Genomic DNA, 62,224 nt, shown 5'->3' with positions numbered 1-62,224 from the left:
ATCTACAGAAACATCTAACACAGGTTTAAACAGGTTATAATTTTATTTCATAGATCACTGGTTAGGCCACATTTAGAATATTGTGTTCATTCTTAAGCCCTTTACCTTAAGAAAGACATTGAATTGTTGAAAAGGGTTCAAAGAAGGGTTACTAGAATGGTTCTTGCAATGGAGGGGTTTTCATATGAAGGTTGAAATCCTTCAAATTGTTTTCTCTTAAAAAAACGAAGAGTTAGTGGGAATCTCGTGGAAGTTTTTAAGATTGTAAAGGAAATTGCAAGTGTTAATGCATCATCTTTTTTTATACTTAACAGTGAGAACAGTAGGGCTAAGGAAAACAAATACACATTTTTGTACAGTAGAAGTCATTTCAGCTAAAACAGTTTTATTTTTCTTAACAGACTGGTTGGCTTTTGATGTTGAGTAATAAATTTAAATGAGGTTAAGAGAAAGCTTAATAAGTATGTGAATGATAAGAGCTGGTTTTAATATTTTTTAAAATTTGTTTGTTAATAGTTTTAGGTTAGTTTAGAAGATGGAACAATCGAGATGGGTTAATAGGTCTCATGTTTTTTAAGAACGTTATGTTATATTATACTGAGAACACTCAATATTTTTAAGGCCAAATAATGTTCATTGCTAAATAACATATAGAAATTATTTATGAGGCAGTAACGTCTGCGAAACAAAGTTTATTGTTAATGCTTAACATGATTAATATGCAAATCAACACAACAATCAGATAGGGTGTAACATGTTCCATGGAAGCAAAAAAACCCAAAACATACTGAACACAGTATTATCTGTATAGTTAAACTTATCAGCAAATAATTCTAAAAATTTTGTGAGATTTTCTGTTGCCACATGTTTACTTATCATTCAGTGAGGATTTGCTGCATTGCTATTTAAAAACCTCATATGAAGCATCCTTACAATCAGCACACACTTACCTAGTTCATGATGTTTTTACGTTTGTAAACATATTTATGAAGATGAACTGTGTAATATTTATGTTACGTTCAAAAATCCAGTCAAAATGTGTATCCAGTGGAGAGTATGTTCAATGAATTGTGGATTCTGCGGATTTCCAATCCATTCCTTTCAGCATGTCACTGTTAGTGAATAGTTGTTGTGCTCACATAATATTTGTCAAGTGTTTTCCCGGACATTTCCGTTCCGAGGAAAATTACTTTAGAAAACCACCATCCTTTGTTGCATGCCCAAAAGATGCACTTTATAGACGTTATAGATAACACCTTAATAATGCATACTATGACGTTACAACAACCTTCTAGAAATTGGTAAATCTGATGAAATATTATTCCATTTTTAAAGACATCAAGTTTTACTGTCCATAACGCTTACCTCATTAATTTAAATTTCCATGTCTTCTAATAAACTTGCCATCTTCCTAAAGGAAAAATGCAATGATTTTGTACTAAATTAAATTCTTAATGAGCTAACCTAATAGTAGGTTCTCGGATTGATCACTGAGTTTAGCGATGAATTAGTGTCTTAGGAATTTAAAGAGTATTTGTTTAACTGTTGTCTCTAATTAGCTGACTCCTGAAATAATTGTATTTATTTATTGTTAATCACAAAACAAAAAATATTAGATTATCTGCGCTCTGTTCGTAAAATGAATAGAGCTCTGTATAGTAATGTCATCAATTCGTAAACTCACCACTGCCACGCTGGTGGATCATATTTAGCGTGGTTTATATTACATATGTTTATTTTGTAATCTTAAAGCCTTTGATGAAATTTGGGGATGAATTTTAGAATTTGATTAGGTAAGCTAGACTGAACAGTTTGGTTTGTTTTTAATTTCGGGCAAAGTTACACGAGGGCTAGCTGCGCTAGCCGCCCCAAATTTAGCAATGTAAAATTAGAGGGAAAGTGGCTGATCATCACCACTCACCGCTAGCCCTTGGGCTGCTCTTTTATCAACGAATAGTGTGATTTACCGTCACATTATAATGCCCCCGTGACACAAAGGACGATTATTTCTGGTGTGACAGGAATTTGAACCCGCGACCCTCATTATGCGAATCGATGAACAAGTCTGAATAAAATATTATTGGGCTAATTAGAAAAAATATTTGTTATTTTCAACAGAATGACCTCTTATTCAACATATGGCGTAAATGACCAAATACAAGATCCTAGTATTTAGGCTAAACCATCCCAAATTTAAAGTTACTGGCAGGAGAGAGGGTAACCAGCCAACAATAAATTTCGCCCACGTGGCTATTCGCAACTAAATGCTCGGATTAAATGCCAGTTACAACGTCACCAGAGGTGAAAGCGAGTGGAATGCTCAACAACTTATCGCGGCTCGAACCTTGGACTTTTGGTATGAAGCGCTTTACGCTGACCATTGTTTCTCAGTCACCGGCCTACGTATCAGCTCTTGTCCGTAGGATTTCATGGAAACAAACAAACAAAATTTGACAAAATGTTCAAGTGTAAACCACAATGTTTTTTGCTGTACTTGTATTTTAGTGGTTCGCGGAAATTTAAGTCCTTGGTTTCGAAAACGTTGAGAAATCCTTCATTAGGCTACACCAGCCCTGTTTGCTAACAAATTAAGTACGTTACTCATATTCAATTTTTGGTAGTAAATTGAACATTCTCCTTTACACTCTTATGTCAGTAACAACTGTGCAGAATACTATATTATTGTAAATTCTTAATTACAAATTTTTGTCAATTTAATACGTCAGCCGATCGTTAGCATTACCTATCACTAGCTATTACAGTTTGCATAACAGTTCAATATACAGCATAGCATAACTTTAATACTTTAAATCAGTATATGTTGATACATTAAATACGGTCAGAACAAACTATCTCACATCTGTAAATACATGGCAGGCATGTGAGAGTTGACGAATGCAAACGTGAGATTGTTGGAATACCGTCCAACTCTTCTGTGCTGAGGCAGCAAGTCCGTGTAAATGTGTCCCGACATGGCCAAGTTTTTCAGTCGTGGGGGCGTTATAATGTGACGGTCATTCCTTCTATTCACTGGTAAAAGAGTAGTCCAAGAGTTGGCGGTAGATGGTGATGACTAGCTGCCTTTGCTCTAGTCTTACACTGCTAAATTAGGGACGGCTAGCGCAGACACCCCTCATGTAGCTTTGCATGAAATTAAAAAAACACACAAAAAAACAGTGTAAATGTACTAGAATATCAACCAACAATTGTTTCCAAAACCCTTCGACGAACAAAGCAATTAGTAATTTAATAAGCATTAAAAATAGTTCATTGTTTATTAAATCAATTTAAGATCTTATGGATTGAATTTATTTATTGTTTACAGATGCCTGTTTCTCACATCGATTGATTTCGTGCGTAAAAGTTTTGGCTTTGATTTATGTTAACCTGTTAATACACGTTACTCAAAGCAAGTTCTTTAATCGTTATAGGTTTTAGTTTTGATATATATGGATTTACGACATTGTACACTTTTCATCAATTTGTTACGAAGAATTAGTTTCAATGATTTAATTTAAAAGTTACTTTTCAGTTCTTTTATTTGTAGTTAGTCTCTCTTTGAACAGAAAGTATTAATAAATACTTTATATGGGAAGTTTATGTTGACAGTCAGAAGCTTATTATTGGTTACTAAGTTTTGGGTTTTCAAACTAAATATAAAGCGGTTAGTTTTCTTTTCTTTTTTTAACTTTTTAAATGAAACTACTTTGCCTACGCCCGGCATGGCCAGATGCCCGGCATGGGTTAAGGCTTCCTGACTCATAATGTGAGGGTCGCAGGTTCGAATCCTCGTCACACCAAACATGCTCGCCCTTTCAGCCGTTGGGGCGTTATAAGGTGACGATCAATCCCACTATTTGTTGGAAAAAGAGTAACCCAAGAGTTGACGGTGGGTAGTAATGACTAGCTGCCTTCTCTCTAGTTTTACACTGCTAAATTAGGGACGGCTAGCGCAGATTGCCCTTGAGTAGCTTTGCGCGAAATTCAAAACAAAAAACTACTTTGCCTATTTAGATTACGACGGTAAAAGTTTCCAGCATGAAGTTAGATATCTCTGGAAGAAGGCTCACTTGGAAATGTGAAATAATTTTCATAACTTTTTATTTAATTTTTACAGTTGTTTTACCATAAAATTCACTTACAATTATTTTCCGTCGATAATTTGTATTTCTAAAACACACAAATTATGATTTACGTAAGTGTAAGAAGACAAAACAAAATCCAAACTTAACTTTGTAAATACATACAAAATATAAATTTAATTAATAATAATTCTAATCTTACTTTTTCTTTTAGAGTTCTTATTACATGAATTACCTAGCTAAACATAAATAAGAAAATATGATAGTGAAGTGTATGAAGACGTTATTTACAAACACATAATTTCTGACATGAAAAATTAGTATCATGTAAATAAAAAATAATTTTAATACAGGAAAATGTATAAGATTTTTGTTATTGACGGTGTGGGAGCTGCTGCCATAAAATACACACACACACACACACACACACACACACACACACACACACACACACACACACACACACAACTAATTTGTAAAGTCTCTTTTAACGGCCCTGGTAGAGCAGTAAATCTACAAATTTACAACGCTAAAATCAGGGGTTCGATTCCCCTCGGTGTGCTCACCAGATAGCCCGATTTGGCTTTGCTATAAGAAAACACATAAACTCTGTTAAATGGATATGTTATAAATCTGGTTTTCTGTTAGAAATAACGTAAGGCTGTTTTTAAAATCAACAAAGATAACTTTCTCTAGTGTGTTTTTTTAATACTGTAGCGTTTTAAGTTTTATATTTATTTAACTTTTATAGAAAGATATGCAAACACGGAAAACCTTACACTCAAGATCCAAATCTTGAACTAACATCCACTTTCTCTGAGTTTGTATTGTAGAAAGTCCTTGTTTTATGATCAAAATTTGACGCAATTATATGCGGGTTTTAAGCCCTCTCGAGAACCTTTTTAAAGTTCGCTCTATGTACATATGTATCTAATAAAATACTTAATTAGGATAGTTTAAGCGATCTTATAGTATATAAGCAAGCCAGTGATGACGAGAAACCCACTTGTTGAGAAATTTAAAGTAAAGTGTTTTCTCAGCCCAAACGAGCCGTTTTTGCATATAAATAAGCAAGCCAGTAGAAGATTAACAGTAAACCAAACCTTAGAGAAAAGACAAGAGCTCATAGAGCCTGTTAGATTTTGTACAATCGTTTAGTGCTGTAAAAAAAAAAACTTTTACGCTTAGTTTTCTGCTATTTCATATCCAGAAATTTTCTCGAGAAAGGCTTAGATCCGTCTGTTTACGTAACTATAGCAGCATCGATTACAAACGTGCTTTTTTCCACTCAGCCTACCATTGTAAATGATTAAATAAAGTATAATTTAAGCCCATTGTTACAATACTGTGGTGTGCTGAACTACTGTGGAAATATGTCTTTGATATTCAAACTTTTTCATTAATCATATTCCTCATACTCTATATAAAAGGGTTACATACAGTTAGTTATACAAGGTAAAGGTACTACCATAGAAGGATAACTACCACACCAACAGTCGGCTGTGGGCTGTGAATGATTGTATAAACCTAGCACATTGTGGGTTTAAACACCTCTACATTTACATTTACATCCTGCCCCACAGTGGCACAGCGGTACACCTGCGGACTCACACCTCTAGAAACCGATTTTTGATATCCATGGTGGGCAAAGGACAGATAGCCCATTCTGTAGTTTTGTTTTGTTGTTGTTAAGCGCAAAGTATTACAATGAGCTATCTATGCCCTTCCCACCAAGAGTATCGAAACTCGATTTTTGATGTTGTAAGCCTGCCACAGGAGAAAAAATAATTGGGAAGACTGGATATCCCCAATGTTTTTTTGGATATTATCACAGCAATTATCTTTCTGAAATTATGCCCTTTGTAGTGTTCTGTGATGATCATAATTTCTCTTACTGTTTGTGACATATTGTGTAAATTTAGTTTTATTATTCATATCTAGCTTATAATGTTGAACATGTTCCAACAAGTCTATGAGTCATCTTTCAATCCAACAAGAATCCATACAATTAAAGCCCTAAATATATTTCATCACAGTGAAACAAATTGATATTCTTTGTGTGTTCTTAGCTCCGACTAGTAGTTACCATACGGTCCTTTTCATGCTTAACAGGTTTCTAAAACCTTATTAGTAGTTTGAACTATCAATACACGAGCATTGAGTATAATTAAAATTGTTTTTCTTCACCAAGTGACTCAGCAGTAAGTCTGAAGGCATATAACACCAAAATCCGGGTTTTGATACCCGTGGTGGGCACAGCACAAATTGCCTATTGTGTAGTTTTGTGTTTAACAAAAATTTAATGTATTTAAAGATTCAACTCAAATAATGCATATATATATATTATTATTAAGCTATATAAATTTGTGCTATTAATTATCTAATATAGACTTTCAGTTCAGCTCCGTGAGAGACATGAAGACAAATGTTTTCAGAAAAGTAATATAGGTACAAATAATAATATATCTGATGGAATCCTATTACATCTGTTATTTTGAAACAGGTATATGTAGATTTCTATTCAAATAATTCTTATCGTTTACATAAAAGGTAGGAGTAGAAGAAACCTGTAATTTTTTGTTTTAAAAAAACCACAGAAAAAATTATACACACACACCTAGACAAACAACAAACAAACAACAATAAATCCCAAAATACAACAAACTACAAAACCTTATACTGCTGCATCCATATGTTCTCGACATCAGAAAAAAAAACATTTGGAAAAAAATATAACAAAACACAACATCCCAGTAAACACCAAATTTATTCAAAAAACAGGTATAAAACTAAAGTCAATACTACGTAAAAACTACACTGACAAACACAACACCAACATAAGTTATAAAATGCGATGCAACAACTGCCACGGCTTCCATATTGAAGAAACAAGCATAAAAATGGAAATCAGACTCGCTTAAATGAGATCAACGTCTCTCGCACAAACAATGTTACTAGAATTTTACCAATTTTAAAATTTAGCAAAACAAAATACTTAGTTGGTAAGACAGAAACTCATAACAAGTTAGCTCTTCTATGAGAATAGTAGCAGCAGAATTATTAATACTATTTCATTCTGTCAGTGAGAACCAAATTAGATACAAAAGCAAGTCATCTTGTCATGTTATGGCATGCGTGATCCAAGATGGCTGAAATGACCATCATGGAAGCTTCAGGGAATGAAGATGATGACAAGGTGCTCAAACACGATATTGATATAGATGTAGACCCGATTGCACGTGAAACGCACTACCACAATGTTTGTGTATTGAATATATCAGACCAGTAAAGGCAAGGAAGGAGAATAATATAGGAAAAAAACAGGAGGCTTTGTTAAATATTTTTAATATCACTACTCCATCAAAGATGTTATTTATAGCTCAAATGTTTTACATCTAATAGGGAATGTTTCCTACATGTCGGAATTTCTTGCATATTACAGTTCAACTATCAGTCTCTGTGGATCACAATCCAGAGACGTCTAGTCAAATTGAGAAAGAATGGAAAATTGAAATCTTGTACGCAACTGAACAGATAACCACATTCTGTAACTAGGATTTAGTGATATCTTTACATAAAACTACTGATGCCAATGATTGTGCTGATAATGTAAAACTTGATCTTTATAACTTTGATGATCTATGTCTACAAAGACAAAATGGGTGTTTCTTTGCATCCTAACTTCTCCGAGCCTGTTAGGCCAATATCAACCAAGAGTTGTATGTAAAAACTATGGACTATGGGGAATATCCAAAACTGAACTTAAACTTATTTCTATTTTGTAAAGCCTGTCGATTAATTACTCCAAGCATATTGAGTCAATCTCAAATTGTCGTTGGTGCTTTAGACGGAGTTGAATAGTTTAAATAAATTTAAAGTCAGTGTATCAACGTTGTTGGATTGTTTCTCACACAACCATTCTTTTCACGTGATCAATGAGATGTAGGGTGTCTAAAACTACGATCACCTCAAAATATTTAAATCTTTATTTTTTTACAGATGAAAAGTAAAGTACAAATATTGTTTATAAAGAAGCTTTGTTATAATTTTAAAAGTTTGTGATAAACTTTTTGTTCAAGTTATTGGTTTGAAATGCGTTATTGTTGTTAAAGTTACATTGCTATAATTAAATTTAAACATTTCCCTCCAATTAACAGGTATTTCAGCTCGTGTTTTATATGACGAAGAGTTTCGACACAACATATAGGGTTATAACAATTGATCAAATCATGATTTGAAGCATTTTATTTAAAGTTTATTGTCGATAATATATTACAGCAGTTTAATAAATTATTTTAGAAAAAGGGCATCATACCTCAGACCTGTAATCTTTCTTATATTTAAATCTGTATCCAGAAGTATTATATGTATTAAGCATGTATCCATTACTCACAATTGGCCCGGCATGACCAAGCGTGTTAAGGCGTGCGACTCGTAATTTGAGGATCGCGGTTTCGCATCCCAGACGCGCCAAATATGCTCGCTCTTTCAGCCGTGAGGGTTTTATAATGTGACGGTCAATCCCACTATTCGTTGGTAAAAGAGTAGCCCAAGAATTGGCGGTGGGTGGTGATGACTAGCTGCCTTCCCTCTAGTCTTACACTGCTAAATTAGGGACGGCTAGCGCAGATAGCCCTCGAGTAGCTTTGTGCGATATTCAAAAAAACAAACAATACTTACAATTTCCATACCAGCAGTATTATAACTGTACATCATTGTAGTAATTGATGCAGCACGAAAATTACTTGTCATGATACATGTTTCAGTACATATTAAAAACTTAAAGAGAGAATTTCACTTTATTCCTTCATTTATTTACACAAAATACATCATAGAATAATGAAATCGAAAGCAGTTTTTGTGGTGTTTTGTTTGATTTAAGCCTCATTTAATAAATGAGAACATGACATGCTTTTCGATTTCTGAGATTTATGAAAACTGAAGTTATATATTTTGGTGTTAACACCGCCAAATGTTCATGATGTGTTCTCAATCACATCACAAACAATAATTCCTGAAAAAAACATTAGGATTCGTTCCATGCCGACCTGCCCCTCGATGGCACAGCAGTAAGTCAGTAGGCTTAGAACACTACAAGTCGGGCTTTGATACCCGTGGTGATGACTAGCTGCCTTCCCTTTAGTCTTACACTGCTAAATTAGTGATGGCTAGCGCAGATGTCCCTTGAGTAGCTTTGCGTGAAATTCAAAATAAAGTTTCACTGGTTTTAAAGTCCAACAAAAACCATTCAGTTTTAACGAGATTTGTTTCGTATCCCTTTGTAAGTAGTTACGAGAGCTATTGGTCTGGAATTTTTACTAAGGCATCACCCAAGATTTGTTCCGAATTATAGTGTTGCAATCCTAAGCCTAATGTTGGTCACTATCGAGAAACACTTTCTTACCTGCTGTGGTTTGGTGGTGTGTATCGACAAAAAGTCATGATATATACTCAAAATCCCTTAGGTGTTGAAAAAGTTGGGATCATAAAAAAAGGATTGATCATGCAATTTGAAAGAGTGAAACCAAAACCAGCGACCATATTGGTTGCTACACTTATGACACTGATAATAATTTTACAGCAAATATTTATTCATTAGTTAGCTAATTAGTTAGTCATATGCTCAACCCTTTTTTTTTCTACCACACCTAAGGTGTTTTTTATTCTATTAACATATAATTAATGTCCTCGTTATTTACTACTGTAATTAAAGTTCGTGTCTTACACCAATAAAAACATATTTTAAATCATGTTCAAATGAAACATTTTTTGTAATTACTTTTGGTTACTGGTAACTCATATTTTAGTGTTCTGATGAGACTTTTGATTACTGATAACTTATGTTTGGAGTTATCTGGTGGGACTTTCGTTGCTGAAAACTCATGTTCTAGTGTTCTGGTGAGACTCTTGGTTAACGACAAGTCATGTTTGTAGTGTTCCGGTGAGACTTCTCGTTACTGATAACTCATTCAAGGTAGGCATAAATTTAAAATCGCAGACATTTGAGAATTATGTTCTACAATATATATGTTTTTAAAACCTTAAGTCTGTTAATTAAATCTGTGACTGAGCTGTACAGTCAAAACATATTTTACATGTTACTTCATATAATGGCATGAAATTATTATTCTGATAAAAAAGCTATGAAAGCACAAGAGTTAATAACCCTCATTCTCTTTTATTTTTCAGACAATATAGGAAGAATAACATGGTTATAATATGTTCCACTTTACCGTTGTGGTTTTTATTCCCTATTTCAAGCATACTGGATAAAAACAAAAAGGTAATTGATTATATTTAGTAAGTTTATAGCAATATTATCCTTGATTTTGAAACAATTTTGTTGTCGTCTATGTCATAAAATTGTGCAGGTTTACTATCTTTGTAACATCAGTGCCTTATACGGTAATTATGAACCGTTTAATAACCAGAAGTTTTCTTATATTTCAGATTTGATATTTAAAAAATTTTGTTCACCACTTATAACTTAGGTTTATTCAGTTTTTCTCTCTTCGTCTTCTCCTTTCCCACCTCACAAGTTTCCGCCATCAATCATTCTCGACAGTCGTTGGATAAAGCCGTGAACACTGTCTCATTGTTACTGAGGGCGCTGTGATCACGCATCATTTCCCTGGCTGACTTCCGGCGGAAAGAACGCTTCAGTTGCTGAGTGGATTGTGATGTAACTTGACTATACTCGTACGTGAAGCCACCGATGATGCCCCCCAATATCGGGCCTACCCAGTATACCTAAAAAAATAAAAATCAATTTTAAACGAGTGTGCATTATAAGTTTTAGACATAGCCAAGTAAACAAAAAAGTATACAGAATTACAATTCACCATGGATACCTAACGCCGAATTTTAAAAATATTTCATTTAGTTTTCAGTCTTCTCCACTGCCATCAGTTACTTCAGTTCTTTTTTTTTCCTAAGTCACATATTTTAGGAGAAATTTTCTAATACTATATTTTGAGAGTGATACATTGCAGTGGCAATCTTTTAAAACGTTTTCAAACCTCTTATCAAGAAAATGTTGAATAATAATCTTAAGTTAACTGGGCTATTCATACGTAGTACAAGAATAAGCAATTACACTAATATTTGAACATACACGGTAGCTACATTAGCCAGAAAAGATGTGGTCAATTGACGAATTTTAAATTTGTCAAACAAACTGTTATTCATTGTTGTTTTAAAAACCAGAAACTATATTCATCTGTAAAGAGCATATGGCTCCAGCTTTGTTCATTACACTGCTTATGGTCAAAGATTCATTTAAACCTTTTGGTTTGATCACCTCTTCTTAGAAATGGTTGTCGTACTTTTGTATCTTTCTGCTCTTGAAACAACATTCACACCTGTTGTTGGCAACATCTGTACTCAGATGTCACCTGTTTTATGAAGCTAGCACCTTGATATTCTTACACACGTTTTGATAATTTTAGTTTCTGCCATTTTGTTAATGACTTTGCCAATTTCACGTATGCTGCTTAGAGTTTTGCATAGAACTCCTTTTAAAACATAGAGTCTTGCAGCAATCTCTTTCATGAATATCCTTAACTGATAAAAATTTTGATATACACAATTTCAGTCTTGGTGATACACAATTTTATTAGAATTTTTTTGTAATTTTTATCATTTTAATGATGTGGCGCATGTTAACAAATCAAATCATGATTTATCATTGTGATAGTTGACATAGTTCCTTTTCACATCATAATGGGGACCATGTCCATAGAATTTAGCTTTTATACACTATTTTCTAACCATTTCCATAATTATTTTCAATATTATTTACATTTTAAACAAGTGCTAAAACTTAGAAGACATCTTGATGATAAGAAACCCACTTGAAATAAAAATGTATCTCAGAACGGCTGGTATCGGTATTAACACTTGATTGATAACATCGGTATTGATAAAGAGAGAAAAATGAAATCTTCTTAACATGAAGATAACTTAGGAAGGTCGAAACGTTGTTCTCTCCTTATCAATAAAAGCGTTAATACCCATACCAGTCGTTGTGAGATACATTAGAGGATATCTGTTATTATACTTACCCAGTGAAGACGCCATCTACCGGCCACAACAGCAGGTCCGAAAGCACGAGCTGGATTAAGTCCTGCACCAGTGTAAGGAAACTGTAATTAAGATAACATTATGATGTTAAAAACAAGTGTCCATTGTTCACATTAACTGTAGGCTCTTGAAAAGACTTCTGCCTGTATGCATTCTAAAATTAGTGAATTTCGGGAAAGTCTAATGCCAGTACTAAGTATGTCTGCAAATGAAGTACTCAAATAGATTCATGCATACCATCCACATTTTCCGCGACATTTATGGTTGTTTTATTATTTAACAGCTATTTGATATATATAGTTTAGTGGAAGAAATCTTTTGCTGGTATTCAGCATCGCCTTGAAAATAATTTGTGGCACTGTGTACTGGTTGAAATTCACTCTTCATCGTCTGTCATTGGTATGATTAATCTATTTCTGCGATGTATCTATATAGAAACTTTCCTGTACCTTTTATTTTAATAGTAGTTCAGTTCCTGCTAGACAACATAGAAAGAGAGTATTTGTAGTTTGATATTAAATTAATCATATAAAAATTGGAGCTAGTATATAATTAGTAAACATTTTTTATTGAACTATTTAAAGCAAAATTATAGTTTAGTTCCCACATTTTTCGTTTTGTTAAGAGACAATATGGTGAAAAGAGTAGTGTCTGAACATTGTTTAATCTTATTTCTTCCGTAAAACTTATTGTGTGTTCTGATATGTACAGATCCATTGTTAAAGACATTCATATTCTCTTGAGATATCTAAATTAAGCTTAAAGAACTCGATTCTCAAAATTCATGATTACACTTACATCTCTGACAAACTAAAATAAGGCTACAAACATTTTAAGATTTCAGCAAGTACACTATGGAATATTACTATTGTTAGATAGTTTTAACAGCATATAAAATCTGTATGATGAGTAGAATCAAATTTGGTCTTTAAAAGAATAAATAAATACGCTTATAATGAGTATACCATATTAAGAATGTATATTTAGACATTGTCTTCAATCACCCGGAAACTGTCTCGATACCATGTCGTTTCCTATAAAATTTGGACAACATATCACGTGACTTCATAAACATAATACTTGAAATATGTAAGATATAATCAGAGTTTTCTATACTTTAACTATGACATATAGTAGGTACAATTACTGCTATTACATAATGTCGATAGCATCCGCGAGTTCATTTTTGCGCAAAACGATGCCAGGTGGCGTGTCACTTGATATTACAAGCAAACAGCTACCACTGAAATCCACATACACAAGTGCTCATTTTATGTTACTAATTTAATAAAGTGTATAATTATCTCTGCAGTAATGCAAGCCGTCACGGCTTGCTTAAAATAACTGAATTAATGAGCTAATGAGTTAATATGGCTCATTCCTCCATTATAGTTGTTTTCAATTCATCAGGTAGGAGATGAATCGCGTATCGTCATGTGTCTTCGTAGTTCTCCAGCACAACTTATACGTTATGAATTAGATTCAGATATAAACAGTTGAACATGGTGGTGGTGAAGCGTAATATTATCCATTATGGTGAAGTTCTGGTGAGCTCTACCTGTATATGGAAGTACTTATGACAGTAAGACTGAGTCCCAGTATGTATAACCGGATATTTACCTTACTTCTGATATGTTAATGGAAAATTACACTTTAAATAGCAACTTAATCAATTTTACATCGTAATAGTTTGTGGGAAGTAATTTTTCAATTCGAATAAGTTTCTCAACCACTATGGCTGTCGTATCCCAACTAGACTTACGAACTTAAGTATTACACGAAATGCCTCGTCGGACGTAGTGTGAGTGACATTTTATCATACACACTCATTTACTTTTACTTCAAACTTTTTTGCTTTTTTATTAAATCAAAAAGTCATATTATTTAAAGGTCACTATGACCTCTAATACTCATCTTTGACCACATTAGTACATACGGCCACATACACGACTTTTCCTCTTGAAAATATATATGGATAACTTAAAAAACAAAAAATTAACTTGCTATTTCATTTCCATAATCTTAATAAAACATAATCTTAATAATCTTAATTTGGTGCTGACTTTGTGATGTCACTTTAAAGTTGTTTTTTTAATTTCATGAGAACTAACAAGAACACAAGATTTGTAAATTAATTTTTATTTCTATACTTTACATACTTACAAACAGTTATTAGCACACTAGATTTTCAAGTGATCATGACAATGGCGCAATATTGTCACAATGGCACTAAAATCTGTAGTGCACATTAGAAACCTATTCAACAAAAAAGAATTACTACATCTGTTAAAACAGTAATATATATATATATATATATACATACACACACACATACATACATGCATATATATATATATATATACCTGTCTTGTAACTAGTTGTCATGTGAAATATCTTTCATGTGTGAAAGATATCATGTTCTTTAACCAATCCAAAGAATGTGTTTTTACAGTTATTAATAACTACCAAAAATTGTCAACGACATGATATGAAGTAACTTTATTAGAGGAAATGTCATTGCTTTTAGTTAACAGTCTATAAAAAGAACTAAAGAATATATTGAAATGTAATCAAAGTAACCAATCACTAAAATATTATATGTTGTGATCACAATATGATTTATAATAAAGAGTGTTTCAAAATATTGATTCTTCAGTACAGTGTTCTCGAAATTAGCGATGAGTTCGCTCGTTTAATAACACAATACAATAGTCACTGCCTATCCCAGTTTATTGTAAAAGACTATAGTAAATAAAGGTTCATATTTCCATACAATTCAACTAGGTGGACTTCTGCAGGGTCCCTTAAAGTGTTATGTTTCAAGAGTAAATAAAACCAAAATTAAGAGTAACAAACATTTTTATATCTTGATTTTGAAGATCATATGTCATACTTGGTTGTATCCTACAGAGTGGATAATTCTTCTCGTGATTCAAGGCATGCGCACGTTTTACTGACGTCATGACAATACAGATTGCAATCCTTTTAAGCATTTAAGCAGTTAAACATCCTTTATGTGACCTGATTTTAGTGTCTATTGACTGACTGACAGACAACGTACTACTGCAAAGTGGCTCGAATGATTAACAGGTGACTCCTCAAGACGGCCTTCGATCTCCTTCTAATCTACTATGGAAAACATATAGTGAGTTTGAATCGAAGAGCGATATAAATATATATGTAAATAATGCCAAAACATTAAGATATTCGTATACGAATAGAAAACTTTAACAAGTTTAACTTTATATGCAATCTGTCTGTACATAATTCTGAACTATACTTATTAACTTTTAAGGAGTTAAGCGGCAAATATTGAAACCAGAAAGTAAAAAGATGTTTTATTTTTATTTCTGTCTAATAAGACTTAATCATCAACGATCTTTCGTAGAGTCCTGATATTTACTTAGTGGAAGCTTCTTCTGGTCGTTTTACAAGTAAAGAATGATAAATGCACGAAGAAACGGTTATTGAAAGATATGTTTGTGTTGATCAATGGTACTCAGCCGACCGGAAGAAAACTTTGACATCTGGAGTGACGTATAGGCTCGTCGTTAACAAAGTCGTTGAGCGTGATGATGTAGAGGGCACTGTACAGTTAGAAAGATAACGGATAATTAGTAAGGCGCCTTGTCGGTTGGTATATATATCAGATTTTAAAAAGTGCGCTTAAGGCATTAATTATCTCAAAAATTACGTATTTTATTAGAAACAGAATTTCAAGGGGGTTGAATTTAATGTCAGGTACAGAAACATTATGAAATTAACTACTCTTATAATTTCATGCCTGAACCAGCAAACTCAATGAATAAGTTATAACTTCTAACTGTATGAAGTCAGTAGACTTAAAGGGCTAAAAATCGGGTTTCGATACTCACGATGAGTAGAGCAGAAATAACACACTGTGGTTTACAGCAAATAAACAAACAACTCTATATATCTATATAATTAAGAAAGACGGGAAAAAAATTTGGCATATATTTGTTACAAACTAGTAAGCAAGATACGCCGTCCCGAACAATTTTCGTGCACTAAACAGGTTACGACACTTCATAATTCAAAACGTTATTTGCACGAAATAAGTAAACAACTTCCAGGGACGCCGACATATTAACATTATAACAAACAGGAGATTATTTTATGTCTTTGCTTGTTTGTTGTCCACAGAGAAAACACTACAATGTAACAATCTGAACATGACCAACATTGTATACTTGTTATGGAAGTTCCTGAGCATTACCTGAATCTTATATCTGTTTTTAGAGCTTCCTGAGCATTACCTTAATTATGTACCTGTTTTTTGGAGTTTTCTAAGTATTACGTTGATTATATACCTGTTTTTGTAACTTTCTGAGCATTATATTCATAATGTTTTCATAATTTTCATTATATTTCATTATATTCATAATTCATATATTTGCTTTAAGAGCTTCCTGAGCATTACTTTGGTTATATATTTGTTTTTAGAACTTCCTGAGCAGTAACTGAGTTTACATCGTCTTTTGTGCCTTTTATAAAATTCTAGTAATACTACATAGAAATCGATGTCTTTGAAACAAAGTTAATTTTTATTTCAAAAACTTTAAACTTTTGCAGAATGACCATTCACCATGTCGACGCCTTCAGTACCAGAACTAAATTTATACTATTGTAACCTGAGACATGTTCAATCAGAGTAAAATCTAACAATTTTAAACTATGAACAATATTATACCTACTTTAAAAAACTGGACAAATATAAGGAAAACATCCCACTCTTAAAGTTTATTTAGGAAGGCATATTTCACCAAGAGTGCATTAACAATCATATATTGTATGTAGGCGAGATTTGACAGGCTTCAGTACTATTTCAATACCAAATTTAAGGTCACTACGCCTCCTGTTATTTCCAATAAGCATTCCAAGCTTTTCCTATTAGCTCAATTGATAGAGCACGTTTCTGGTAAGTATATATATGAAAGGAACGTACTATAATGTTCTCTTTCAAGCGTTGCAAAGTTATAGCTTGGATATCAAATTTTTCGTGGAGCACTAAGTTCAAGCTTCAGATACCTAATTCTACGTTCTCCTAGGAGCATAGAGTTTAAGCTCGAGATACCATATTCTTTGTGGAGCAAGAAGTTCAAGTTTACCACATATTAACGTAGAAATAACAAATACATAAATAATCAAACTTCTATCGAGTTAGTTTCAGCCTTTTTTTAAATGTGTTGTGGTAAAAAATGAAAAAGACAAGAGAATAAAAAGAAGAGTTTTTTCAGAGACAATATTTTTAAATACCCACTTTTATAATGAATCATATATGTATATTTTAATAACTATATTATGATTTTTGTGAAGGATAAGTTGTTTTTTAATGAAATAGACTAATCAAAAGGCAACATTTCCCAATAGTGGACTAAAATAAAGCATCTTTTATAATAAAGGTGGTAACGCATACACATGTACATTATCGACGGCATGGCCATGTGGTTAAGGCATTCAACTCGTAATTTGACAGTCGCGGCTTCGAATCCCCGTCACACCAAACATTATCGCCCTTTCAGCCGTGGGGGCGTTACAATATTACGATCAATCCCACTATTAGTTGGTAAAATAATACCCCAAGAGTTGGCGGTGCGTGGTGATGACTAGCTGTCTTTACTCCAGTCTTACGCTGCTAAATTAGGAACGGCTAGCGCAGATAGTCTTCATGTAGCTTTGCGCGAAATTCAAAACAAACAAGCATTATCGACGAACCCAAGTGATGATGGATACTTTTTAACTAGCCACATAGATAAATACTAAACACTTACTATCTTTACACATGAACTCCTGCTATTATGCATAAAACTATTAAGTAGTCTAATTCTTGAGAATATATATATTTTTTGTATTTTCAACGTGAACAACATCCACTGCTTGTGTGGCTATTCTTAATTGAATATCGGTCGTGGCTGTCGATTTAAAAATTCTCATAAATGAAAGTGCAGCACGTGTTTGGTTAAATATTTCAACTCGAACTTTGGACATTCCAGTTCACAAGTCGTTTTGTTAACTATTAGGGCACACCCAGCCTTTTTTTAAAAAAGGCTGAAACTAACTCGATAGAAGTTTGATTATCTATGTATTTGTTATTTCTACGTTAATATGTGGCAAACTTGAACTCCTTGCTCCACAAAGAACATGGTATCCTGAGCTTAAACTCTATGCTCCACAAAGAACATGGTATCCTGAGCTTAAACTCTATGCTCCAAGGATTTGTACAACCAGTTGTGCAGGTTGTGACGTGATCTATTTCTCCATGTTAAGTACTTAGCATAAAGCTTTATAAATATGATAGTAGGGCTCTGAACTGCATATTTCAGGTATCCATACTATTTATTATACCTAACGTAAACTAATATACCTTATATTACAGTTATGATTTCATTTGTACATAGAGTCTTCATTATAAAAAGTAAGCCCAAAATAAACTAAAATAACGCATTCTCTCATTATTTTTAAAAAAAAAACAGTTCATTCTAATTCAAATGTCGAGGAATAGCCATAGTATTATAAGAATATAAATCAACTCCTACGTATTCAAAACTAGAAGTCGATTCATGAACTGGGTGTGGTCAAAAACATCTATCGGAAGGGTTTGACCTCCTGAGGCAAAATCTGTAATTATATACCAAATCAGTCAAGAAATGAGAAAAATATAAGCCGAAAGCTTGTAGTTGAGAAAACTCAGAGCCATTCTATGAGACGCTGTGTTGCGGCTAAATAAACTGTACATAAAAATATAACCTTTTCTTTCTTAACCGTGTTTCCGAAGACACTTTTATCGTTATTTAAACACTTACGGATATGTAAAACAAGGTAATGTTTATTATAATTTCTTTTTGTAAGCATTTTTTCATAGAATTTGTAATTTAAATGTAGAATTCAAAACAAAAATTTGTTTATTCACCATTTCGGAAACATTTAAAAAGTAGTATTTTTACGCATATATCCTATTCAATTCTTCATTCTAATAATATATATATATATTCAAATAATATATATATATATATATATATAATAAAATAATATGCATAATATCTGGGAAAACCATCCGATATTCAAATTTTCTCGCCCCTTAGTGGCACAGAGGAGCGGTGTACCTGCGGACTTCACCGCTAAAAACCGGGTTTCGATACCCTTGGTTGGCAGAGCACAAATAACCTATTGTGTAGTTTTATGGTTAATTCTAAACGAGCAAACAAATTTTTTCAAAACAATCTAAAATTTGAGAAAACAAGTAATAATTTGTATCATAGGAAATAATTGGTTTATTCAATATACTATCCATTAGCAGATAGGAATTAATTAAGATGCCAGAAGTTTCTATGTGTACTTTATCCATTTGATTAATATTGGCTGTACTGGTATTAGGTAATTAGTCACTTATCACAACTTAGTCTGAGGGCGCCGTTACTCCGTAGGAATCAATACAATCTTTACGATTACTTCAACCTGCTGTTTATATTGTGTCTCGATATCTGTATTTCTTATAGATTTAATAAAGTGTAAGATTCGAATGTAAACTTTATTTTAGAAAAGTTCTCCTGTAATTCAGGTGCAAGTCTCAGAGTTTATAATTCTAAAAATAGAGTTTTGATACCTACAGTTTTATTAATTCCCATTAGTTAGTGCCATCAAACGTAATGGTTGATTTGTTTTACGATATGTTCGTTTGTTTGCTTTGTTATTATACACAGAGATACACAAAGGGCTTTCTGTGCTCTACCCACAACGGATATCGAAACCCGGTTTTAGCAGTATAAGTCCCCAGCCATTCCATTGGGGGGACTCGTTTAAGCATAACGTCTGTTATTTGTTTTAAATAATATAATTTGTTAATTACTTTATTTGCAAGATTGAATGTTAAAATCGATGCATACGTCATATGCTCCTCATTCATTTTAAGTTTATTACTCTTAAAACTAACTAAAAACATTTATGATAACTTTTGAGAAAATTTAGCTTTTCGGTAATTTAAGGATAAAACAAAATAATGACTTCATAAAAAGCTACTTTACGAGGTATTAAAGCGCTTTGTAACAGGTTTGATGAAATGCTTCACTATGGAACAAAAAGTCTTCCTTGATGTTTAAATAGTTTTCATTCAGAATCTGAAATTCATTATTCAGTACAATATACTAAAAATTTAATCATCTAGTATAAATGTATATATAAGATGAGATACGAACAATAAAAATCTTCAAACAAACGAGATGAAATATCTTTTCCTAAAGTGAATTTAAAAACATTTAAAACAAAAGAAAAAATTGAAGAAGGAAAAATATATATAAAATACTTGCTGATATTACACTTATTGGCTTATTTTTGTCCACTGTAAATTGATCCTTAATTATTTTAGGTATTACTGGGAAATATGAATCGCTATTCTGATAAAATAATATTACGATAAAGTCATGCAGAATTAGAATGATGTTTCCATCAGTCACTGGTCCTGCATGGCAAGATGGGTTAAGGCGTTCGACTCGTAATTTGAGGGTCGCGGGTTCGCATCCTCGTCGCGCCAAACATGCTCGCCCTTATAGCGGAGGGGCGTTATAATGTGACGGTTGATCCCACTATTCGTTGGTAAAAGAGTAGCCCAATAGTTGGCAGTGGGTGGTAATGACTAGCTGCCTTCCCTCTAGTCTTACACTGCTAAATTAGAGACGGCTAGCACAGATAGCCCTCGTGTAGCTTAATACAGCTTTGTACGTAACTTGAAACGAAGTACTTCACATTTTACTATTTGTGTTCCTAGATTTTTTTAATTGGTGGATTATACATATATTTTATCTAAAAAAGTTAGAACACATTTTTCTCAAAATATTTAGAATGAACAAGAACATTTATTTTGCTGTATACTCCCTGCATTAGGTTTGTAAGCTCGAAGAAAAGTGATAAAAAATAACAATTTATCCCTCTCTAAACAAGTACAGATATATATTATTCATATATAATAATTCATATATTTAGTAGGAGAGTGGATATTGTTTTTTATTTAATTCCCTTCTGTATAATTATCAACTTCATGTGAATAAACAAGACCTGGCCACGTTCTTGAGACTTCCAAAGTATGCATTACTATAACACAGTTTACTTGAATATGTAAAAGTAAACTGATTACATATACAAAACTGCAGTGATCATGTGGTGTGTCAAACAACTACACCAGCTCAACAATTATAGATATGTAGCCGTATAATGCTGATGATGGGTAAGAGAAAGGATCTCTAAGACTTTAAAAGGCGTATGGAAGTCAGTAGCGAAAACGAAATAAGATGGTGTCTTCGATAAACCAGATGCCCTTGTATATCGTCAATAATTACGTTTCCATCTATAGTGAATAATATGTAATTATTATTCACATGACCCTGTGCATAAATACATTGGCAAACAAACACAATGCAAATGATCAAATGTAACTTCAATATTTTGTTTTTGAACCACTTTGATATAAGGTAAGTACTTCTCTCTACTTACAATGTAGTTATTCCAGGATATTTCATTTTGTTCATTTATAAAATTGTAGTAAAAGTAATAATGTTAGAGCTCACTGATGTTTTATAACGTATGATTGTTCTACGATGAGAAGCTTGAGGTAAGACAATTTCAACCCACACCAATGACGTATATTTCCATTTTAAGCTTTGGGCACTTTGTACGTCATTACTATCCACTGGTATTATATTATTTTGCACCATTGTACTAGATAATTCACCATTTGTACATAGCGTCCCGATCTATGTTGAGAGCATTTAAATTATGATTTAACTTATTTATATATAGCATTTATTTTAAATCGCAGTTGTTATGAGTTAGAAAGGAATAATTTCATCCCATCTTGAGGTCCGTTTCATCCAAGTTTGTAATTTAAAAAGCCCCACCCACAAGAAGTATATTGTTTTAAAATCTAAAATAGATCTCTATCCAATATTTGTTTTAACTGTGCTTGGCATTTATAATAAAATAATTCACTTTATAACATTTTACGTCTCTCTGACAATCATTTTAGTTTATGAAAGTCGTATTCAAAGTTAAATTGATCGTATTACCCCACCTTCCCACCTATACGTTTAGCAAGACCTTCTTGATAAAATATTTCTTGTTCATGCTTATCGAAAAATATCTATTACTAGAGTATATTAGTGTTTGTAGGAAAAATGAAATATATATATATTAGTATAGAAAACTGTGTCAATCACTGGTGTCCAATTGTTGAAGAAAGATAATTGGATGAACTTGTAAAGTGCAACATATACCAAGTCCTGTCTCAAATGACCATTTTCTTCAAGAGCAATCAGAATTTGACTGCACCATAAGAAGAACTTCAGAAAACTATTCATATGGCAAACAACAACCAGTCCAAAATAATTTATTTTAGATTAAAGCATGAAGGTACAGCTTACACGTTTAGAGTGTTAACTGAAGACAGTAAATGATTGGCAAAATACAAATTGCTTTTCATCTCTTCTTGTATTTATATTGTGTTTAAAAACATGAGGAAACCTGTATGAAGCACTTAATCCTGCTTGCTTTTGTTAAAATATGCTAGCTGATGGAAGTGGTATAACAGTGTGGGGAAATTTATCAGGAGTTTTTTATTATATTCAAGGATCCAATAACATTTGGAGTATACCTCAACGTTGACGTAGATCGTTTTTGAGTCACAAAGCTGTATTTTCACCTTTTAAATATCAAGATGATGCAACATTCTACTTTGACCATAATGTCCAAAATTTAGGACACAAAAATGCACCTTCAGTTGAATATACAGAAATTATTATGGATCAAATATAAGACACATTAATGTAACTACTCTAACTGTAGAAGAAAGAAAACTCACTTCTTATTAGTTAGAAGAGTATTTTTGCATACGCTTGTGCTGTTCATTAGAGGTAACGATTTACAGCATATAGGTTCAGAGTATCAATAATCATTCATTATTATACTTTTTATGTGTTTTAATTAAATTACCATTGATGTAGCTATGTGTTTTATTAAATTACTTAGAACTGATGTAATTCTTTATATTTTTGCTTTGGATACTGAAGATGAGATCTGTTGAATTCCGATGTACCTGCATCTTTTTTTTAGACGAGTTTTTCATCTTTGTGTCAAGCAACCTTTTTAAGCATGTATGTAAGTTTGTTAGAATTTAAATGGGTGAAAAATTAACATTAAAATTTATGACTCTTATAAACTGTATGAATTGAATTTTACTGAAGAAAGTGACAATGTTTTAATTCGTAATTAAATACAGTTCCTAAATGATTACAAAAAAACAACAGAACCATCATAGCTTAAATAAGTGACCATCACTCAAGATTTTTGTACTAAAAATTACACAGCTCGTGCACTTTTCTTGTTCTTTGGGTTTTGTACAGAATGATTCTTACCAAGGGAATAATTCCACCTGTTCTCTGGATCACCTAAACAGTTTCTATAACGTATACTTTAAAAACGTTAGATACATGAAGAATTTTATGCCAATTTTACATATAGATCTTATAAAAGTTTAAAATGATGACATATGATTAAATGCAAAAGTTTTGTAAAGATTCGAAGTTTAACAGAAACTTTTCAAGTCTGACCAACCCCTATACAACAATAAAGAAAATGTTTCATTAAATTTACCGAGATATAATGGTGAATTTTGTTATTATACATCACGTTCAACGTACAATATCATCATATTTTGAATTCTTTATTTTGATGTGTCTCACGGCGGGACAGCGGTATGTCTACGACTTAAGATTTCTCGCGGTGTACAAAGCAGATAACCCAACATGAAATTGCTTTAAAAGATATAAATAAAATAAGTATTATTTGATGTATTGTATAAATAAAAAAAAAGAGAGAGAGAGAGTTCAGAGTAGCGCAATTACGTCATTTAAAAATAGACAAACTAAACAATACACATCATCAAACATTCTAATTGATAAATCAACATATGGTGTATGAAACTGCTGTGCCCACAATAAGATAGTCATGTTGAAAACGATCTTTATTTATATACACTGCTGGCCAAAATCTTAAGACCAGTGAACATAAAGAAAAAATATGCATTTTGCGTTGTTAGACTCAATCACTTATTTGAGTAGAGCTTCGAAAGATGAAAATAAGAAAAGGGGAAAAAATTAAAAATTAGCATTTAATAGGAAAAATGTGAACACTATGAAATTATCCTAAATACTAGCTGGTCAAAAGTTTAAGACCAAACTGAAAGTCATTTGTGTTCAAGCATTAGCGTTGTCAACATCTCCCACTGACATCTCCTGTGTTACATTTGGTAAAAACATGGCAAAGGCTAAAAGGTTGACAGAGTTTGAACGTGGCAGAATTGTCAAGCTGCAAAAGCAAGGTCTCTCTCAACGTACCATCGCTGGTGAGATTGAGCGTAGTAAAACTGATGTTGCAAATTTCTTAAAAGACCCTGAGGAATACGGAAAGGGAATTTCAAGTAGTCAGCCCAAGAAAATTTCGCCGGCGTTGAGCAGGAGGATTTGACGGGTTGTCTAGCAAGACACCAGCCGATCGTCAAACCAGATTAAGACCCTTACGGACGCAGAATGCAGCTCAAGAACAATAAGACGGCACCTACGAGAGAAAGGCTTTAAACACCGTAAACGTCTTCAAAGGTCACTCCTCTTCCACACCACGAAACAGCTCGGTTACAATTTGCTGAGAAGCACCAAACATGGGACGTAGAAAAGTGGACGAAGGTTTTGTTCTCTGATGAGAAACAATTCAACCTGGATGGTCCAGATGGCTTCCAACGTTACTGGCACGATAAGAATATCATACCGGAGACATTTTAACTCGACGCAGTGGAGGAGGTTCTTCATCATCTGGGGTGCTTTCTCCTTCTATGGAACAATGGAGCTTCAGGTTGTACAGAGGCGTCAAACAGCAGCTGGTTACATTGGCATGTTGGAGAGAGCATCCTTATTGACTGAAGGCCCTCGCTTGTGTGGAAATGATTGAATCTTTCAGCAAGGCAACGCTGCAATCCACAATGCCCGCAGGACAAAGGACTTTTTCTTGGTGAATAACGTGATTCTTTGGACCTTCCAGCGTGTTCGCCCGAACTGAACCCCACTGAAATGGTTTGGGGGTGGATGGCAAGGAAAGTCTATAGAAATGGACGTCAATTCCAAACAGTGCATGATCTTCGTGAAGCCATCTTCACAACTTGGAATAACATTCCAGTCAACCTTCTGCAAACGCTTATGTTTGAAGTTATTCGCAATGACGGCCGTGCAACTCACTACTGAGACCTCTTGTTGGGCGTTTCTTACCCTGTTGAGGACTTCTTTTTGGTATGGCCTTAAACGTTTGACCAGCTAGTAATTAGGCTAATTTCATAGTGTTCACATTTTTCCTATTAAATGCTAAAAATATTTTTATTTTTATTTTCCTTTTTCTTATTTTGATCTTTCGAAGCTCTACTCAAATAAGTGGTTGAGTCTAACAACACAAAATGCATATTTTTTCTTTATGTTCATTGGCCAGCAGTGTATATCTTTCCTCCTTTACTCTTCCTTTTAAACATGTGCCCCTTTTATTGTGAAGTTATTTTCTTATGCTTGGATTCATTCATTACATTGTGTTTTTATCGATAATCGTAGTAAAATAAAAAGAACACTAGAGTCGTGTTCCAGAATACCACACTAGAAACTATCCACCTATTAAGAAAGTCTTTCATAGGTATATATTAAAAAATCGAAGTGCTATATAAATACATGTACAGATACACGCTTAGATACGAAACAGTAATAATTTGTGACTGATATAATTCGCATTATTTGTCATGTCAGTAACAAACTACACTTACACCTTCTTCTTTTTTTTTTTTTGTCAAGCACAAAGCTACACAATGGACTATCTGTGCTATGTCCTGCAATGGTACCCAGTTTTTAGAAATATAAGCCTTATCTTTGAGCCACTATGGGGCCACACGGATATGAGGTGTAGGTTTTCATATTTACTGGACACAAACCAATATGTTATAAGTTCATTTTTTTACACCTTGATTAGTAAAGCATTTGCCTTTACCCTCATTTTGTTGTCTATCAGTGACAGATGAAACCAGCGAAAATCTAATAATGTCCCCATTCACTGACAGTAACAAAAGGTACTTACCATACATTAATTTTTATTCGAATTGTTTTAAATAAAAGCTCGGCTTGGCTAAGTTGTTATTGTGCTTAGATCGTGAATTTAAGATTTTGGGGTCACGACCCCTTGCCGTGAAAACATGCTCCACACTTTATAGCTTTGAGATACGCTCAAATCCTTTCCAATTTTAATCAGACAAAATTAGCCCCAAAGTTAACAGTTTGTGCTGATTAGTAGTCAATTTTCGTCAAGTATACATATTCAAAGTTAGGGACGACTAACCGCAAATAACACTTGTGTTAGTTGTGTAACTGTAAGAAATTTTGAAACCAACTAACCAAAATTTTCTCCATATTAATACCTAAAACGTTACTGCAAGCTCGTTAAATAAACTAGTATCGATCTCCAAATTTGCGATAAGACCTAAACAACATCAAACTATCCTATAATTATACAGTTTCCCGAAATGCAGATAAATATAATAATGTGGAAAATCAATATACGAACGAGCGAGGTATACGCACAACTTTCACTAAAAAGTCCAGGAAATCCACTTTTACACTATTTCACTCCTGAATATATCTCGGTTTCGTGTCAGACTAATTAGACGTTCTTCTATCTGATTTAAAAACTCTTTGTGATTAGTGATTACGCTTTATTATATCAAAGTGCGTCAAAGTAAATTAAATACCATGCTAGAAAAATACAGTTTGATATTTAAAGTAGTAGTATTATATAAATACATTCGTACAAAATTTATTCAATGAGGAAGAAAATACAGTGATTTATTTTATCTTTATTATTTATTTTATATTTTAAAAAAGTTGTAGTCTGTACATTTTTTGTCATTAGCGCACTAGAAACAGAAGGATGAAAATTGAATGATCCTAAACACCCTTCGATCAGTTAGACTTTATGCCGTCTATATGGTTCAAGAAGCCGTCACAAAACCAGACAGTTTCCATCACAAACTTTACAGTGATACGTTCGTTCCAACCTCCTGCGGGTTTGTGGTGTGGTTACAACGGTTCCGTTGTCACTAGAATTATTGACTTTTATATAGCCAGAGAATACACAAAGTTGGATTTATTTTTTTTAACCTGATATCATGAAAACATCTATTCAGTAAGACGTCAGACAACTGAACTAATCTGTGATAAGACAGAAATAAGGAAACTAATGCGATAATAATAAGCTAGAGATAAACCATGACAAGTCTAGTTAGAAGTTAGTGAAAACCGAAAAAAATGGGATAAACACAGAAAACATGAAACTGATGTGATAACAGTAAGTTAGAAATAAGTTATTACATGTTAGAAGCTATAGAAAATTGAACTAATGTGTGATAAGAGGGAATTCAGGATATTAATACAATAATAATAATAAATTATAAGAAAGTAAGAGGTTAGAGGAAACTGAATTAGTACGCGTATAACACAGGCTTTCAATGGTTTTGTTGTCTTGAAATTGTTACATGTACTGCAAGTAATTCCTGCACGCTATCCATTTTTCTTCATAACGTACAAATTTTTCACAAAATGTCATATGTACTTTTACATAAGTAAATCATTTTCCTTGAAGTCCAGTCACATTTTGTAATGCTTAAAATGTTGACAACCACTGACTATAGATTTCTCTAGGCCAATTGCGATGGGAGAATATTATCAATCGTTCTAGAACCCAAGCCTAGAACTCAAGCATAAAGAACATAATATTATTAATAATAAATGTTTATGGTGGTAACCTAAAGAATAATTTGGTGTAAGTAACAATTTTATTTTCTACTTCTCGAATTGTAAAATATCCCTATGTGATAGAACACAAAACGAATATTATTTGCAAAATCTGCATAGTGGAATTATAGGAAAATCCATTATTAAACCCAAAACAACTTTTATTAAGTTTAAATTCACAAGACTGTGTATAACCAGACACTACAAAATTACATGGCAGTGACAACTATCATATACAAGGAAGTTAAACTATATCAGATTTGTTTGTTGTCGTTTGTTATTTCACGTAAAGCCGTCCCTACTTTAGCAACGTAAGACTACAGAGAAAAAAAAGCTATTCATCACCACCCATCGCTAACTCTTGAGCTACTCTCTTACCAACGAATAGTGGGATTGACCGTCGCTTTATAACGTCTCCCACGGCTGAAAGGTCGAGGATGTTTGGTGTTAAAGGAATTCAAACCCACGACCCTCAGATTACGAGTCGAGTGCTTTGACCACATAACCATGCCAGAAACTATAGCATATTACTAATAAATTACTTAAGTTTGAATAAAATAAAGTGAGCCCATTACGGTCAATTTTCGTGAGAAGTAAATTATTCACCGTTTTGGTAGTCCTAGGGTCAAGTTGTACGTTATTTGACATGTTCATAATTCTCATATGTCTTATCAAAGCTGCATCGCTATAATTTATTGTGTTCTTTTATCTAGTTTGCATCTGTGCTTGATGGTCTGTTAAAGAAATTGTCTCATCCTTTGTTGGACCCTTTTATCTAGTTTACATCTGTTTTTGTTGGAATTTAAATAAAATTACTCCATCTATTGTTGGAATATTTCTATTTAGGTTATATCTGCGCCTGTTAGATCTTTTTTTATAGAACACAATGCATCCTTTGCTGAACCCTTTCATCTGATAATATCTACGCGTGTTAAATCATTTAATAGAAAATATTGTAATCTTTGTTCAACACTTTTATCTAGGTTGTACATCTGCGTTTGTTATGTCATTTTATCGAAAACAATCTTTGTTGAATCCGTTTATCTTGGTTATATTTATCTTTGCTAGATTTCTTATAGAAATATTACATCCTTTGTTAAACTCTTTTATCCCCTCTTATTAGATCATTTTATAGGAAACACTACATCGTTCACCGAATTCTTTTATCTAGATTGTATATGTGCATTAAGACCTTTTTATAGAAAACATTACGTTCTTTGTTGGACCCTTTTATGTAATTTATATATCTTTGCTTGTTAGATCCTTTTATATAATATATCTATGTTATATCACTTCTTGTTGGATTATTTTATAGCTAACATAACACTTTTTGTTGAATCTCTCTATCTAGGTTACATCTGCGCTTCTTAGATCTTTACATAGAAAACACTACATCCTTTGTTAAACTCTTTTATCTAGATCATGTGTGTGCTTGGTAGATCCTTTTATATAAAACACCACATATTTTGTTGTACCGTTTTATCGATGTTATACATCTGTAGTTGTTAAATCTTTTTGCATAAAACATTACACCCTCTTATCTATGTTTTATATCTGTGCCTGTTAAATCCTTTTATCGAAAACACTGTCACCTCTGTTGAAATATATTATAGATTATATCTGCGCTTGTTAAATACCTTTATGGGAAATACTATACTTTTTGTTGAATCTATTTATCTAGATTATATCTGTGCATGTTAGATCGTTTTATAGAACCCACTACACCCTTTAATTTATGTTATATATCTGCGCTTGTTATATATCTTTTTATTGTGAACACTACATCCTTTGTTGAATTCTTCGATTTATGTATTTGTTGGCTCTTTCAGTATGTCTTTTTGTTAATTCTAGTTTGTTTAGGTTGTCCGAGTTCTTCTTAAATCTTGCTTTGTAAACACTTTCCTTCTACAGTGACTTAAGTAACCCAAAGGTACAGATTTTCTTAAGTGTTTATAAATAAAAAGTTAAGCTAGGATTGATAAAAAGAGATAAACAATCGTATTAAAATCGAAACACGGCACAAAAGAGCAAGTCTTTTTCATAAACTGTAACACTATCAACCAAACCATATTTAGTGTGTAATGATTGATTTCTTCGTCTTGCCACCACTGTAGTTGGGCGCTTCAGTACATGCACAATTTATTTTGTCTTGGGTTTAAATAATGTCTGTAGGCAAAAATGTCATTTCAATAGACTAAAATATACTGAAAGATGATGAACGATAATTACTTTATGATAATATAATTATAAAAATATATCAAGCTAACATCCACAGTTGGAGACTTTGAAAATTCCATCGCTTCGCACATCAAATGTTTTTATATTCCTACCAAGTCTTCCTCTTTAATGTATATTACGTCCCTCCTTTGATGTTTACTTGCGCATTTACTCTGAGTAATAAAGGGTAAGATTTCCGTAACTGCTTAGCTATATTATCTGTTTAAGTATAAATGTATATTTTGTTTTAATTTCTTAAATCATCCAATAATAACAACTATGTTTGCATTCGATAGCATTCGACAAGTAGCGTGAAAATATATTACATTTTAAGATTTTTTTCCTTATATTGTGTTTGGAAAATAAAAACAGATTTCCATAGTTTATTATCTTTCTTTTTCTATTTCCGTGTTTATTGAAGCTACCACCCCACTCAGAACTCCTTCTCCTAGGCCTATAAAGTACTACTTCAGAGACTGTAGAAAGTAGTTTTTAAGTAATTTGTAGAATATTGACTGCATCCAAATAAATAAGGTAAAAGTTTTTGTTTTTCATTTTTTTAAGTGCAGCACAGTAAGCCTTTTCACTCTTATTTATTTTCATTACTTGTAACCTGACGCGGAAAATACGTTTTCTTAGGATATCCGTTGGGAAATCAGACCAACCGCCTTTGTGGAAACTAAGGATTTATTAGTAGTATAGTAGAAAGTTCATCAGAACATAACGTTAAAGATAGCGAAAAGTTCGACTTTAGATTAATGTCTGCATTTTATTTGTTCTTTCATTTCGAAAACTATTTTTCTACCGACATTGCTTTAATTTCATTACTAAAAACGAAAATGATGAATCTGCGCCATGAGATATTCAAAACCAGACTTTCTACTCTACCTGATAAATCATATAAATTGTGGAATTCTGTATTGCAACTCCATAGTATATAAAAAAAAGAAAACGCGTTTTAAAGACAGAATTATTTTTACCACCGCAGACTTTTATTCATGTAAATATATATTACTAGTTTAGAAATCAGAACGACATGAAATCCTACAGTATATCTCATGTTTAATATGAATTAACACAGACATGTTCAGCATGTGATAACCTCCGCCATAAAATTGTTTGTTTTGAATTTCGAGCAAAGCTACTTGAGGGCTATCTACGCTAGCCGTCCATAATTTAGCAGTGTAAGACTAGAGGGAAGGCTGCTAGTCATCACCACTCACCGCCAACTGTTGGGCTACTCTTTTATCAACGAATAATGGGATTGACCGTCACATTATAACGCTCCCACGGCTGAAAGGATGAACATATTTGATGTGACGGGGATTCGAGTCCGCGACCCTCCGATTACGAGTCGAACGCTTTAATACGCTTGGCCATGCCGGGCCTGTCATAAAATTAATGTAATTTGTTTTACACGTTATCACTATGTTGCAATAAACGTGTCAAATTTGTGGTTTTTATTGTTTTGTATATGTACGATATAGTAAAAATTCTTATTGAGTAGTATTGTTGAGCAATTGCAAAGAAAAAAATCTACATTTTTAATTTATGCAAACCAGTATTGTGGTAGCATTCCAAAACATGTTTCTTTATTTAAAATATATAGAAACAGTACTGTGTAAGTGTTGCAAATCACGTTTCTTTATTGTATAAAACAACTGTCCACTATGCTCCAACAATTAATTCTGTTCTCATCCTTTCAATCACTGCACTTACTTCACCTTTGGCCAGTGACGACGAAGACAACCTCCAAAAGAGACCTTTTCACAAATAACCTATCACGTTCAATCATACGTTCATGTAATACGTTCTTGTAAATAGCCTCATTCCTTCACTCAAGCTCAACCTCGCACTATCTTGGCAATTATTAGGCACCAGCCAGTGAAAATGGGTTACACTGGGGATCCTCCTGTTCCCCCAATATTTAATTCTAAGCATTGGATTTATAGAACCCCGCTCCCATGATGAATCACAAGTTCAACATCGGCCTGTGATATTTTGCTAACTGCACTGATCGTCCCTGGTTATTCTCTCTGCTTGCTACCAAACCATCAACCATCCTGCGCTCCTTAATTATTTATTTTTACTTAATTTTATTTTCATTTTCATTTTTTTCTCACGTAGCCGTTCTAATATTCTACATCATGAGTGGGGGCAAAGGGAAGAAGCTTTACTGAACACCACTGATTGCATTAAATCCCAAAATTTTGGTTTAGGTAGAATGTTTCAAATCAAAAACTGCTATCATAAGGTATTGAGGAAGTGTTCCAAAATTCTTCTCTATTTCTAGAACATATAATTAATTATTTTTATCAACCAACCAGAAACTACAAGATCAGGATGTATAATTAGTAAGGTTCCACCTCTATAATAACTAATGTTGTTCAGCTATTAATATAAGTTCTACACTTGTCAAACCATAGCTCTAATTAACATCTATTAGTAAGGTTTTCTTTTTTTAGTTGTTCTTTTTTATTACTATATGATTTATTTCTTCATAATAGAAGAATTTATCACATGTTTTGTTTGCTTACTTTCCATAATTTAGTAGAAGTGTTTCAAAAAAAATGTTCATCTCCAACTAATGACAACCAGTGTTGTCATCGTTAGAAATTTCCACCTATACACTACTAGTTATCTAGTTAAGTGAACACGTTTTGATATTATTATTATTATTTATTATATGGTAAAGGTATTGTCAATATACGGATATACATATGTTTGAAAGTCAATATTGTAATATGTGTTTTTATGTATTTCATTTAAATTAGTCAGTAATGCATAGCTATTATCATAAACACTTCCGTACTGCTAGTATGTGATATTCACTACTGTACAGATATCGCGACATACGTTTCCACACATATATGCAGTATTATATTGTTACAAGTAATAAAAACATTTTTAAAAGTAATATGATGTAGGGATAGTAGTACCAAAAAGGGACGATACAGCTGTATATGGATTATTTCTACATGACTTTCAGAATTAAAATTTAAGGTTACACTGTAAAATGCGCGATTACAAAATGGTTATGAGGTAGGTCGAATTATCCGACCTCGTAGCAAGAATGTGTAAGTAAAATGTATATTTTTATTAAAGTATGAAATGAGTGGATGAAAATGACTATTGACTCATAAACTACAACTGGCGCTTCTTTTTTGATACAACTAATCACTACAATGTTCTTCTTTAAATTTAAAATTGATAAGCAAACCTGTTGATCAGTTTATACCTATCAGTTGTGTCGTCTCGTTTAAGAGTACGTTTTCTCTGCTATATTTATTTTAGAGCTTTCAGAAGTTGAAACGAAATCACACCGAAACGCCGAGTGTTTTGTAGAATTAATGGAGCAACGAAAAAAAATACATCTTTCTTACCGTTGATTCCAATATTACTCTTTTGTACGTCATTGTTTGAAACTCCTTTACTGCAATGTTGCACAGAAGTGTCATTTTTCATACTAACATCTTTTAGTTTTTATAGTGAAATGCTATAACTCAAGACAACTAAAGTTGCTAAGGCTGGACGTGAATAAAAGAAGAATGGACTAATGCTTATTTTATCAGTATATTCATTCGCAAATGATTGGTTTGGTTTGTTTAGAACTTCGCGCAAAGCTACACCAGGGCTATCTGCGCTAGCCGTCCCCAATTTAGCAGTGCAATACAAGAGGTAAGGCAACTAGTCATCACCACCCACCGCCAACTCTTGGGCTACTCTTTTACCAACAAATAGTGGGATTGATCGTCACATTATAACGCTGCCACGGCTGAAAGGGCGAGCATGTTTGGTGCGACGGTGATTCAAACCCGCGACCCTCAAATTTCGAGTCGAACGCCTTAATCTACCTGGCCATACCGGGCCCTCTTATTTTTGTTGGGAAGGCAAAACATATATTAACTAAAAGAAAACCAGTACGAAACAAAATCTCACTGGTGAGTAATAATCTGAACTAGGGCTTGCTGTAGGACTTACAGTAATATGTTTGATCATTTTGAATGGTAAATTGCACTCTACATCTACTAGGTTGAACCTGATGGCCTAAGGGTAGATGAAAAATGTGAAATGATGGGATGGCGAAGTGCATCTGTTTTCACAGTTTCCCTTGCATTGAAGTTAGAATCCAACTATAGATGGAATATTACTTGTAATTAATTTCAACATTTGTTTGTTGAATTTCGCGCATTGACATTCAAGGGCTCTCTGCATTAACCGTCCGTATTTTTGTTATGATAGACTAAACGTGAAGGCAGCTATACAACAACACCTGTCGCCAACTTATTCAACAAAAAGTGGGACAGACCACCACATTATAACGCCCCTCCAGAAAGGGCGAGCATGTTCGACAACTCGTTTCAATCCCGCGACGTGCATCTTGTGATTAAACACCCTAACAACAACAAAAGTGGTGATATCTGATCAGAACATTTCAAATGTACAAGAACAATCAAGTTAAAATAAAAGGACCAGTCATATAAAGGTATTATAAAAAATTTCTTTTAAATAAAAGAAACCCTATGAAGTAAATTTTGAGGAGAAGTTAAAACGTTATGCTTTTTTGGAGAAATCTAAAAAATATGGACTTTTCGGAGCAGTTTCATTCCATTTTTAAAACTCAAAATAAACAGAACAGATAAAAGAAATTCAACGTTTTTTTGTTGTATTTTTCAATTACAAATACCTTCATAAAGTTACGTTTTTGAGCAGTCAGTTATGTTCTTCTATTCTATTGTTCAATGTTAAAAAGCATAACATAACTGCTTACCCCGGAAAGTAGTTACCATTGAAAAATATAATTAATTACTTAATGTAATCTACTTTTTTACCGTTGGGAAGCATTGTTAATGGCATATTCTATTCCTTGAGTTTATTTTTTGAAATGGAACGTTGTGCCTTCGAAATTGTTGTATAACCTTGAAAGACTCCTGTTGTAAGGTATAACGAATTAATTATATACTAATCCCATTGTTTACCATTAAAATTTACAAGTAATTGGGTATCCATATTCAGTACTCTTTATCATTGGAAAGGTATAACTAATTTCACGATCAAAAACCTATAATGTGTACCAGTAAAATGAATATTCAAGTTAAATTATCCACCAAGATTCTATATTATACCGTTTAAATGATAAATGTTTACGTAACCCGATCATACCAAATATTTACCACTAAAAGGCACAGCTAATAATTTATCTTAATTCTTGTACTAAGTGTTGAAAAACTAAAATTGTTGTGTAACCTTGAAAGACTCCTGTTGTAAGGTATAACGAATTAATTATATACTAATCCCATTTTTTACCATTAAAATTTACAAGTAATTGGGTATCCATATTCAGTACTCTTTATCATTGGAAAGGTATAACTAATTACACGATCAAAAACCTATAATGTTTACCAGTAAAATGAATATTCAAGTTAAATTATCCACCAAGATTCTATATTATACCGTTTAAATGATAAATGTTTACGTAACCCGATCATACCGAATATTTACCACTAAAAGGCACAGCTAATGATTTATCTTAATTCTTGTACTAAGTGTTGAAAAGCTAACACAGTTAACACCACAGCACGTGATTTAATGAATGTTTGTGTTCCAGCATTTTAAACAAATAAAATAATCATTTATCCATGGTTGATGCACTCCTGTGAATGTTTGGACTACCAATTTAATAGTTTATCCATATAACAAAAATTAAATGTGTGTCTGTATGTCACCATGGGCAATGTTATCTGTTGAGCAAACCGGGCAAATACCCGGGTCTTCACACATGGAAGAGCCCCCGATGCTATGCCTCTTAATCTACTTTTGAAATTCCTTATCATTATAGGCATCATTTACTAGATTCTTCCCAGGCTCCAAAAAAAAAAAATGAGACCGCTCCTGTGTGTCACGTTACTCCTCCTAAACCGTTTATCATACTAACTTCTAAATGGTACCAAACGAACTGATTTTATCCCGAGGTTTGCACAAAGGTAAAAAATTTCATCCCACCATTGAAGAACCTGAAGGCTCCCGAAATTCCTCTCTAAACTGTCGAACTAGCCAACTTCTAAATAATACCAAGCGAATCGTGTCGGTTCCGAGGTTTACACAAAGGTAAAAACTTTTCAACTATCCTCTTAGATAATCTGGGTATTTCGCAAAAACGCTTTCACGAGGATTTCCCGAAAGAGGGCCTCAAATTTGGCACTGATTTACGTTAGAGCACGAAAATAAGTAGGCCTACTAATCACCATTCTTAACATGGTTACAGGAATTAAATTTACATTATAGCGGTAATGTTAATTCAACTTAAAATGCAAACTAGTATTTTAAACAGTAAATCTATATTACAGTGGCCATGTAAGCGTAGGCTAGCGGGTTCGTTAGTAAAGACATACGTTTGTCAGTAAAGTTGATTATTTATACTACTGGTCCGCTGGTAACTTTACACTGGCATTTTCAACTCTAATGGCATGATCAAAGAGCCAAATCAGAATCCGAAAACTCAGGCTGTCCTTTATTTTGACCAAATATGGAGTAACCAGTCAACAGTACAGCCACCTATACAGCTTTATGAAACGAATGGCGAGTTGACTGTCACTTTTATAACGTAGCTACAGCTGAAATTGAAGAGCATGTTCAGCATTATATAGCGTGCTCCAACCTTGAACCTTTTTATCCGCAGGCTGGCACGGTAAGTATTATATACAGGCCACACTGAGCCTAAATTTACAGTAAAGTTTGTTTGTTTGTTGTTTGTTTGTTTGTTTTAATTTCGCGCAAAGCTACAAGAGGGTTATCTGCACTAGCTGTCCCTAATTTAGCAGTGTAAGACTAGAGGGAAGGCAGCTAGTCATCACCACCCACCGCCAACTCTTGGCCTACTCTTTTATCAACGAATAGTGGGATTGACCGTCACATTATAACGCCCCCACGGCTGAAAGGGCGAGTATGTTTGGTGTTACAGTAAAGAATGTATCTAGGTGCGTACTTTTTGGTACAAACATATAAAAAATGTTCTTCTTAGTGAACATCCCATGTGCATCTCTTATGTACATTCAGTACACTTTATCTTCAATTAATAAAAATAAGTCACTAGATGATTCAGTAATTTTTGGCCTTGACAATTTTTATTCACCTTTCGATTAATGTTCGCCTGGCAGTATCGATCATAATTACACATTTTATTCCTAAGTTGAAGTAAGCAAAATATTACTTCAAAAGTAACCAGTCAGATTTTATGTTGAACATAAAACATGATTTTATGATGGAAGACGAACGAGAACTATGGCATCCATTACCTAAAGTTTCCAGGGATCAATAAAAACACACGATAGTTTTAAAAAGTTTTTGAAGTGATCGTGTTACGATGTTTCTGTTACTGTTCACTAAGACTGCTTTAGAAAATACGATGTGCTTTTATCTCGTTCCATAGCACAATCTTGAGAGACTAAATATTGATTTTTTCCTCGTTTCAGAAACATTAAAAAAAACTCTTACATATGACAATAATCTCTTTTGTCACGAACGCAATTTAAAAATAATCTTTAAGAAATTGCTACATAGATTGATGAAAAAAATTATTAGAATAAACACTCGTAATGCAACCACATATTATGTAAAGTTAAACCACCGTAACACTTATATCATAACTGTGAACAAGGAGAGGGGTGAGGAGGGAACTAGTGGTTCAGAATGAGCCTTAAGATGTTGTGTTTTCTTAAAATTCGCGCAAAACTACATGAGGGCTATCTGAGCTAGTCGTCCCTAATTTAATAATGTAATACTAGAGGGAAGACAGCTAGTCGTCACCACCCACCGCCAACATTTAGGCTACTCTTTTACCAACGAATAGTGGGATTAACCCTCACATTATAACGCCCCCCACGGCTGAAAAGGTAAGTATGTTTGGTGTGACGGGGATTCGAACCATGACCCTCAGGTTACGAGTCGAGTGCCCGAGCCTTAAGATGACAAGCAATTTTGTCGTGGCCCGGTATGGCCAGATGGTTAAAGCACTCGACTCGTAATCCGATATTCGCGGGTTCGAATTCCCTCTAGTCTTATAATGTTAAATTAGGGACGGCAAACTCAAATAGCCCTTATGTAGCTTTGCGCGAAATTCAAAACAAACCAACTTTGTCGTATAGTTTTAGAATAGTTTTGTCTGAAACATTTCCACCATCTTTAAAGTTCTAGAATAAATGCTTGCGATAAGCGCAATATAAAGAAACCCCTATATATAAAGTAGTTATATCTTAACCACTATTTGCCCCCCCTCCGAAAAAAAGAGATAAATCACCCATAAGAATCATTAGTTTTATTGAGAATACTTCAAGTACACTATAAGAAGCTTGAAAACCATATTATGTCACATACCTAAATCTGTTCTGTCACAAACTAATATGGATTTTATTTTTCTCCTCTTTGACAATACATGATTGACTATTTTAATCAAATACACATCGCTGTAATGGACGTTACGTCGATCGAGAAACGTTAACCAAAACGGATGACGTATAAAGTATCTGTCTTCAGGGACGAATTTGATGTGCTATTTAAAGATGACGCAAGGTGCATTCAGCACCTTCTGTGACGGTTTTAGAAACACTCGGTGTCATGTATAGTGTAACCTGAATAAAAACTACAACTCTCGCAGTGTTTTTGATGGAATTTAGTTCTTCGAGGCTTTTTACAAATATAATATTATTTAAAACCACTCTGTACGTGACAAACTGTGAAAAAATAATTTTCTGTAAATAAATACTTAATGCAGAAGAAATTATGCTTTGCGAAATTACTACGTTTTAACTAAGTATGTATTAGTAGTGACATACCCTCTTTACTAAGTTTGTATTAGTAGTGACATACCTTCTTCACTAAGTATGTATTAGTAGTGACATACCTTCTTCACTAAGTTTGTATTAATAGTGACATACCTTCTTCACTAAGTATGTATTAGTAGTGACATACCTTCTTCACTAAGTTTGTATTAGTAGTGACATACCTTCTTCACTAAGTATGTATTAGTAGTGACATACCTTCTTCACTAAGTATGTATTAGTAGTGACATACCTTCTTCACTAAGTATGTATTAGTAGTGACATACCTTCTTCACTAAGTATGTATTAGTAGTGACATACCTTCTTCACTAAGTTTGTATTAGTAGTGACATACCTTCTTCACTAAGTTTGTATTAGTAGTGACATACCTTCTTCACTAAGTATGTATTAGTAGTGAAATACTTTCTTCACTAAGTATGTATTAGTAGTGTTATACTTTCTTCACTAAGTATGTATTAGTAGTGACATACCTTCTTCACTAAGTTTGTATTAGTTGTGACATACCTTCTTCACTAAGTTTGTATTAGTAGTGACATACCTTCTTCACTAAGTATGTATTAGTAGTGACATACCTTCTTCACTAAGTATGTATTAGTAGTGACATACCTTCTTCACCAAGTTTGTATTAGTAGTGACATACCTTCTTCACTAAGTTTGTATTAGTAGTGACATACCTTCTTCACTAAGTATGTATTAGTAGTGACATACCTTCTTCCCTAAGTATGTATTAGTAGTGACATACCTTCTTCACTAAGTTTGTATTAGTAGTGACATACCTTCTTCACTAAGTATGTATTAGTAGTGACATATCTTCTTCACTAAGTTTGTATTAGTAGTGACATACCTTCTTCACTAAGTTTGTATTAGTAGTGACATACCTTCTTCACTAAGTATGTATTAGTAGTGACATACCTTCTTCACTAAGTATGTATTAGTAGTGACATACCTTCTTCACTAAGTTTGTATTAGTAGTGACATACCTTCTTCACTAAGTATGTATTAGTAGTGACATATCTTCTTCACTAAGTTTGTATTAGTAGTGACATACCTTCTTCACTAAGTTTGTATTAGTAGTGACATACCTTCTTCACTAAGTTTGTATTAGTAGTGACATACCTTCTTCACTAAGTATGTATTAGTAGTGACATACCTTCTTCACTAAGTATGTATTAGTAGTGACATACCTTCTTCACTAAGTATGTATTAGTAGTGACATACCCTCTTCACTAAGTTTGTATTAGTAGTGACATACCTTCTTCACTAAGTATGTATTAGTAGTGACATACCTTCTTCACTAAGTTTGTATTAGTAGTGACATACCTTCTTCACTAAGTATGTATTAGTAGTGACATACCTTCTTCACTAAGTATGTATTAGTAGTGACATACCTTCTTCACTAAGTTTGTATTAGTAGTGACATACCTTCTTCACTAACTATGTATTAGTAGTGACATACCTTCTTCACTAAGTATGTATTAGTAGTGACATACCTTCTTCACTAAGTATGTATTAGTAGTGACATACCTTCTTCACTAAGTATGTATTAGTAGTGACATACCTTCTTCACTAAGTATGTATTAGTGGTGACATACCTTCTTCGCTAAGTTTGTATTAGTAGTGACATACCTTCTTCACTAAGTATGTATTAGTGGTGACATACCTTCTTCACTAAGTTTGTATTAGTAGTGACATACCTTCTTCACTAAGTTTGTATTAGTAGTGACATACCTTCTTCACTAAGTTTGTATTAGTAGTGACATACCTTCTTCACTAAAGTATGTATTAGTAGTGACATACCTTCTTCACTAAGTATGTATTAGTAGTGACATACCTTCTTCACTAAGTATGTATTAGTAGTGACATACCTTCTTCACTAAGTATGTATTAGTAGTGACATACCTTCTTCACTAAGTTTGTATTAGTAGTGACATACCTTCTTCACTAAGTTTGTATTAGTAGTGACATACCTTCTTCACTAAGTATGTATTAGTAGTGAAATACTTTCTTCACTAAGTATGTATTAGTAGTGACATACTTTCTTCACTAAGTATGTATTAGTAGTGACATACCTTCTTCACTAAGTTTGTATTAGTTGTGACATACCTTCTTCACTAAGTTTGTATTAGTAGTGACATACCTTCTTCACTAAGTATGTATTAGTAGTGACATACCTTCTTCACTAAGTATGTATTAGTAGTGACATACCTTCTTCACTAAGTTTGTATTAGTAGTGACATACCTTCTTCACTAAGTTTGTATTAGTAGTGACATACCTTCTTCACTAAGTATGTATTAGTAGTGACATACCTTCTTCACTAAGTATGTATTAGTAGTGACATACCTTCTTCACTAAGTTTGTATTAGTAGTGACATACCTTCTTCACTAAGTATGTATTAGTAGTGACATACCTTCTTCACTAAGTTTGTATTAGTAGTGACATACCTTCTTCACTAAGTTTGTATTAGTAGTGACATACCTTCTTCACTAAGTATGTATTAGTAGTGACATACCTTCTTCACTAAGTATGTATTAGTAGTGACATACCTTCTTCACTAAGTATGTATTAGTAGTGACATACCTTCTTCACTAAGTTTGTATTAGTAGTGACATACCTTCTTCACTAAGTATGTATTAGTAGTGACATATCTTCTTCACTAAGTTTGTATTAGTAGTGACATACCTTCTTCACTAAGTTTGTATTAGTAGTGACATACCTTCTTCACTAAGTTTGTATTAGTAGTGACATACCTTCTTCACTAAGTATGTATTAGTAGTGACATACCTTCTTCACTAAGTATGTATTAGTAGTGACATACCTTCTTCACTAAGTATGTATTAGTAGTGACATACCTTCTTCACTAAGTTTGTATTAGTAGTGACATACCTTCTTCACTAAGTATGTATTAGTAGTGACATACCTTCTTCACTAAGTTTGTATTAGTAGTGACATACCTTCTTCACTAAGTATGTATTAGTAGTGACATACCTTCTTCACTAAGTATGTATTAGTAGTGACATACCTTCTTCACTAAGTTTGTATTAGTAGTGACATACCTTCTTCACTAAGTATGTATTAGTAGTGACATACCTTCTTCACTAAGTTTGTATTAGTAGTGACATACCTTCTTCACTAAGTATGTATTAGTAGTGACATACCTTCTTCACTAAGTATGTATTAGTAGTGACATACCTTCTTCACTAAGTATGTATTAGTGGTGACATACCTTCTTCGCTAAGTTTGTATTAGTAGTGACATACCTTCTTCACTAAGTATGTATTAGTAGTGACATACCTTCTTCACTAAGTTTGTATTAGTAGTGACATACCTTCTTCACTAAGTTTGTATTAGTAGTGACATACCTTCTTCACTAAGTTTGTATTAGTAGTGACATACCTTCTTCACTAAGTATGTATTAGTAGTGACATACCTTCTTCTAAGTTTTCAATTTTCTTTCTTATTTACACCTTTACAAAAATGTAACAGTATGTATTAACGAAGGATAAAAATTAATCTTGTTAGTAATCATGGTTCAACATGCCTGCAGTAATTGTAAATGAAGCCAAAAGTATTATATAATACACATATCATTTGAAGAGTCACTTTATAAATTGTTCAGTGATGGTATGCTACGTCGGGTACTTCCGATTCTAGGGTTTTGTTTGTTGTGAGTTTCGCGCAAACCACCTCGAGGGCTATCTGCGCTAGCCGTCCCTAGTTTAGCAGTGTAAGACTGGAAGGAAGGCAGCTTGTCATCACCAATTCTTGGGCTACTCTTTTACCAACGAACAGTGGGATTGACCGTCACATTATAATGCCCCCACGGTTGAAAGGACGAGCATGTTTGGTGCGACCAGGATTCAAGCCCGCGACGCTCGGATTACGATTCGAATGTCTTAACACGCTTGGCCATGCCGGGTCCCTAGAGTTTTGTGTCGCATCATTATTATCATATGTTCCCTAAAAGCAACGTCTGAACTGTGTGTTTTTTAATCAACTATAGCAAAAATGTCTGCTAACAAACATAAACCATATTAGATAGTTATAACTATAACTAAAAAAAGGTATAATTAAAGACTGCGTTTAAATATAAAAATGTCGGAAATTACAATCTTGTAACGTTTCACTTTGTATACAGTGAAACATTTCGATTTATTAGATTGTCACGGCTTTAAGCGGAACTTAAAAACATTGTATTATAATGGGCATATTATTAGTTTGCTTGTAAAGTAAGTCTAGTTTTTCCAAACAAGCAACTATCTGGTGATGGACCCAACACATTCTGTCGTAAAGCGAAGACAATTATATTTTTAGACAGCCTGGGTTAACCCACCCACTAATGACTTGAACTTTGGCTATCAAATTTATCTATTGAACTAGATTTTCTATAATTCCAATGTGACAGCCAAATGTTTTGTTATATATACTGTTCTTTCTTGTTAAGCGAAAAGCTACAAATTGGTCTATTTGTGCTTTGCCCACCACGAATATCGAAACTCGATTTTTAGCGTCATAAGTCCATGTATTTGCAGCTGAGCCACGAAGGCTGTTATATTCCATTCTCCCTTTATATTCCAGTTACTTAAAATATTTTTCATGAGGATATTGACCTTTGAAAAGCACTTATCGTAACTAAATCAACTGTCCTTTTGAGTTAAAAGATAACAGAGTTTTACTGAATCTTGCTGTCTTACAGTAAAACTGACAGAAACGTTAATTTGCTCGTTACATCCGCTATGCCACTATAGATACATTGGTTGTACTGGAGGTCAAACTGATTAAATGTAAAATAAAGCTTGCAGCGGGTAATTTTTTGTTTAAATGTACAAGGTTTCAAATGCACGTGGCCATATTCTAGTCTAGCAGAATTTGAATAGGAAAAAAATCTGAGAAAAATAATTCCACTGCAGTTTTATCAAAACTTGTGTTCTGCACAACATACTGAAAATCGGGGTAGAAAGAAATATTTTGGGAGGGAGGATATAAAAATCCCTTGAGTCGATTCCGGGGATGGGCCATAGATTAGTAAGTATAATAATGTCGTAACAAAAACCTAATGTCTTTCAAATTAGAATGAATTATATTTTTGATTGTTGTAACTGACGGTAGATGTAGTCATCCAGTTGAGTCTGCTACCTGGTATTCCAAAAGATAAGGCCCGGCATGGCCAGGTGGATTAAGACGTCCGACTCGTAATTCGAGGGTCGCGAGTTTGAATCACCGTCGCACTAAACATGCTCACCCTTTCAGCTGTGGGGGCGTTATACAGTGACGGCCAATCCCAGTATTCGTTGGTAAAAGAGTAGCTTAAGAGTTGACGGTGGGTGGTGATGACTAGCTGCCTTTCCTCTAGTCTTACACTGCTAAATTAGGGAAGGCTAGCTCAGAGAGCCCTCGAGTAGCTTTGCGCGAAATTCGAAACAAACCAAACCAATCCAAAAGAAAAAAACACCCAAATAAAAACAGTTCCACGCTGGTACATCGGTAAGTCTACGGATTTACAGCGCTAAAATCAGTGGTTCGATTTTCCCTCGAGGGACTCAACAGATAGCCCAGTGTGGCTTTGCTATAAGAAAATACCAATACCCAAAAAACAGAAAATCTAAGTTTTGTTTTTAATACATAACCTGGAAAGTAAAGGCTTAAAATGGGTACTGGAAGTCAGATAAAATCGAATCAACAACAAATTACTACGTGAAGCCAAATAGATAAGCATAAACATTTCCCTGATTTGAGTTCGGGAATAATATTGATCAATAAGTATTGGGATCACGTTATTGGAATAATCATTGACCACACTTTCAAATTATAGTTATTTAAGTAATTACATATCTATCATTCACCACTAATAGCTTAATTATTACTGAAAAAAAATAATCATGCTGTTTATACACAAGGTAACATTCAGAAACTACAGTTCTTCTTCACATTTTATGTCACTTAATGTTCCTCTCTGAATATCACACATTCATCCTTTTCAGCTAGCTGTCACATGTATAATAGAAATAAAAACATTGGCAAGTGTATCTTAACTATACTAAGCATGAGTATCGGATTTCATGTTACATTTTATTATGCGTAGCAGTTTGGACAGTGTTAGTATTATGCGTAGCAGTTTGGACAGTCTTAGATCTTTATTATTAGATTTTCGAATGAATTCAAACGTTTTCTTCTGTCAAATGGCTCACAGTAAGTTTCATTTGAATAACTATTAGTTCCTATGACAACTGTAACATGCAGGATCATAGGTCAGCTAATGTTGCGGCCCGGCATGGCCAGGAAGTTAAGACACTTGAAGCGTAATCCGAGGTCACGGGTTCGAATCTACGTCATACCAAACATGCTTGCCCTTTCAGCCGTGGGGGCGTTATAATGTATCAATTAATCCCACTATTCGTTGGTAAAAGAGTAGCTCAAGAGTTGGCTGTGACTGGTGATGACTAGCTGCCTACCCTATAAGTTTTAGACTGCTAAATTAGGGATGGCTAACGCAGAGAGCCGTCGTGTAGCTTTGCGCGAAATTCGAAACAAACCAGTACAATGAAGGGATAACTTACGAACTCAATAACACTCTAAGCATTGCTCACTAGCGCAAAAGAAACATAACCCACTTAATCCATAAACAACAGTACCGTATTTTATTTTCACAAATAAGCCTTATATTGAACCCAAGATGTGATGTTAATGAAAAAGAAATACAAAGTTTCTTGATATATGGTTTCTAATCATTCTTAAAACACACACCAGCTTTGTATAATGAAAAACGTCTTATACAACAATACGTACTCCCCTCCTACCCCTATAGGCAGAATGTTATTTATTATGAAGCTGTATTAATATACTAAAAAATTCTGATTTACTGCGAAAAATGAGAAAGAAAAATGCTATAACTGTCAGTGAATGGTACAAAAAATAAGATTATAAATTAATTGTAAAATACGTGATGATTTAGTATTTCGTATACAGTCGTAATTTGCTCAGGTGAGTACACGTATGGAATAGAATATTAAGGGTTAACCGCGTTTACTTGTGTTCAACAAATAACCAAACTTCTCCTCAGCCGTAGGATGTCCACTTGTGGAACAAGCGTTAAGTCTACGGCCTTGCAACGCAAAAGTTCGGGTTTCAATTCCCCGCAGTGGTCACAGCAAATAGCCCACTGCGGCTTTGCTAATAAAACGAACAAACAAGCCGTATAATAATATAAATTAATATTATACATCAAGTTATACATTCATATATTTCAAGCAAAGTGTTCCCATTTTTCATAACTAAATAAAAATTTATTACCACTTAACTCGGCACTAACTTAACTGAAAAATTTTAAAAACTCCTGTGTAGTTTACGTGACGGTGAACCTCGTGCAGCTGTCGAACATAATAGTTCGTTTGTTCGCTGAAGTCTATACACAAGCCTAGCCGTCCCTAATTTTAAAGTGACGAATCAAAGGGAAGGCAACTAGTGAATAATACTCGTCGCCGACTATTGGGTTACTCTTATCTTACTGCAAAATATAATTATTCCTTCATATTGAAAGTACACTCACGGCTTCAAATCGCGATGCGCCCTTTTTGCGGCGATATGGTTTCGAGAAGTGACAGATCAGGCGCGCTGACAACAAAGCCCGCCCTCAACGTTAATAATTGAAGACTGCGCAATACAAACAGTATTATATTCGTAATACATAACGTGTAAAGTGTTTGCTACAGAAGATGTTTTATCAAAATCTTCTGTGTTAAGGCTCAGATATTTTGTTGCGTTGAATTATTTGAGAATAAAGGTTAGGTTGATATCTTGACATGAAATTATCACTAAAGCGTGATTTTTTTTCATGCAACGTTGAAATACATTTAAATTGCTGAGTTTAATTAAATACAGTGTCACATTAAATACAAAACGTGTTTGATAATTTTATTAAAACCAAATATTGGTTTAATGCACTTCGTCTCGCCGAATAATTAAATTAAATGCTAAATAATTAATATTATTAACTCCGTAGAACTAAAATATTTTAGATTAATTATAATTTCTGTTGTGTTGTATTGTGTTTCTTTGTGTAGGACAACTGGATCAGTTGAGAACCGTATATAGTCAGCTCTCATCAACTGACTATAAATATTGTCCAAATGAAATTCATTATAAGCCGCGGTAGTGATTCGTAATAGGGATCGCCCAATAATTATTTTTATTGTTGTTTAATATTGTTCTATCAGCCCTATTGAGAATACAAATTTAAAATCTACCCCTACACATTACGCAATGATCACGTTTTATTACGGTACTTACCGCTATGGTAACTAAAAACCCTTGAAGTAAAAATGTATTCTCAAGACGGCTGGTATGGGTATTAGCACTTCAATTAAAATAAAGTACAGAACAACGTTTCGACTTTCTTAGGTTATCTTCATCACAAGTTTTTAAATTTATTTGACTGCCTAGGAGATAACAACGACTATATAACCGTTGCGACTCGGTCGTTTCAATGTAGTCTGTGGCTTATAGGTAGCCTGATACTCTACTAGATATGTACCTATATGTATAACTGCGTGCAAGCCGTGGATGTAATATCATATTTATATGACAGGCATGCCACACGTATCATAGCGATTATTAACTTACTGTTATAACTGTACTTATGTCGTGTATCATTTATTTATGTATAGAGTTCCTATTCTGTAGAACACAACACTGCTGACAGGATTACAGTTTTCTCTTATTTTTGTTGTTGTTTTTATGACTACATGATCGATTTCGGTCATGTTATACAAACATCTAAAACGTTATATAACCGTCTAGGCTGTCTCTCACAAAAGAAATCTCTAAGTCGTAGTTTAAAAGACAGCACCAAACTCTGTTTCGAACATCACATTGGCAGTCACGGTGATGGCTGATGGTAAATGTCGAATAATAGTCAACACTGCGTGATTACGAATTTTATAGATACCGCAGATAGAGTAGCCACCCTTGAAGAACTACAAGGAGTAACCAAGAACCGTGCAAGAAGGAAATGACGACTCTAGATGAAAGTGAGACAGAAATTTCGTACCTGTATATTTTATTTAGAAAATATTTAGTTTCAGATAAAGTATGTAAGAGCGAATTAAACAAAACGAATTGACTGAAGGTAGGTTGCTAAACTTATTTTGTTGTGAAACTGTTCTTAAGGTCCAATTAGTTACTGTATCGATCACTTGTCTTACCACTTGCACCAGCAGAGACTCCAGATCTTGAAACACAACACGTCGCTGTTTTATGGTGGTGAGTGACGTCAAAGCACCTCATGTGCACTTTATGGCAAGGATGGAAGCTATACTCTCACAGTTAGCTATGGGCCTGAACCTATCCAGTTATATGTATAGAACATTTTCTAACGCAATAATCCATTTTCCTACATTAAATCTTCCAATATGACTTTAACAAATGAAATTAGCTGTAAATATGTTAATTTCCATATTCTAGTTTTTCAAAATGTCGTAAGATGTTTGATTTCCAGACTGGAGATATAAATTATATTATGCTTTGTTTATTTCGTACTATCCAGGACAGAGTTCATAATAATAGCGTGTATTTAAGTTGAAAAATTTTCAAAATGTTTAATCAAGCTATTATTAATATTATTGAATTAATAACAAACTTCACTCGTCATATAGGTAAAACTCTTAACGGTATTAAGTTGGTTCGTGCTTTATACATGTCTTACTTATAGTGCAAGTGATATCGAGGAGGTTTTATTGGTTGTTGTTTTTTAACTCGGTATATCATTTTTATCTTATAGTTTAATGAATTCTATAATTTCAATATTTCTATTGAACAGTTGACCTATAACTATATAATTTTTATCTGGTATCAAAAGCAGCATATTTTTTTCAGTTTATCTTCTTAATTCTACAAGATAGATCAGATAATAGTTAAAAAAGAAAACAAGCACGTGTTATCAGACCCTTCATACACGACCAAGACCTTTTCGAATAGCTGCACTGTCGGTTGACATCAAATAAATAAAACAAAAAAATTTATTTGTTTGTTTTCAAATATTCGTTTTTAGCAATTCATCGGCCGTCCACCGTCTCTAGTTTTGGGATGACAAATTAGAGGGAAGCCAACTATTTAACAGCACTAACCGTCAATACTTGTAATAGTCCAGTCATCTTTATCACACACCACGGCCCAAAGTGTTGTACACGATTTATCATTTAGCTACTGATTTTTGTTTGTTTTTTTGTGGTAACAGGACGCAGCCTAACAACTGAGCCACAGACAGACGCACAAGAACAGCATATTTAACACTGGCTAAAATTAAAGTCAACTTTATAAGTTACGATACCAAATTATTTTCTAGTTATTATTAGGCAACACCAAAAATTAATTGTAATATTATTCATGAATCAGCTCATTCGGTCTGAGAAAAATGACTCCATGCAAAAAAAATGCGACTTAGATTTGAGTCTATATGAGTCAGGACACCAATTTATATAACATATTGTGTTTTATTTAGGTGCTTTGGAACTTTATATGTATCCCTTTACTGTTGAATTATACTTGCATACGATACCAACGATACAGCAGAACTATACACCATGTAAACAAAAACAGCTCATAAATCCTATACAGGACAGAATAAAGACTTTCATTGATCCCATAGAACGAAATATGATAATAAAGAAATACGTATGTATGCTTAGAAAAATTCCTGGAGTTTGGAGGTTGTTTGATAATGGTTGACAATCCCTGAGATTAACCAACGTCTTAAAAATATTAAATGTTCTCGAAAGTGGAAAAAAAAAGAAAGTGCAAATCGCCCTTTGCAAGGAACACGTGTAAGATGTGGATCACAACAAGTGAAGGGCAATTATCTTGAACATTGTGTTTTTTATGGTAGTGGGAACCTCACGTATGAGTTAAACATAACTTTAAGTTATGTTTTAAATTGTTTATAAAAATATGTATAATCTGAAACTGCTTTGTATATTTGGGGCACGCAACTGCTTCAGTTGGTGAACAGTATATGTCGAAGACAATGCTTGTTTGAGAGTGTTCGTGCAAAGCTACACAAGGAGTATCTAACCATGGCTGTTTTTAATTTTGAAGTGTATGACTGATCAGAGGGAATGCATTCACTGTCAACCACTGAGTTACTATTGTCTGACCAAATAAAAGGAATTGACAGTCACTCTTATAACGTACTCACGACCCAAACTTGGCACACTAACCACCATAAACACCGTAGTTAATACGTATTGAATATTTATACAATAAATCTTACGATGTCTAAATAATACATTTCTTCATTCGAAAGTAAGTAAAAATATCTAAGAAACATTTTAGTAAATGCGAAATATGAAAGATAAACAATTTATTATTTTTTTGTTCTTGTAGCTGCGTTTTTATTGAACACGACATGAAATGGAAAACTTATTTTTATAATTATGGAAAGACTTAAACTTCCAGATGCTGAAATAAGCAAACATAAAAGCTGAAGTGCATATTTGTATTATGACACAAAGGTAAATATTCTTGTGTTTAAGAATATATAATTCTGTATCTTAGAACGGCTGATATGGGTATTAACACTTTTACTGATAAGGAGAGAACAACGTTTCGACCTTCCTAGGTCATCTTCAGGTTTACAAAATTCTGTGTTTCAAAATTGTTTTATTCAAGAATATATAGTCATCCATATTTTTACTCTACAATATTACAGAATGAGATACTGAAGGCAAGTTTACAAACTGATCTGTTTCAGGTTTCAAAATTGTTGTGTCCAAGAATATATAACCATCAATATTTTGATTTCACGATACCACAGAAAGAGTTAATGCAGACAAGCTTAAGTATCGCGTTCACATTGTGAAAACGTTCATTTCATGAAATGATTCCTCTTTATGTAGTAACCAGAGTGATATGTATTCTTTTCAATAGCAACAACGCAATATTATTTACGTAAACAATCGAGACAAAAAAATGTGCGTAAGATATTTCACAAACACACAGAAAATCTCGCAGAAGATTTATTACAATGAAGACCTAAAACAAGACGTCATATGTTTATTCAAGAACTTAAAATATATACAGTACTTATATATCCGTGAAACTGCTTATATAAAGCACTTTGTAAAATTAGAACCATTAAACGATTAAGCCCCACTCGATAAAGAGCGATTACCCATTTCTTGATTTGAAATGGAATATTTTACAATGTGAATGCAGCATAAATAAAAGTTATTCTTTTTACTTAGTTGTTGAAAAATATAAAACAGGACACGTGTAGGGTGTCGAATTTTATACTCTCAAATACTATTTTGTAACTCTGTTATAGTTCAACCTAAGGTATTTAATAATCTGTAGACAGGAATCACGAACCCAGAACGCCAATAGAAAAATATTGATAGCATCAACTTCATAAAATAGTTTCTATCTTTTTTCACATTTTATTTTTCTATATACTTGTACATTTTGCTATCTGTTACATGTTGTGAATCGTCTACATAATTTACCCGTTGCATTTCTTTGAACTGCTCAAATAAAATTTATAATAGCAACGAAACTACTTAAGGACCAAGAAATTATTATATTTCATCAAGGTAATGGGTATCTCAACCACGCACTGTTTAGATTGTAATATAGTGTGTACACACGTTTCTGTTTGGATTTAGACTTCAAACCTAATGAGACATCTTTTCTAATAGAGTGTATATTTTTTGCTTTTATGTATATATCACCAGGTTCGAACTGGAGTTATACACGTTATTGTGTATCTCTCGAAGCTCTACATCTGAAGTTTAGAAGCAAACATGCAGATAGACAGATAGGTCAGTAGATCTCTTGTCGGAATATAGAATAAACCTAATTACTGCTCTTTTCTTTACCATTTGCACGAGAAAACGCTGTGAAAACATTTTAAGAAAAAAAAACACGTAATTGGTCCGTTTTTAATTACCAGTTTTTGAACTTATCTTTTTCACAATGACAAGCTCAGTAAATAGTTACTTTACCGTCACTAAATGCTAAACAACGCATATTTTTTTGTTCGTAACGAACAGTTCTGAAAGCTACAGTTCCAAAACTCATTTCCTTCAGTATCGTTAACCGTTTTAAGGATCAATACTTAACACATGTTTCGCCTCATTTTCGCTTCAAAATTCTCTTAATTTATCCTCACTATTCATCTAAAAAAGTTATTTATAGCCTCTCACCATTTCAAAATTAGCTGATAGCTTTAGAAATTCACTTACTTGATTGTTACACTATGTAACAAAATGTTTACTTTTTCTTATTCCTAGGGAGAAAGTGTTATTTCCCAATTGCCTATGCCTAAAGTAAATGGAAAAGACCTATTTTTCTCTTCAAACTTTGCTTTTGTGACCTGGGTAATGAAATTTTCAAATGTACCCATTTTCTAGAACATTCCAGGTAGATTCAATGCTGAGAAGCTGATAGAAATTTTCTCGAACTTACAAGAATTATCCAAATTTTGTAGAACTTACGAGAATTTTCAAGAACCTTTTAGAATTTTCTAGAACTTTCCATAGTAATATATATATGCAAGGGCTCACCACTCACCACTTCAATTTAGTTCTAGCTGCCTAAGTGAACACGTAGACCTATCTGATTTTATCAGAGATGGCGTCAAGAAGCAGCAAGCATTCTCCAGACGCATCCAGAAGCTACAAAGCTGTGCTGCTCCATAGCGGGAATAAGTATTCGTCTCTTCCCCTGGCTCATTCAGTGCACCTCCAAGAGGAATACAGCAGCATCAAGTCCTTGCTAGAAGCCTTGAAGTATGATGAGTATGGCTGGAAGGTTATCGGAGACTTGAAAATGATGGCATTCTTGATGGGTCTCCAAGGAGGCTTTACCAACTTTTCCTGTTATCTTTGCCTTTGGGACAGCAGGGACACCACAACGGACCAAGTTCTCTGTGGGGAGGCACAATGTCAAGTGTGAGCCACTAGTGGACCTCCAGAAGGTGTTCCCACCATTACACGTAAAATTGGGTCTTATGAAACAATTTGTCACAGCTCTTGATAAGGTGTTTGCATTCTTCAAGTACATTCGAGACTTCTTCTCTAAGCTGTCTGAGGCAAAGGTCAAAGCTGGTGTCTTCGTTGGACCACAAATAAAGAAAATCCTGGAGTGCACAGAATTCCCCAAGAAGCTCAGTAGGAAGGGAAAAAAGCTTGGGGCAGCTTTGTTGCAGTGGTTCGTGGCTTCTTGGGCAATCACATGGCCGAATATTATGTGAAACTGGTTGAGGCTCTGGTAAAGAATTACGGCAAAATGGGCTGCAGGATGTCCATGAAAGTCCATATCCTTGACGTTCATCTTGATAAATTCAAGGAGAACATGATAGCATACTCGGAAGAGCAAGGCGAGCTCTTCCACCAAGATATACTGGACTTTGAACGCCGCTACCAAGGAGCGTATAACGAAAACATGATGGGAGACTATATTTAGGGACTGGTAAAGTGATTTACATTACAGACGCAAATCTCAAAAACTACTCACTTCTAAACATTTTTACATAGCTTTAGTAGAAATTCGTGTATATCTTAATTCATATGTTGCTTTATTCAGACCTTATGTAAATGAAAATATGCAAATTTGGCCGTTTCTACATAGAAAATAGGTTAATTTCTAAATTTCATTATCCAGGTCACAAAAGCAAAGTTTGAAGGGAATGATGACCATTTTCTGTACTTTTACAACATAAGCAATTAAGAAATAACACATACTATCCAGGAACAAAATTTGTGTTACATAGTGTTGTTGATCTGTCTACTTTGTCACCCCTAATCTCCGGAATCTCGTTTAATTTGTTCTCAGAAATTACTTAACTACCGTTCTCTAATACAGATTTCACGGACATCTTCAGAAGTTTACTTACTTTAACCTCTTTGACCTATTTTAAACTTACTTAAAGCATGATTTAATAAGTCTTTGGAAAGATTTTGTGTGTCTCGAAGTAATAATTATAAATCATATTATATTTGTCTTTAACGTTTCATCAAAACAAATTACCAATAAAAAAAAAGTAATTATTATGGGTAATATAATATACCACTCTGAGTTACAGTGATTGGAATACATTGATTCATAAATTAGGTGCCTCGCGATTAGCGATCATTTCGGCCATAAATCTAATAATACCTCAAAAAGTTAAGCCAGATTAAAAAAACTTTTGTTAGTCCCAAATTCGTGTAAAACAAACGAAAAGTAATCTTCAGTTTCTAAATATATCTAGATCCAGTCTTTATTTTAACTAGAAATGAAATTTATAATAAAATAGGGTTTATTTTTAAAATACTTTTTCCCATAACAATCATCTTAATTGGTGAAAACTGCATTCATAATTAAGGTGGTGACTGTATTACTCCTCATACCGATATGTATCGCAAAAATGGAATATAATAAAAGTACATTTTGTTTTTAGTCATTTTCTCCAAACTACTACAAAACAATATCTGCTATTTTCACATGATCAAAGGTTTCAATTATTTTTGTGACCTTAAGTGAAATATTTCGTTTATTTTTAGTTAACATTCCATTTTCTTTCTGTAGAAAGTAAGTTTTCAATTCATTTATTAAAGTATATCAGTCAATAAATCCAAAAAATACTACTTTATAGCATGTGCTTTGTCTTCAGAAGAAAAAAATGTATATATATATGTATACTTACTGCCAACAAATGGGCAGCGGTATAAGATAATCCTACGGACAATGCCTTTGATCCGGAGTTTGTTCTGGCCGGGTCAGCGTTGGACAAGATGGTCAATATCACTACTAGGGTCCCAAGAAACTCTAACCCAAAGGCTTGACTTGGATGGAGATGTTCAGATGGCTCGCACGCTCCAAGACTTACCAAAGCACGCTGCTCTGACGGTGTGAGACCGTACAATACAGCGGCTCCAACCAGAGCTCCAACACACTGGGCCAGTATGTAAAGACCTGCACGAAGCATGCTAATGTGGTGGGTCACTAGTAATGCTAAAGATACCGATGGGTTCATATGGGCGCCACTGACTGGCCCAATCCACTGGACTAGTGAAGCTATGACCAATCCAAATGCCAGAGATACTTGAAGCGTGACAGCATGTGTATCAGCCGAGCCTGGCTGAAAAGACAGAGTAGCCCCGCAGCCCACCACAGTCAATAGTAATGTTCCCAGGAGCTCACCTTTCACTGACTTCCATAGCTGAGCACTCATCAGTTCCTCACGATAACTCAGGTCCTGTGGCAGAGACTCAATATACTGCCGCATAACTTCCACGTCCGACTGACTAGGGTTAGCCACAGGACCCATCATTAATGACCGTGTTGGGTTCACGGTTTGCGTCACGTAGTCTAGGCTAGTATCCGATGGATATGCCATCAGCTATACTGTTGTAATTAAAACTGACAACATTTTGGTATATTCTATACATACAAAATAACATGTATATTGTCTATTGTTCTCCTAGTACTTGGCTATAGAGAAGTTTATAAACCTTCTTGGTTTCAAAATGAGTTGCAAAAAAAGAAACAATGAAACCTTTTTAAGTTAACGAGGCAGGGACTCACGAAACGAACGTCCAACCAATGGTTTCACACGAGAACTAACGTAATCACCTTAAGAGGACCAAATAGCAGCAGGTTTTCCATTCTGTCATTTATATTGATTTTGGAACACTACCGTCACCGCACGGAAAACAGAAGAAACTTGAAGCAACAGTCACACGCAAACGCGTTCCATCTGTAATATGTACACACAACTTTTAGTGACACGCCAATAAAAACTGATGGGTTAGTTGAAATGGCAGTTAGTAAACAAAACCCATCGCCAAATCCTCAGCTACTCTTGTCTGATCGAATTGTGGGGTTTGACCGTCACTCTTATTACGCATCCACTGCTTCAAAGTGCAGAGTACGTTTTTGCAGCAATGAGCTGCGAACCATGAATTCTTGGACTCGTAATGGAGCACGATAAATAATAAGTCATACTTGACCCCCGTAAACTTGCTCTCTGTATATATTACCTGGTGACTTTCTGATGTATTCGACAACCAGAAACAAAGAAATAGTAACAATCACAACAAACCCTGTTTAACTATGAATTCACATCCAGTTTGTTCTTGTCATTTCAAAATACGAATGATGATTAAACTACACACTACAAAACGAAACAATAACGAAGTTCGCGATTACAAACAGTATTGCGCAGCTTTATGGAAGATGTATTTAAATAATGCCATCCATCATCAAACCTCTTCGTTTAATTTACTCAGGTAAAATGAAACTCAAAATCAACATAACGTAACAAGTAACAGAAATGTTTCCAATAACATATCCTATTTATAAATTACTTTAAATACTCTTTGAAGAAGAAATCACCATCGTAAAAGCAATCAAATGTATTCTGAAATTATTTGCATGTTTATCGTGTAGTATGTAAATATTTGTTTGTTTAATCGCAAATCTGCATAAGGGGCTATCTCTGGTGTACGTACAGCAGAAATCGAACACTCGGTTTAACATTATAATCCGTGTATTCAGCAGCTAAGAACTATGACTTTAAGCGGTCACGTTAAGGACAAGCTATTAGAAAAATTGTCAATTAGCTAACAATAATACTTCCTTCTTCTTTCAGTTTTTATAGTTGCAATAGTAATACGAAAATATAAATTTTCAAATAACTTTGACACCAGAATAAAGGAGAAAAAAATCCAATTTTAAGTAAAATAGAAAACGTGCATTTACTAACTGTTAATAATTAAGCAGTAGTAATGTACATTTACTAACTGTTAATACATCATTCGGTGTATTTGAAAGCAGTTATTAAATACCCGTTTTAATGGTCCAGCGTCAAACAGTATTTATTGCTACACTTAAATTATATTCTCTAGTATATAAACAGTCAAATAAATATCAAATTGTGTTACATTTCTGTCTAAATTTAACTCCCGAATTTCTCATTTCCTCAGGTGTCAAAATATACTACGGTCTACATAGTGTATTTTGAAACCTAATTTTAGCGTAAAAACCCCATTTGATTTGACTAATAAGATATACAAATTACTTTTCTCGAAAACAGTTTAGTAACATCGTCTTCTTTTCTATTATTTCATTAAATACTGCTAACTAACAATACGTTTATTCCGTTAATGCAGACAAATTTCTCGACCAGTTTGCAAAGGAGACTACTTACTATTCCACTCCATTCTTATTAAATAACCTAAAACTTTCAAGTTCTACCTCTTATCAGGCTAAAGATATCATTGTTAAAAACAAAACAAAGACAGTAAACCGTTTTCCACATTATTTTAGTTTATTTCGTAAACTCTCTGTCCCAGTAGAGCAGCTTTCAGTGTGTTCATTGTCACCATTTGCAAACGGTTTTTTGTAATTAAACCAAATATAGAATTATTCAGTATTATTTCTTTTCTCTTAATCTCTGATTTGTAGCCTCTGTAAGTGTTCGTTATTATTTCTAAATACTTGAACTAGCCAATCACATGACCTAAAGACGATGCGTAGATTCAAAACGTTGCAGTCCAGTGGTTCGGTATCCAACAAGGCCATAACGTTGACACGATGCATTATGGCACTTTAAGTATCTTACAAGGCCATAACGTATTGACTCAGCTCCCAGCGTGATGTTTTTAGACTCACATTGTTAGAAACCGGGTTTCAATACTCGTGGTGGGCAGAGTAAAGATAGCCTATTGTGAAGCTCAATTCCAAGCAAGCATATTACTCAATATGCTATTGCCCTATAGATAAATAGCCCACAGAGCCATAAGGACGTGAAGCAACAAACTCTTAATGGCCAATTTTCATGCTGAATTTTATCTATATTATGTAGGCTCTGTTGTAAATGATTCATTCTCATGACATCCAAATGCACTATGGGATGTGAAAGGCTACTTGGTATCTATGGCAAGTCATCCGAGCCATAATGTACTGGTTCAACACACTGCCAAAGAAATCAATGATGGCATAGTTTTTAAACACTTGATGTATCTGCAACGCGTTTGATCAACACATTATGGCACAATAAATCGGTATTCCAACAGTCATAACATATTGACTCAATGCATTGTCGAAATAACCAACACGACTCTCGTAATAATCTTATTGGCTTCCATACGAGGACATAACGCCTTGATCCAACAACTAGCCGTACTTTGAAAATGTAGCGAGTCAATAAATTATGGCCCTGTTTGGTATCATTTACAAGGCCATATTGCGTTGGTCTATCAGGTAGCTTAAAATTTAACTATGTGTCGAACTATTGTTTGTTTGTTTTTGGAATTTCGCACAAAGCTACTCGAGGGCTATCTGTGCTAGCCGTCCCTAATTTAGCAGTGTAAGACTAGAGGGAAGGCAGCTAGTCATCACCACCCACCGCCAACTCTTGGGCTACTCTTTTACCAACGAAAAGTGGGATTGACCGTCACATTATAACGCCCCCACGGCTGGGAGGGCGAGCATGTTTGGCGCGACTCGGGCGCGAACCCGCGACTCTCAGATTACGGAGCGCACGCCTTAACGCGCTAGGCCATGCCAGGCCGGTGTCGAACTAATAAGTTATTATCCTGATGGCTTACATCAATTTCTATTTGTATCGTATTCTCACAAACACAAAAACTGGAGACGATCTAATCAAAAATTGTTATATATATGTTTGAATGAACGAAATGAATGAATTAGAAATAAACTTCTGCTAAAAATATGTATACATATTTTATAAATAATTCAGCGATTAAAACTCGTGTTTTTGTGGTCATCTCTAATTATTTCAAATCCTCATGTGTATACGTTATTATATTAACTTAGGACTTAGGTTATACTAATTACTTTTATTTCCAATTACTCAATTATCAGTAACACTTTGCAGGGTGGTCTTTGAAGTGAGAGGGGGAAAGGGTATGTGGGCGTAGCATCTGTAGACGAGGAGAGATTGGTCGAGAGTTTATTTATTTATTTTAAATGTTTTTCGTTAAAAAATAAAAAAGTTTTGGTGTTTTACATTAAATAAAAGTTATCGTCGAGAAAATAATTACTCAAAGAGAAACTCAAAATAAAATATATGAAACAGTTTATTTCTTTACTGAAAAGTAGAAAGGACGACTTAGTGTGACATTTCAGAAGGTACAAGAGTTTTGTGAATAAAGCGAACAAGAAAGGACATGTTAAAAAGTGACCGAAAAGGTATGACGTCATACAAGATCTAAGAGATTTCACTTTTAGCTTACTAATACCACACTACAGAATAGTTTTGTCTGTTATGAAGCCTCCATCCAAATATCTTTCTTTTTGCACGATATAACCACAGATAAACTTGCGATGTGTCTTCAGATTTTATTCGTATATCATATTAAGCGCTTGTCCACCAATTAGCGAAAACGTATGTATCTTATCAACATATAGATCACGGTTAACAATAATCTGTTAAATAATAATAAATAACAAAGTATAAAGCAGATATAAAAATATTTAGGTGTCAGTTAATTATTAAAGTCAAATTTAACAGAATTCACTATATGTTTTTAATTAATTATACTTAGAAAATGGCGAACTCAATAAACACTTGACTCTTTGAAAGCGCAACTTTTATGTTGAAAAAGGTCAATATATAACATTAAAACTTCACAAGAATTGGCTAAAGCCAATACTATTATTAAAATTTGGAACAACATTGAAGAACGTTAGCCATCACATCACTAAGTTATATGGGTAAAATATACGCTTCTGGGCTATGTTTGTTTGTTTTGAATTTCGCACAAAGCTACACGAGGACTACCTTTACTAGCCGTCCCCAATTCAGCAGTGTAAGACTAGAGGGAAGGCAGCTAGTCATCACCACCCACTACCAGCTCTTGGGCTACTCTTTTACCAACGAATAGTAGGATTGACAGTAACATTATAACGCCCCCACGGCTTAAAAAGACAAGCCTGTTTGCTGTGACGGGGATTCGAACTTGCGACGCATAAATTGCAGGTCGAGCGCCCTAACCATCTGGCCATGCCGGATACGAGTAAAGACAACCATCACAACAAACCGTAGAATAATACACTGAAAATTGTATGTTTGGATCTTTCAACGAATGTAGTAAAGCTGGTCGCGAAATTTTATCAACAAAATCGATTTTTTTCTTATTCTCGCATTTGCCTTTGTTCTATGCTCTTGGGTGAATAATAACTTTCAACAGTAGTATAAGTTCAATGAGAATACGAATAAACATGCGTTTATTTACAAATCACACAGCAGTTAGAAGCAGACAAAAGTAGGTTAAACTATAAATAAGCCAATTTCCATCCTTTGTATAATATTTAGTAGGATTTTAACTCTTAGATCATGTAATGTACATACACTGTTCGAGTTACATTTCACCATTCTGAGTTGGAGCTTATGCTTTAATAATTAATTCAAAAGAACGCAGCTCACTAATTATAAGAGTAGCGAGACTGAATCCCCGTCATTGCACGGAAAAAAAATAAGGATTTGCGTACCTGTGATCTATATTCTTATGTATACATTGACTACTGATCTCTATTTCTGTCTATACAATGACTACTTTTACAAAAATGTTTCTTTAGCCATCATATGTATTGCTTTATAGTACTTATAGGTGAAGTTTGCATGGCAAGATGTCACGATCATAATTTTATTGTAACCTATATTTTGTAAATTAATACCTTTTTCTCACAGGGACATCTACTGTTTAGCGGCTTTGGAATTAGTTCATGGATGATACAAAATAGTGAATCAGAACTGTCAAAAAGCCCTTTGTTTTTGTTGTTGTTTTGAATTATGCACAAAGCTAATCAACGGGCTATCTGTGCTCTGCCCACCACGGGTATCGAAACGCGGTTTTTAGCGTTATAAGTCCGCAGACATACCGCTGAGCCATTGCGTGGCCCCCTTTTGTTTATCGGCTCTGACACTCGATAAATACTAGTAAAGCCAACTTCAGTACTAAACTTTGAAACAGTGTACAACAAGCATTGGTAGACAAATTGTAGCTATTTTTCAAGCTCGGTCGTTCCATGATTCCCTGAGTCGGCTTTCCTCTCCCACCAGCCTACTGGAGCCCTGTAGTAGTAAGCAACAACCTCCAAATAATTTTATTCTCACAGACCTCATAAAGTGTAGTTGTGCCACTGCTTGTACTTCAACTTATAAGTTTCACTAAGCTTACGTCATGAATAGCTAGTTGTTAAATTTGCAACTCGAAAACGTTTTACAGAATGAAATGTTAGGTAGAGGAAGATTGAACATTCAAAATATTTTAAGATAAAATCAAATATTTACTTATAATGGTGGAATAATAGGAGAACTAACGAACCACATTCAAACGAACCTCCCCCACCCTTTCTATTGTGTAGTTGTAGAGGATTGGTGATCAAATGGTGCCACTCATTGGGGTTTTCTGATGGTATGGAATCATTTGACTTATAACATCATGGGTGTAAAACGGTAGTTCCTTATTATTCCAACAGATAATAATAGTTCTAAAGAATGCCGCCAGAGAGTGGATAGTTAATATTGGGTTCACTAGAGGGTGTGTTGATATAAATCATTTTTGTTGTAATGGGTAATTACAGAATTTGATTACAATATTGCCTGACTTTATAGTTATGACTTTGTTTAATTATACCAACTGATAAAACGATATTAACAGTTTATAAATAAATATACGATTATTGCCATAATACTCAATTTAGATTGTCCATATGACGGATGTATGCTTATCCCAACTTATGATCACAAAACCTGACGTCTCAAAGAACTTTATCTTGACCACGATTGCAAATTTTCAAACACATTATTTATTATTTATGCAAAGTTATCATGGTTAATATTCTATCTTGTGATTTCATTTCAAAATCCGATTAGCAAAAAAAATATTACATATATTACATCGAGTTTATTACTTTTCAATTTTTGTGTATCGTTCTTCCTGGTTTATTCACATGAATGTCCAGATTAACTTACAATTAAATCTATGTAGTTCCGTTAATATTATTTTTCATGCTTCATATAATTTGGACAGAGAAAATTTAAACTCTAAACACGTATTCTATTCGAACATATCACACCAATGTAAAACAATATTATAAATCCGAAAGACAATTCTTATTGTTTGTTTTGA

General features: G+C 33.8%; 1 protein-coding gene across 1 annotated transcript; it reads right to left on the bottom strand.

The window, feature by feature from the left end:
* Nucleotides 1–8,363: 8,363 nt before the first annotated feature.
* On the bottom strand, nt 8,364–55,683 carry LOC143223812 (aquaporin AQPcic-like). The gene is made up of 3 exons (XM_076452559.1): nt 54,769–55,683; nt 12,146–12,226; nt 8,364–10,832 (listed from the first exon to the last, which is right to left on the bottom strand). The coding sequence occupies exons 1-3, from the start codon at nt 55,459–55,461 to the stop codon at nt 10,635–10,637; spliced, it is 972 nt and encodes a 323-aa protein (XP_076308674.1). The 5' UTR covers nt 55,462–55,683; the 3' UTR covers nt 8,364–10,634.
* Nucleotides 55,684–62,224: the final 6,541 nt, after the last annotated feature.

The sequence above is a fragment of the Tachypleus tridentatus genome, chromosome 1 (genome assembly GCF_004210375.1).
Source record: "Tachypleus tridentatus isolate NWPU-2018 chromosome 1, ASM421037v1, whole genome shotgun sequence".
Lineage (NCBI taxonomy): Eukaryota > Metazoa > Arthropoda > Merostomata > Xiphosura > Limulidae > Tachypleus > Tachypleus tridentatus.
This window is presented reverse-complemented; position numbering and strand designations above follow the sequence as displayed.

What these genes read in the sequence shown, in the direction of transcription:
- LOC143223812 (XM_076452559.1), bottom strand. Translation starts at nt 55,461, where the DNA reads ATGGCATATCCATCGGATACTAGCCTAGACTACGTGACGCAAACCGTG. An exon ending in CCGCTGCCCATTTGTTGGCA is followed by an intron (nt 12,227 to 54,768) that starts GTAAGTATACAT and finishes TCTTAATTACAG; the next exon opens with TTTCCTTACACTGGTGCAGG. An exon ending in GTAGATGGCGTCTTCACTGG is followed by an intron (nt 10,833 to 12,145) that starts GTAAGTATAATA and finishes TTATTTTTTTAG; the next exon opens with GTATACTGGGTAGGCCCGAT.